Source organism: Lithobates pipiens, unplaced genomic scaffold (assembly GCF_037356315.1).
Source record: "Lithobates pipiens isolate NorthernLeopardFrog02 unplaced genomic scaffold, aLitPip1_a1.2 Scaffold_19, whole genome shotgun sequence".
Lineage (NCBI taxonomy): Eukaryota > Metazoa > Chordata > Amphibia > Anura > Ranidae > Lithobates > Lithobates pipiens.
Genome location: NW_027507764.1, coordinates 497,117,449 through 497,181,692, shown reverse-complemented (window position 1 = coordinate 497,181,692; position 64,244 = coordinate 497,117,449). Strand labels below are relative to the sequence as shown.

The 64,244-nt window shown below is 44.1% G+C and overlaps 1 long non-coding RNA gene across 1 annotated transcript; it reads right to left on the bottom strand.

The window, feature by feature from the left end:
* Positions 1 to 27,786: 27,786 nt before the first annotated feature.
* Positions 27,787 to 31,455, bottom strand: LOC143998374 (uncharacterized). The gene is made up of 2 exons (XR_013277887.1): positions 30,471 to 31,455; positions 27,787 to 28,114 (listed from the first exon to the last, which is right to left on the bottom strand). It is a non-coding gene; the product is annotated as an uncharacterized LOC143998374 (long non-coding RNA).
* Positions 31,456 to 64,244: the final 32,789 nt, after the last annotated feature.

The following is a 64,244-nucleotide window of genomic DNA, read 5'->3' as shown; positions in this document are numbered from 1 at the left end:
CCACGCCGGGTAAGTGGGAGATCTCCACTCTGTGTGAACCAGCGGCTCTCCTCTCCTGATGGGCACTGCTGTCTGATCAGACTGCATGGGCACAGGTAGGGCTAAGCTGATGGGCTAGTCACTGATCAGGCTGCATTGATGCCTGATGATGAGGATGCATTGATGTGCACTGATGGTGAGGCTGCATTGATGTGCACTGGTAAGGCTGAGCTGATGGGCACTGATCAGGCTGCATTGATGGCTGGGCACAGATAAGGCTACACTGATGGCTGGGCGCAGATGAGGCTGCATTGATGGGCACTGGTGAGGGGTCACATAAGGCTGCACTGATGGTTGGGCACTGGTAAGGCTGCACTGATAGCTAAGCACTGATGAGGCTGCAATGATGGGCACTGATGAGGTTGCATTGATGGGCACTGATCAGGCTGCACTAATGGGCACTGGTGACACTGTATTGATGGGCACTGGTGACACTGCATTGATGGGAACTGATCAGGCTGCACTGATGGGCACAGGTGATGCTGCATTAATGGGCACAGATAAGGCTGCATTGATGGACACTGATGAGGCTGTATTGATGGGCACTGGTGAGGCTGCGTTGATAGGCAATGGTGAAACTGCACTGATGGGCACTGGTGACACTGCATTGATGGGCACTGATCAGGCTGCACTGATGGGCACTGGTGACACTGCATTGATGGGCACTGATGAGGCTGTACTGATGGGCACTGATGTGGCTGTACTGATGGGCACTGATGAGGCTGTACTGATGGGCACTGGTGAGGCTGCACTGAGGGGCACTGGTGAGGCTGTATTGGTAGGCACTGGTGAGGATGCATTGATGGGGCATTACCAATGCCCCAGCGCTGATCTTCACACCCCCTTCTGAGGTTGTGGGATCCAATCACAGGCTTCTCTATGAGAAGCCTGTGATTGGAGCAGTTTGCTGGCTCAGAGTACATGCACGCGTTCTGAGCCAGCAAGGGGAGGGAGAGTTTTTTCAATTTAAAATGTAGGAGGTAGGACCACTTTTAAGGCAGGGCAAAAGGGGAAGTGGGGCCCAAAGCAGCTGCCTCATACTTGCCAACTATCCCGGTTTAAATTCCCTTATCCCTTCAAGTTTTAGTCCCGTACTATGTCCCAATATCTCAGTGTAAAGTTCTCCTGCTGCCCAGCTCTGCCCTATTGCCATGTATAGATGACTTACCTGTAGACCCTGTGTTTTAATGTAAATAAGCTGCATTGATATGTAAATCATGACTGCATTATTATGTAAATAGCTGCAGACTGGTGACATTGATATGTAAATAGAGGTGGCATTCATATGTATATCATGTCCCCCAGAGGCCATATCTACCATCACTTTTGCTGAATGCTGCCCACTGGGGAGGTAAATGAGCATGCTTGAAAGTCCTGCCCAGAACTATAGTCATTAAGCCTAACATCAGCCTGTTCTGCAAAGGTAAGCAAATTGAAGATGGAACCCTTCTTCAAAGAACACCATGCCACAGCACCCTGAATTTTGTGCATGTGAAAAGTACATCTCAGCTGATGCATAAGGGGGAAATTAACAATTAATGGCACTTCTGTGTATCTGCTAAAGGCCAGCATGTTTCTGTGGTGTCAGGAAAGCAATTTTGCATGTATTCCCGACACATACAAATGTGAACGCAGGCTAAATGTCTCAGTTACATTGGTGGTCAGTGTAAATCTTCTCATTACATTGGGGCTTTGTGTACAATTCTTTCATTCACACTAGTGGCCAGTGTGAAGGCATCCCTTACATTGGTGGTCAATGTGTCAGAAACCATGAAATCAGGCTGAGACAGAAGTATAGTTAAATCACGCTTGTTTAATAATAAAAGTAAAAAGAACAAACGTAGTCAAAACATAGGCAACTTCAGTAACCGGAATGGATAGTCAGCTGAGCCAGAAGTCAGGGATAAATGTAGAGGAACAGCAAGCAGAATCTGGAGCCAGAAGGGATGTTAGCAAAGCAAGTCTTGAACACAATCGCAGGAGATAGTTTCTGTGATGTTGACCAAGGCGAAGGCAGAGATCCCCTGGACTGAACAGCTTAAGTAGACAGGACTGACTAGCAGGATATCATCAACAGCTCAGTAACTGTGGAGAGATAGAAGCTGGCAATTAGCTGACAGCTGAGTGGCCAGCTCAGAGAAGGAAGGGCTGAGCCCAGCCCTGACACAATGTAAATCTCTCTTTACATTGGTGGTTACTGTGAATGCTTCTATTACATTAGTGGTCTGTGTAAATTCCCATTGCATTAGTGGCCAGTGAAGAATCTCCTCTTTATATTGGTAATCATTAAAAAATTCCAAACTTGCATTTGTGTTCTGTTTTGAATCCTCCCTTACATTGGTGGTCCATGTAGAAGCCCCCTTTAAATTGGTGGTGAGTGTAAATACTCCTTATATTGGTGGTCAGTATAGAAACCCCCCTTTATTGTCTGTTGATGTAAAATCCCCCATTACATTGGTTGTCAGTATAAATTCTTCATAACATTGGTGATCAGTGTACATTTCCCTTTACATTGGTGATAAGTGCAGAATAGCCCTTACACTGCGGTCAGTGGAAATCCCCCTTTACATTGGTGGTCAGTGTAAATCCCCCTTTACATTGGTGGTCAGTGTAAATCCCCCCTAACATTGGTGGTTGGTGTAGAAGTGTCACCTTACATTGGTGGTCAGTACAAATCTCCTCGACAATGGTTGTCAATGTAAATACCCCTTTACATGGAGGTCATTGTATAACCCCCTTTACACTGGTGGTTGGTGTAAATGCTCTTATTACATTGGTGTCAGTGTACAAATCCCTCTTTTCTATTGGTGGGTGGCGTAAAATCCCCCGTTACATGGTGGTCAGTGCAAATTCCCCCTCACATTGATGGTCAGTGTAAATTTCCCCTCATATTTTTGGTCATTGTAAATTCCCCATTACATTGTTAGAATCCCCCACTGTATATTTGCCAAAGATTTTCAGCTTTGCTCTACATGATTCAGAATTTGTCACAGTGTATTGCCTCCTAACTAACTCCATCCCCCCACCATTGCCACTGATCCCATCAACCCCCCAGCATTGCCACTGATCACACTCCCCCTCCCCCAGCATTGTCAATGGTCCCAGGAGTCCTAGGATTCCTAAGAGTTTTCTGTCTATTGATGGGTCCCCTCATCTCCCCAATCCATGGTGAGCAGGCAGTGAGGAGATTATGTGCGTTAACCTTTAGCAACCAATCAGTGAGCAGTAATGCTGTGCACTAACCTCTTGCAGCCAATCATGGAGCGCTAAGGATATGAAGTAACCTCTAGGAACCAATCAGTAAGCAATAATAATGTGCAGTAACCTCTAGCAACCAATTAGTGAATGGTATTGATGTCCAGTAACCTCTAGCAATCAATCAGTGAGCACTATTAATGTCCAGTAATCTCTAGCAACCAATCAACAAGCAGAAGTCATGTGCTGTAACCTCTAGAAAATAAACAGTGAGCCATAATGTGTGCTGTAACCTATAGCAGCCAGTCAGTGAGCGGTAATGATACACTGTAACCTCTGGCAACCAATCGTAATCGCTGCCTGACCTCATTCAGTAAACTGATTTTGAGTCTAGCTGCTATTTATTGTATGACTCAAAGCATGTGGAGAGCGAAATTGAAGAGGGGGCCCAAGAAAATTTTGCCCAGGGTCCAGTCAGTATTAAAGACAGCCCTGGTAGGAGGGGTTATCAAATTTACCTTCAGGCTGAAGCCCCTGGTCTTTTTCACACCTAGCAACACCCCTGCTGCTAGGCTAAATTTAGTTTTGGGCTTCACTGTAGCCAATGCAACAGTAATCTATTGTTTTTGTATGGTCAAGGTTTGCTAGCTGGGTGTTTGATTTCTCTCACCCGTTTCTGGGTGATTATTGCAGAATATGGGGCAGGGGGAGTCAAATGTCCAGTATGAATATTTATCAAGCCCAGCCAATCCCTGGAAGGAGGTGTACAAAAGGTGTATGGGGTAGTGATATGTGGGAGGACGTTCCAGTGTGTTATTTCCCTCTCTCTGGAGGGTTCCAGTTCTCCTGGGGCTGCTGCCCCTGAGAGATAGCTAGTGTGACAAGAAATTGCAGGCTGGGCCTCAGCAGGAGCTGGGCTGAGGGCAGGGGAAAGATTGATAAAGGATTACTTGCTGGAGGACATCATCATGGGGTGCTGGCCTGGAGAAGTATTTTGGTGGCAGGCATCCTGAAATAAAGTGAGTATAGACCTCGCTGTGGACTTTTGGGTGTGCAAGTGCTACAAGGGAACTAAGTGTCAGAGGACGCTCTGTAGACTGGGACTGCTCTTGTAGGGTCCTAGATATACTGGCCTTTACCTGTTACCTCCAGGAAAGGTTGTTTAGAGAAAATTAGTAAGAAGTAAAAAAATTGTTTCTACTATCATTTGGAGTATCATGATCACTGAACCACTCTCCTGTTCCAAGTTTTTCCGCAATAAATTCTAAAAAAAACATCCCCTATGTAGTGCATGGGCCTGTCTGATTGCCTACAAATAGAAAGTGTTTAGGTTTGTTGTAATAAAAACATATTTGTCATTCTGAAGCTTCCCTTCAACCACTTTAGTTTCATAGTAGTTCCTCTGCTCCCAATTATTTTGATTACATAACTGATTAATTGTCCAGGAAGGAAACTTTATTAATTCTACTCTTCCACATAGCCATGCTTCTAGATCTATTATTTACCAACATGTTTGGCGCAATATCCTGTTTGGGGAGGACCATTTCTCATAACCCCCCCCAAAAGAGTGCTACATCTCATGAATACATCATCTTAACAGAAAATGACTAATTACTCCATTCTTCTTATGGAAGTATTTCAGAGTTAGAGAAATAATATCCTAGTTGCGTTTTCTTTTGAATGTAATCCAGAATCTGTTGAAAATGCCAAGTTTGTCCAGAAGACCCACCTTCTCTTTTTTTTAAACTCTTTTTCTCACTGTTGTTGATATAGGTGAAGATAAAAAAGGTCAACACTTGTCCCAAGGAAGCGATAGGGAAGAACAGTTCAAGAAAGCCTGGGCCTCCTGGTCTATGTTTGGAATGTCTCTTACATATAAAGTTTGGGTCTCAGATAATGACTCTACTGGACAGATACAGCCATGGCGGAAACCTCCCAACCCCTTCCTCTCTCCCGCTTCCTCCCACTTTTCCTAAGCTAGTAATAGTTGTATCATCCCGCTTTTTTCTCTTTCCTCTTTTTATTTCGCCTGTTGGTTTCCCATTCTTATTCTTTATTTCCTTAAACGTAGGTATTCAACCTTATCATCCGAATGGCCAGTCTCACTCATTGGGAATGAACACAAGCTACTGTTGTCACTTGTTTCTGAGTATATAAATGGTAATAATCTCATGCTGAATGCTGATTATTTACTGTGCACTGAATCTCTGGCACGGCACTGAATGGAGTATAATGGGAATACTCCCTACATCTTAATTGGTAACTGACTTCTTTACTGTAACTCTCCCACTCTCCCTTGATGCTCATTGTCAATATTGTTTCATGTTTTGGATCTCTATCCAATGTTATATGGCTTTTTTTTTCTTTGTAATCATTCATGTGAAAATGAATAAACTCAGACTGAATATAAAAATGAAAAATATTTACAAATCAAAATAGACTCTTCATTCTGTAAGATATTTGGTAGCATTCATAAATGCAGCTGTAGACACCCTGTAGGATTGCGTTGGCTGGTGCACTGAAAGTGTTGGCACTTGTGGCCAGTTCATGTACCTTTCAGAGACAGGCACTGAGCTTAAAGTGGAGGGCCACCCTAAAAATAAAAATAGCATTCATATTCTTAAAAAAATAAAAATAAAAACATTTGAAAAAAAGGTTTTTTAAACTTACCAGAAACCCCTGTTGCTAGGCAGTCTTCCTAATCTGCCTCTTCCTATTCTGCGGTGCTTCCTCCTATTCGGCGAGAGGCCCGTTGCCTTCTGGGACATGTGTGTGTCCCAGAATACAACGGGGCCATTCACAAAGCGCCGCGCGACTCGCGGATGTGCAGTAGGAAACAGGCAGTGAAGCAGTGACAATACGAGGGACGTTTCGACCTGGGGGGGGAAACATTTAGGGGGCCCTGGACAGGTAAGTGTCCTTATTAAATGTCAGCAGCTACAGTGTTTGTAGCTGCTGACTTTAAAAAAAAAACATTATTTAAGGCTGGAACACCCACCCCTTTAAAGTGGTATCAAAACTTTTTTTTTTTGTTTTAAATAACAAACATGTTATACTTACCTGCTCTGTGCAGTGGTTTTGTACGGAGCAGCTTCAATCATCTTCTTTTCGGGTCCTCCATCAGCGCTCCTTGCTCCTCCCCCTTGAGCAGTGCCCCAGAGAAAGCTGCTTGCCATGGGGGCACCACTGCATGCTCACTCCTGGGCTACTACTCTATGCATCCATAAGACACATAGAGCCACGGCTCACCCCCAGCCCCTGCTCTCTCCTCATTGGCTCACTGGATGTGGTTGACAGCAGTCAGAGCAAATAGGTTCCTGCCGCTGTCTCAGCCATTGAGGAGGGAGATTCCTGGGACAGCCAAGGCTATTGTGAACATTGCTGGATTGGAGGAAGCTCAGGTAAGGGCCACTGCACACGGAAGGTTTTTTACCTTCATGCATAAAAACCTTCAGCCTTTAGAACCACTTTAAAGTGGCCATACACCTTCTTTAGACATGCCTTCTTTAGTGCGTGGGTGAAGCTTGATGGGGAACTGAAAGACTAGCTCCACCTTGCTGTTGATTGACAGCACATGGCAGTGGGCAGAGCAGTAGCTGTTATTCAGTCCAAGATCAACTTTCAAATACACCTACCATGCAGGGTCAATCAAAAATATGGACCTGATGGGAAAATTGTCTCCCGTTCCCCATTATGCCGCGTACACACAACCAGACTTTCCGGCAGACTAGGTCCGACAGTCTTCCCAACAGACTTTTAGCTGACTTCCGATGGACTTTCCGAACTAACTGACTTGATCACACACAATCACACCAAAGTCCAATGGATTCGACCGTGATGACTTACGACCGGACTAGAATAAGGAAGTTCATAGACAGTAGCCAATAACTGCCCTAGTGTCTGTTTTCATTCATCGGACTAGCATACAGACTAACTGATTTTTCAACTGCACTCGAGTCAGTCGGAAAAATTTGAAACATGTTCTAAATCTAAAGTACATCTGATTTTTCGACAGCAAAGGTCCAATGAAACCCACACACAATCGAATTGTCCCCCAGATTCATTCCGTCTGACCTTTGCTGTCGAAAAGTCCAGCCGGGTGTACACGGCTCTGCCCACCCAAGTCATTTTCCACATACAGACATTGCTATATTTGTGAAATCACATCTCCGGTATTCCCGTCCCCTTTGTTTACCTTTAGTTTTGTGCTGGGGAATCTCCCAGCTGAGAGGTGCCTTACTGGTGCAGAGGATTGAGGTGTGAGGAAATCTGTAAAATTCATGACAACGTCATAGTACTCTGAGTACAGGAGTACCTTTATATGGCAGCTCAGGGTTGGTCTTAATTACCCCCAGTTTCCTAAAAAAAATTTGGGTACATTTTCTATTTTTTGCGCTATAATCAATGCGGGTTATTTACGAAAGGCAAATCTACTTTGCACTGCAAGTGCACTTGGAAGTGCAGTCACACTAAGGCCGCGTACACACGGGCGGATTGTCTGCCCAACTAAGTTCGTCAGACAATCCGACAGACAGTCCGTTCAAAATTTGAATGAACGGACTTGACCACACATGATGAGCAGACAGTCCGCTGAAAGCGTGCGCGATGACGTGTACAGCACGTACGACGGGACTAGAAAAACTACGTCCTATACACTGCAATGCAACCTTCGGCCGTGTAAATCCTTTCTGAGCATGCGCCATACTTAGTCCGTCCAACTTGCCTACACACGAGCGGACTGTCCGCTGAAACCAAGTTTGGACGGACATAACCAAGTTTGAACGGACAAAATTACGGAAATTCCGTAAGACTTTGTTCGTCAGACAGTCCGCTGAAAAAGTCCGCTGAAGCCCACACACGAGCGGATTGTCCGCTGAAACACGGTTCAGCGGACTAAGTTGGACAGACAATCCGCCCGTGTGTACGCGGCCTTAATCTAAAGGGTAGATCTGAAATGAGTGGAAGGTCTGCTGATTTTATCATGTGCAAGCTAAAATGCAGTTTTTTTTCTTTCTTGCATGTCCCCCTCAGATCTACAGCGACTGCACTTCCAAGAGCACTTTCAGTGTAAAGTGGATTTTCCTTTAGTAAATAAGTAAGTAATAAGTAAGTAATTTCCTTTGGTAAAAAAAATAAAAAATCATAATACGCATACATCGATTGGTTCACGCAAATGTTATAGTGTCCACAAACTATGGGATATATTTATGGAATTTTTCTTTCTTTTTTTATGCTAGTAATTGCAGCAATCAGTGACTTATAGCAGGACTGCGATAATGCAGTGGACAATCTTACACGAGCTGACATTTTTAGGGAACCAGTGACACTAATACAGCAATCAGTGCTAAAAATATGCACTGTCACTGTACTGATGACACTGGCTGGGAAGGGATTAAACATCTAGGGCGATCAAAGGGTTCACTGTGTGCCTATCCGGTGTTTTTGTGTATTGTATGTGCTGCTTTTACTAGGGGAAGAGATGGATTTTAGTCCCTGCTTTGCAGGAACACAAAATACATCACTTTTCCCCCTGTCAGAACGGAGATCTGCCTTGTTTACATAGGAAGCACCCTGTTCTGAGTATCTGCCCGATGATCAGTAGGGGGCCACATCAAGTGCCCAACACCCACAGGTCAGCTTCTGCTGTGAATAATCACAGCAGAAGTGGCCTGCCGGCAGCATGCAAGCACTCCCTGCAGGTGGGAGTGGATGCTCATATATATATAAATATGTGATCTGGCACAGAGCTGCCAACCTGTAGTGGTCAGCAAGTGGTTTTAAAGAATCTGTCACTGCCATAGTGACAGGTCCTTAAAGTGGCGGAAGTTAGAACTACCTGAATTGGTTGCCAATGTTGTAAATGTTACCAAAACTTTCGGAAATGCTTGCCTGAATTAGGCGCAGGTAATTTCTAAATGAAACTACTATGAGGAAGAAGTCAGTATAGCTCTATTAAATTCCCATTGCTAAGACCAGAATGGGGATTTAATAGCTGGCGTAATATGATCTATAAGCCTGGGATGTGTAATTACAATGGCAACACCACTCTACGAATTAATTGGTCCATCTGGTTTGTGAGCATGGGGACCATAAATCAGACCTAATCCCTAACTCTTTACCTATATTTACCACCTGCTGCTTTTTAAACAAAAGCTCAGTGTAATAATGTAGTCTGCCATACAAGGATTGGATTCCTCCAGAATCAGACAAAATTCATTCCTTGGATAGCCCTATCAGCACCACCTGATTTGGTAACCAACTTCAGTTAAGCTGTTTGGGAAAATTCTTGGCTGAACAGTGTCTGTATACCAGATGCAGCCACTGTTTGGGTATGCAGGCAGCCACGGATGCTGGCTGTCAGAACACAATAGATGGCACCGCAAATTTGTCCATCAACGCTGTTTAGCTTGGATGAAGACATGCCCATGCCAACATGCATGGCCAGTTTTACCTTCAGAGGTTCTGGAGCTGGGATAGGCAGAGCAGGGGAATACATTTGTGTGTAGGAAGTGCTATTGAGTGGCCGACCAGACAAAGGCAGCCAATTAAGCAGCCCCTAGAAGGTTTAATTTTCTTTCCTTCCACAACGGGTGGAAGGAAAGAAAATTGCCGGATTCCCCCATCGACACTGACTGTGTTGAATCCCTCCTGCAGCAATATTGTGTTCTGCCAGCAGGGGGTTGCAAGTAGAGTTGCCACCTCATCCCTTTAAAACGGAACACATATGAATTACACAGGTTCGGAGGCTAATTTAATGCAGATAAGGCACTAAGTGAGTTTAATTACCACTTTAATTAGTCACAACACCTGTGTAATTTATATGTGTTCAGTTTTAAAGGGATGAGGTGGCGACTCTAGGTGCGGGGAACACAATGCTTACTGTTAGTGGCTATAATAGGGTTACCACCTATTCTTCAAGCCAAACCCAAACACTTTAGTGGCACAGGGCATTTTTGTTTTGTTGCAATAAACATATAGGATTATAAAAGACCGGGGACATATTTGCGTGCCCCAAGGAGAGTAGTAATGCGGCAAACAGTGGGTGTGGCCAAAGTGTTCTTGATATTCTTCATCGCCCCACCCTTCAGTGATGCCAAACCTGCCCCCAGACAGCTGCCTGCAGCTCCCAGACAGCAATAGGTTTGTGTGGGACTATCTTGGTTACTTGGGGAGCCACAGTCCAGTCTGAATAATGTGTCCAGGTTTCAGGCGGACTGAAACCCAGACACATGATTCAAAATCCAGACTTTCCAGGTGAATCCTGGGCAGATGGCAAGAAGGCTATAGCTGCTGGCAGTAATCAAATGTAAAAAATATGACGACTGGTGGTACTCAAGTGGATCAATCAACTTGGGTACAATCAGCCTGCACATAAATGTATCAAATCTTGGCTGGTCCCTGCTGAACTGGTCGAATTTCAATCCATGTATGACTGGCTTTAGTGGACCTGTTTGCACCCCCCCCCCCCCCCATGGCTCTCCCCTGACATTGGTACCGCAATATATTACATTTTTGGTTTTGGGTTTAATACCACTTTAACTTTACATTTGGTATCTGCATGGTGTTATTTAGTCATTCATAAGACCAGGTCTGTTTTATAAAGGTGTTTCCAAACACAATGAGATATTGATCAAATCTGGCACAGATAACTTACAATGAATGTTACACATTGCAGAGCACTGCACACAGGTACAATAGAAGCTGCCCTTGTTTCCTTCCTTGTAACAATTCCAAGCATGTAGGTGCGGAAGAGTTTAAAACTTTGAGACAAAATAATAATGTACCATATTATATTATTATTTTTACTTTTTTTTTTTTTTTTTATTTGTCCCAGGGGTTTATTTTTCTTTATAATTCAGGCTGTGATAGTTAAAAAAAAAAAAAAAAAAAGAGTTTAACATAATGTCCATATGGCCTTGGAAATGCTGTTGATCTAGCACTGTAATGCCTGTTCTTCAGGTTCTCCATGTCCTGTACCCTAAGGATAGTTCCTAATCAATGTACTTTGTATAAGGGGAAGAGGCCACCAGGGTAGAGCATACTATTTGTGCATAATGTGCAGCTGCACAAGGGTCTTCTAGGATTTAAAGTGGTTCTAAAACCTAAATATTTTTTACCTTATTCCTTGCATTGTGATAAAAAAAAGTTAAGGCATCAGCATCCCCCCTCTTTTACTTACCTGAGCCCTCATTCGATCCAGCACCGTGCACATCTGCAGCTCTCCTCTCCCCTTACTTCTAGGTCTCACTAGCTTTGCTGAGGCACCAGAACCCATTGGCTCCCAGTTCTGTCAATCAAAGCCAGTGGCTCGGGAGAAGTGGACGGGACCGAATCCCTCTGTCTGTGTCAATGGACACAGCAGCGGGGCTCAGGAGCGATCATGCACGAGTGCCCCCATAGGAAGCATCTTCTAATTGGGGCACTGGACAAAGAGGAGGGGCCAGTGCTGGCGGGGGACCCGAGAAGGGGAGGTTTGGGGTTGCTCTGTGCAATTCTATTGCACAGAGCAGGTAAGCATTGACATGTATGTTTAAAAAAAAAAAAAACTGTTCCTTTACAATTGCTTTAACCGCTTCCCGACCGCTTCACGCCGATATACGTTGGCAGAATAGCATGTACAGGCAGAATTACGTACCTGTACGTTGCCCTTTAAGAGGCGGCAGGGGCAGGCTCCTGCCCGCGGGAACCTCCGTGTGTCCGGTCGCGGGGATACCTGCGATCTCCTCAGCGAGAGGAAGAACGGAGAGATGCTAAAGTAAACAAGCATCTCCCTGTTCTGCCTAGCAACAGTGATACTGATCTCTGCTCACTGTGATTGGAGCAGAGATCAGTGATGTGTAAAACACAGACATGCCCCTAGGACACACTTAACTCCTACACTGCCACCTAGTGGTTAACCCCTTCACTGCCAGTGTCATTTACACAGAAATCAGTGCAGAATAAATGACAATGGTCCCAAAAATGTGTCAAAAATGTCTGATGTGTTCGCCATAATGTTGCAGTCATGATAAAAATCGCAGATCGCCACCATTTAAAAAATGCCATAAAACTATCCCCTATTTTGTAAATGCTATAACTTTTGCGAAAACCAATCAATATGCGCTTATTGCGTTTATTGCGTTTTTTTTACCAAAAATATGTAGAAGAATACATATCAGCCTAAACTGAGGAAAAAATTGTTTTTTTTATATATTTTTTGGGGGTATTTATTATAGCAAAAAGTAAAAAATAATAATGCGTTTTTTTCAAAATTTACGCCTTTTTTTGTTTATAGCACAAAAAATAAAAACCGCAGGGGTGATCAAATACCACCAAAAGAAAGCTCTATTTGTGAAAAAAAAAATGCTAATTTTGTTCGAGAGCCACGTTGCAAGACCACGCAATTGTCAGTTAAAACGGCGCAAAACGTGCTCTGGTCAGGAAGGGGGTAAATTCTTCTGGGGCTGAAGTGGTAAAAGACTCATTAAGGGTCAGTTCACACCACATTCCATCCAATGCATTTTTATAGTGCATCAAAAATGCATGGACAGTAGATTACATGGATTTCAATGGGAAAGTTTACACAACCGCAGTGTGTTCCAGTGCAGTCTCCTTTTTATGCAAGGAACTGTACTGGAATGTGGAAAAATGCATCAAAAACGCACCAGAATGCATTACAGCAAATAAAAAACAAAACTTTGGAGAGAAAAAAAACAAGAGGGTAAAACAAATGCAACGGGACGCACAGAAAACGCATCAAAACACGCATGCAGATAAATGTATCCAGAACGCAACTGTACTGCGTTTCTGTGGTTGAACCAGCCCTTACTGTAAATGTGTGGCAGGCAGATGCCGGGACCCCCTCCTGTTGTTATATACGTAGACCTGGATACCTCTCACTTTGAGGGCTGATGAGAAACAGGAGACAACCTTGATGATGCTCTAACTGTGCCTTGGTTAATGTGGTGTCGGGTACTACTTCCCCAGGCAGGTGTAACTACAATTTATGGGGCCCTTTAGCAAAATTTTGTTGGGATTCCCCAGTGGCACCCCTGTGAAATGTCATTTAGGGCAATAGTATCATTGATTCATCCAAACTAAGCTGATCATACACTGATCGGAATTCGGGGCGGTTTCTGCTAAAATGTGAGCAGTGGGATTGCTGCCTCCCAACATTCAACATAAAGTGACCTCAACAGGAGACTTGTCCATCAACGCTGTTTAGACCTGCAGCCTGAATGAAAAAAATCTATGAGTGAATTACCAGCTACAATTACAAGCCCCCAAATGTCTTAAGGCCCTTTTCACACGGGCACCATCAGTTTAGCCACGTTAAAAACGTATCAGTTCTTATCCGTTGCTTCATCTGTCTTCATCAATCTTCTGTTAAGTTAATCTCCGTTTTCATCCATCTTCCACTCCGTTAATATCCGTTTACGTACACGTTAACATCAGTTTTTTTCATCCGTTTTTGTATCCGTTTACAGCAGTTTCAGTGCCTTTAAGGAAATTACCCAGAAAGCATTGCTCCTCCCATCCTACATTGCCATGCGTGAACAATTTGCCAACTGCTTTCTATCTCCATTAGGAGAAGTTCCATGGCTGTACCAATATATATAAATAAAACAGCGCACATTTAAATTTATTAATTAATTAATTGGGTTATTTCATTGTCTTTTGATAGCATAAAAAGGCACAAAAGCACATGATATGTTCAAAACAGTTTTAGTTTTATTATTCTGCATAACCTGTTTAAAATAAAGATTTTATCACTTAACTGTTTTTTATTTGTCAAAATATGAACTTTGAATTATTTCTTAAAAACGTATATTAACGGATCGGACGTTGACAGACATTGTCCATTAAATTCAGTTAAAGTGGTTGTAAACCCTTACAAACCACTTTGACCTACAGGTAAGCCTAGATTAAGGCTTACCTGTAGGTCCAAGAAATATCTCCCAAACCTATACGGTTTAGGAGATATTTGCCCGAAGATGGGCACCGCTGTCTACGGCGCATGCGCCATAGACAGCGGCGAGCAGGCGCACTGAGCGTGGCATCCTCGATGACGAAGATGCCGCACAATGCTGCGCGTCTTGGCTCCTGTGCGCATGCACGGGAGTGACGTCATCGCGGCTTCGCCGAATGAAAGCGGCGGAGCTGCAAGACCCCACCGAGAAGATGGATGCGCCGGACTACAGGGGACAGCGGTGACTTCACTGGCTCCTGTGTCAGGTAAGTGACACATAATGGACTACTATGCGATGCATAGTAGTCCATTATGCTTTGCCTTTGCAGGGAATGAAAGAGAAAGTAAACTCATCAGGGTTTACTTCCTCTTTAATATCCATTTTGACGGATGTGGACGTAGCCTTGTACATTTAAATAAAGCGGATGAAAACGGAAGCGGAGGTTAGCAGATGGTAACGGATGGTCATCCGTTTTTGTCCATAGGAATGCATTGTCGTCTGTTGACAGATTGAAGAAAAATGGATAGATGGTCCTCCATGTGAACGGGGCCTAACACTAATTCCACGTACACACGACTGGACTTTCCATAGACTTGGTCCGGAACCCTTTGGACAATTCGATCGTGTGTGGGCTCCAGCAGAATTTTTTTCCCAAAAGTCCAACAGGCCTAGAAATAAAACATGTTTCAAATCTATCCGACAGACTAAAAATCTGGAAAACCGTTCATGTGTGTGCTGGTCCAACGGACCAAATACGACGCAAGGGCAGCTAATGGCTACCGGCTATTGAACTTTCTTGTTTAGTCCCGTTTACGTCATCACATTCAAAATGAATGGACTTTTGAACAGACTTAGTTCGGTCGTGTGTGGCCAAGTCCATTTCGGGAAGACCGTTGGACCTAGTCCATCGAAAAGTCTGGTCGCATGTACGCGGCATAACTGTCGCTTTTCCAGAATTTTTTCAGCATTTCCTCAGGAATACTGTTAGACATAGAGGGTTAATATAAAAACGGTCTACAGGATGACTTGAATCTCTGAATCTACACAGTTAGGGGAGATGGGTACTCCATGGCTAGCAACAGCATAATCCTGTGCATCCAATATCAGCTCTTCTGGAATGGAGACATTAGACAACCCTTCTAGTGGGGCCCCCTTCCCACCTCTGGGTCCCATACAGCTACCTGGGCTGCTATGGCTATGATTACACGACTGCTTCTCCCATTTTCATTTGACACCATTTGGATGGGTAGTGAAGGAAGTTTTCACTTTTTTCTTGAAAAAAATCTCATGCTCCAACTATTGCAGCCTGGAATAAACAAAGTCAGTAATAAACAAAGCCCTACCTTATAGGACTGCATATGCCAGTAGAGGGGTACGGGCAAAATTTGACAAAGTGTGGGGAGTATGAGTGAGTAATACATCTACTACATCAGAGTGAGAGCTTTCTCTCTTTGCATATCAAATTCAATTCAATTGTTTATTAATACCATACAACTGCATTTCGTGCCTCAGGTTTATAATTGGACTGGGGATAGGTATCAGTCAGTAATACACGTGGGATTTATTTGTGAAGAGTTGATTGTACACCTGGATGCCATAGTTGATTGCATATAATACTTTAGTGGAAAAAAAAATGTTTATGTGGCAATGTAGTCAGCTTTTCTCCTGAGCTAGTCCTTAAGGCTGGGTTGGATGTGCAATAGCAATGCTAATTTGCAATAGCAGGAGATTTTGACCGGCTCTCTATCGAGCCAATTCACATATACTTCCGCAGCAGGTCCGGAGCGTTTGCACAAAACGATGTCTGTCTTTTGGTCCATTTCAGGTCTGAATTCAGCCCAAAATTCGGGTTGAAATCGGACCTGAAACGGTGAAATAGGACGCACCGGATCCCTGCTGGGAGACGGATGCGGTGATGGCATGTACCCAGCTGACTATTTGTGCTGTTGTATGACTTTTTTTATGTTTTTTTTTTCTCTTTTTTGTGTTGTCACTTTGTAAGTGGCCTATTTGTAATATGTTTAAAAATGAAATTAAAAAAAGGGAAGTTTTCACTTTCTGAACCTAGCTGCATATTATTGACCATGGGAGAGATCAGGGTATCACAAGGCTACTGCTCACACTATCTATCTATCTATCTATCTATCTATCTATCTATCTATCTATCTATCTATCTATCTATCTATCTATCTATCTATCTATCTATCTATCTATCTATCTATCTATCTACACTATATTACCAAAAGTATTGGAACACCTGCCTTTACACGCACATGAACTTAAAGCGGAGGTCCACCCTAAAGTGGAGCTTCCGCTCATTGGAACCCTCCCCCCCTCTGGCGCCACAATTGGCACCTTTCAGGGGGGAGGGGGGTGCAGGTACCTGTACAGTACAGGTATCTGCACCCACTTCTGGCGTAGATTCTGCAGAATCTACGCCCCTTTCCGAAGGTCCCCCGCTGCCTGCTGGGAAACACACGGATCCCAGAGACAGCGGGGACCATCCTTATTGCGCAGCGCGACTCGCGAATGCGCAGTAGGGAACCGGGAAATGAAGCAGAAAGGCTCCACTTCCCGATTCCCATACCCAAGATGGCGGCGGCAGCACCCGAGAGACGATCGAGAGATCGGCTTCGGGTGCCGACATCGCGGGCGCGCTGAGCGGGTAAGTGTCATTATTTTAAAAGTCAGCAGCTGCAGTATTTGTAGCTGCTGGCTTTAAAAAAAATAAAAAACGGCGGACTCCCGGCGGACTCCCGCTTTAAATGGCATTCCAGTCTTAGTCGGTAGGGCTCAGTATTGAGTTTAAACAAAGAGAGTATATATCCCTTTCTCCCCATGAGGTCTTTTCTCCCCTTTTGTATTTGCAGTTCATCTCTGTACCCAACTCCTGATAAGTGGCATATAGACATGAAATGTGTGTATGTGCATCTTCCTTTGTTTTTACAGCAGCTCTGTTGCATATGGTGTACCAATGCCTGTTAATAGTAAATAGATTTACTATATCTACAATTATATCATTGCCAAATGCCGTTTCTATGACATGTGTACATACAGTATCTCACAAAAGTGAGTACACCCCTCACATTTTTGTAAATATTTTATTATATCTTTTTTGTGACAACACTGAAGAAATTACACTGAAGAAAGAGTACACCCCTAAGCGAAAATGTTCAAATTGGGCCCAAAGTGTTAATATTTTGTGTGGCCACCACTATTCTCCAGCACTGCCTTAACCCTCTTGGGCATGGAGTTCACCAGAACTTCACAGGTTGCCACTGGAGTCCTCTTCCACTCCTCCATGACGACATCACAGAGACATGCTTAGCCAGTCCATCACCTCAGCTTCCTTAGCAAGGCAGTAGTCATCTTGGAGATGTGTTTGGGGTCGTTATCATGGTGGAATACTGCTTTGCGGCCCAGTCTCTGAAGGAAGGGGATCATGCTCGACTTAAGTATGTTATAGTACATGTTGGCATTCATGGTTCCCTCAGTGAACTGTAGCTCCCCAGCACTCATGCAGCCCCAGACCATGACACTCCCACCACCATGCTTGACTGTAGGCAAGATACACTTGTCTTTGTACTCCTTACCTGGATGCTGCCACACACGCTTGACACCATCTGAACCGAATATGTTTATCTTAGTCTCATCAGACCACAGGACATGGTTCCAGTAACCCATGTCCTTAGTCTGCTTGTCTTCAGAAAACTGTTTGCGGGCTTTCCTGTGCATCATCTTTAGAAGAGGCTTCCTTCTGTGACAACAGCCATGCAGACCAATTTCATGCAGTGTATGGCGTATGGTCTGAGCACTGATAGGCTGACCCCCCCAACCTCTGTAGCAATGATGGCAGCACTCATATGTCTATTTCCCAAAGAAAACCTCTGTATATGATGCTGAAAAAGTGCACTCAACTTATTTGGTCAACCATGGCGAGGCCTGTTCTGAGTGGAATCTGTCCTGTTAAACAGCTGTATGGTCTTGGCTACCATGCTACAGCTCAGTTTTAGGGTCTTGGCAATCTTCTTATAGCCTAGGACATCTTTATGTAGAGCAAAAAGTATTTTTTCAGATCTTCAGAGAGTTCTTTGCCATGAGGTGCCATGTTGAACTTCCAGTGACCAGTACGAGTGAGAGTGAGAGCGATAACACCAAATTTAACACACCTGCTCCCCATTCACACCCAAGACCTTGTAACACTAGCGAGTCACATGTCACCGGGGAGGGAAAATGGCTAATTGGGCCCAATTTGGACATTTTCACATAGGGGTGTACTCACTTTTGGTGCCAGCAGTTTAGACATTAATGGCTGTGTGTTGAGTTATTTTGAGGGGAAAGCAAATTTATACTGTTATACAAGCTGTACACTCACTACTTTACATTGTAGCAAAGTGTAATTTATTCAGTGCTGTCGCATGAAAAGGGGTGTACTTACTTTTGTGAGATACTGTATATGTATTTATACCATTTTATCAATATTTATTCGTTATTTCTGATGTGCTGCCAAGCTGACATATATGTATCAATGTATCCATTATGTTCGTATATATGAAATTACTTTTTTACTTGTTTCATACTATTGTCACAAATAAATAATGTTTATTAACAACTCTACCTCCACAAGTCAATGGCCTCATTCAAAGTCCTACATTCCTTTCTTGTTTACCTGAATCAGGGATGGAGGCCCATTCATTGTGCCTCATTTAATGTCCCAAAACTCCCCCCTCTCATTTATCAATATTAAGTTGGCCCACCCTTTGCAGCTATAACAGCTTCAGCTCTTCTGAGAAGGTTGCCCACCAAGGTTTAGGAGTGTGTCTATGGGAATGTTTTACCATTTTTCCAGAAGCGCATGTGTGAGGTCAGGCAATGATGTGGACCAGCAGGCCTGGCTTGCAGTCTCTGCTCTAAATCACCCCAAAGTGGTTCTATCAGGTTGAGGTCAGGACTCTGTGCAGGCCAGTCAAGTTCCTCCACCCCAAACGCGCTCATACATGTCTTTATTGACCCTGCTTTGTGCACTGTTCCAAATCATTAGGTAGAGGGGGGCTTGTGATGTGAGTTTTTTTTTTCAGGGGTTGGGCTTTGCCCCTTAGTTCCAGTGAAGGGAACTCTTAAGGTATCAGCATACCAAGAAATACACAATTTCATGCTCCCAACTTTGTGGGAACAGTTTGGTGATGGCCCCATCCTGTTCCAACATGACTGCACATCAGTGCACAAAGCAAGGTTTATAAAGACATGTATGAGTGAGTCTGGGGTGCACAAACTTGACTGGCCTGCACAGACTCCTGACCTCAACCTGAAAGAACACCTTTGACCATTCTTCTGGAAGAATGGTCAAACATTCCCATAGACACTCTCAGGGGCGTAACTATAGGGGGTGCAGCAGTTGCGACCGCAACCGGGCCCTGTGATGCAGGGGGCCCATGCAGCCCCCTCTACATATGGCCGGCAGCAGCATAGGCAGCTAGGGGTACCAGTGCACGGGTGGCTGGAGGTGGAGGGTGACTAGCAGAGCTCCATGCCCAACTATCGCACTATCTTTAGTTGTACATTCCCTGCATGACCTGTGTCCTCAGCCGGCTCCTCAGAGTACCCCTCTCCTGCTCCATGCATTGCCGCTCAGTCCGATGCCTGTTCTCCCCAGCCAGAGTCCCGCCCCCCCCTCCGAGTCCGGCCCACACTGCACTGCATACTTCTCCCAGGTAAACAAACTTTAAGCACACAGATGCAGTGCAGCCCTATGAGAGCCAGCTCCCCGGAGGACACTGCAGGCTTGTCTGCCAGCTCCCCTCCTCCCCCGTCATACACAGATGATGAAAGGTCTTTGTGGGAGATATGCTGATCGCCCGTCCAGCACACTGGATGGAGCTCAGGCCAACATGGATGAGTGTGCAGCCTACAGCTTGGTCATGGTGAGTGAGAGGACCCCCTCCCTCACACACCATTACATACCCCCTCCATCTCCCCCTGGGCACAGGGACCCCTTCTCACGCGGGGACAGGGACCCCCACCTCCCCTGGGGACAGGGACCCCTTCTCACCTAGGGACAGTCACCCAATGGGGCACCTAAAAATTAAAAAAATACTGATACCAGTGGTGGAACTACAGGGCTCACAAAGGTCATACCTGTGACCACGCCCTGGAGTTCCACCGCCGGACTCGGAGGGAAGGGCCCTGGCTGGGGTTCAGGGGGGCCCTTCATGGTTTCTTGCATCGGGGCCCTAAAGGTTCTAGTTACGCCACTGGACACTCTCCTAAACCTTGTGGACAGCCTTCCCAGAAGAGTTGAAGCTGTTATAGCTGCAAAGGGTGGGCCAACTCAATATAAAACCCTACGGGCTAAGACTGGGATGCCATTAAAGTTCATATGCATGTAAAGACAGGTGTCCCAATACTTTTGAAAATATAGTGTATCTATCTATCTATCTACATGGGACCTTTGAAATTCATATTCGCCACTGGGGAGCACCATTGTTAGGAACTGAATTTTGTGTAAAGGCTAGTTGTCATCCTGTGCCAGCAGTAGGCTGTCATATGGGTTTCATCCCATGCTGCAAGCTCTAAGCTTTATGGACTATTATTTTTTTATTCCATACTGTACTTCCAATAGCAAAGAAGCAGACACTGGTTTATAACTATTTACTCTGCATATATTGTACTGTATACCTATGTATATGTGAATTATGTTTTACTTGTGTGATTTAAAAAAAAATAGAAATAATTGGTATACACGTGGATTGTTCCCTTAGATCAGCGATTCTCAACCAGGGTTCCTCCAGAGGTTGCTAGGGATTCCTTCAGCATTGGGCAAGTTCTACCTCTCAGATAAGTTCCCACCGGCACCATTGATCCGTTTAGCTATCTGTAAGGGGGTAATTCTTCCCAATGACCACAAGTGTAAGGACCATTCTTCCCACTGACCACAAGTGTAAGGACCATTCTTCTCACTGACCACAAGTGTAAGGACCATTCTTCCCACTGACCACAAGTGTAAGACCATTCTTCCCAATGACCACAAGTGTAAGGACCATTCTTCCCAATGACCACAAGTGTAAGGACCATTCTTCTCACTGACCACAAGTGTAAGGACCATTCTTCCCACTGACCACAAGTGTAAGACCATTCTTCCCAATGACCACAAGTGTAAGGACCATTCTTCCCAATGACCACAAGTGTTAGGACCATTCTTCCCAATGACCACAAGTGTAAGGACCATTCTTCCCAATGACCACAAGTGTAAGGACCATTCTTCTCACTGACCACAAGTGTAAGGACCATTCTTCCCACTCACCACAAGTGTAAGACCATTCTTCCCAATGACCACAAGTGTAAGGACCATTCTTCCCAATGACCACAAGTGTAAGGACCATTCTTCTCACTGACCACAAGTGTAAGGACCATTCTTCCCACTGACCACAAGTGTAAGACCATTCTTCCCAATGACCACAAGTGTAAGGACCATTCTTCCCACTGACCACAAGTGTAAGGACCATTCTTCCCAATGACCACAAGTGTAAGGACCATTCTTCCCAATGACCACAAGTGTAAGGACCATTCTTCCCAATGACCACAAGTGTTAGGACCATTCTTCCCAATGACCACAAGTGTAAGGACCATTCTTCCCAATGACCACAAGTGTAAGGACCCTTCTTCCCACTGACCACAAGTGTAAGGACCATTCTTCCCAATGACCACAAGTGTAAGGACCATTCTTCCCAATGACCACAAGTGTAAGGACCATTCTTCCCAATGACCACAAGTGTAAGGACCATTCTTCCCACTGACCACAAGTGTTAGGACCCTTCTTCCCAATGACCACAAGTGTTAGGACCATTCTTCCCAATGACCACAAGTGTAAGGACCATTCTTCCCAATGACCACAAGTGTAAGGACCCTTCTTCCCACTGACCACAAGTGTAAGGACCATTCTTCCCAATGACCACAAGTGTAAGGACCATTCTTCTCAATGACCACAAGTGTAAGGACCATTCTTCCCACTGACCACAAGTGTTAGGACCATTCTTCTCAATGACCACAAGTGTAAGGACCCTTCTTCCCACTGACCACAAGTGTAAGGACCATTCTTCCCACTGACCACAAGTGTAAGGACCCTTCTTCCCACTGACCACAAGTGTAAGGACCATTCTTCCCACTGACCACAAGTGTAAGGACCATTCTTCCCACTGACCATCACACTATTGTATCATGAGTTGTAGATTTCTAATTTTTAGCAGGGGTTCCTCAAGACCGGAGAACTATTTCAAGGGTTCCTCTGTGTTGAAAAGGTTGAGCAAGGCTGGATTAGATTAAACTAATTTATGCAGAAGCAATCGGAACATTTTCGAATATAGGAACATATCTGTGACAGATACTATAGGCATTTCATTCGTCCTCCAGCATGTTATCTCTTGTTTGTAACATAAGCTTTACCCTAATATGACAACACTCAGATCTTGGTCACATCCTGTGCCATGTGCTTCTTTTTCCACTGGGACAAGAATTTTCTGCTAACTAAGCTGGTTAATGGCCTACAGTGTACAGTCATTTAAAGGGAAAGTGTATTTCGAGTAAACATGTTTTGAGTTATTATTTCAGTACTCAACTGAAAGTAATATTTTTATGACTAACATTTTGACCCTTCATATTTTTAGGACTTTGTTAAATTCAGTGAATTATAGATTAGTCCCGAGAGGCATGATAGATTAGCAGCTGCAACAACTATACTTCTGCCTGCTTAGATATCAGCCACACAGGGAGTGCATTGTTTTCATGGCTTGACTGATACAGTATCATGGCTCCCAACTGTCCCTGATTTCGTGGGACTGTCCCTGATCTGGATCAATGCCCCCCTGTCCCTCATTCCTTCTCATTTGTCCCTCATTTTGGTCTGATCTATATAGATGTATATAAAATGCACTTTTTATCTATCAAAAGTGTTTCCCAGAGTTAAACCTTTCATCTGATTTCTAAATTGCTGCATTTGTAAATTCCAAAAGCCAATATAAAGGAATAGTAGTGGTAAAAAAGCACTTGTGTGTTTAACCACATCCTGCCCTGTCAATAGCAGATTGACGTCCGGGAAGTGGTTTAGCTATCCTGACTGGGCGTCATATGACGTTCTTCAGGATAACATGCCGCTGCACGCCCGTGGTGGTGCGCATCAAGGTGATCGGTGGAGTGGCTCTCCTGACGGGGGGTCTGCGCTGATTGTTTATCAGCACAGACCCCCCTCGGATGCCCACACTAGACCACCAGCGAAGCCCCCAGGACCACCAGGGAAGTGGGCAACATGTGGATGGCCAGGTATGTACCCCATGGCCATCCACATCTACAAATGAATGCCCAATCTGTGCCAATTAGTGCTCACAAATGGGCACTGACTGGCACCACGATAAAACAAATTAAATCAGCAATGCCACCCATCAGTGTTATCAGTGCCACCCATCAGTGTCCAGCAGTTCCACCATCAGTGTCCAGCAGTGCCACCATCAGTGCCCATCCATGCCCATCAGTGCACACCTATCAGTGCCCATCAGTGCCACCTATCAGTGCCACCCATAATTACCCATCAGTGCCACCCATAAGTACCCATCAGTGTCGCCGGTGAGCGCCCATCAGTGCCGCCTATGAGTGCCCATCAGTGCCACCTATGAGTGCCCATCAGTGCCGCATACCAGTGCCATCTAACAGTGCCGCCTATCAGTGCCCATCATCAGTGCCCGCCAGTGCCACCTCATCAGTACCACCTCATCGTTGCCACCTCATCAGTGCCCATCAGTGCCGCCTTATTAGTGCCCGTCAGTGCAGCCATATCAGTGCTCATCATTGAAGAAGAAAACGTACTCATTTACAAAAAAATTTAACAGAAAATAAGAAAAACTTGTTTTTTTTCAAAATTTCCGGTGTTTTTTTATTTGTTGCACAAAAAATAAAAATCGCAGAGGTGATCAAATACCACCAAAAGAAAGCTCCATTTATGGGAACAAAATTATAAAAAATTTAGTTTGGGTACAGTGTAGCATGACCGCGCAATTGTCATTCAAATTGCGACAGCGATGAAAGCTGAAAATTGGCTTGGGCGGGAAGGTGTCTAAGTGCCTGGTATTGAAGTGGTTAACCAATCTTGTTTTTCTGTACAATTCTCCTTTAAGGGGGCATGGAAAGGGGTGTGTCCTATGCCTGCATACTTTTGCTGATAGGTGTCCCTCATTCCCATCTCAAAAAGTTGGGAGGTATGCAGTATGCTTGTATTGTGGGAAGGAGCAGTAAAGCACAATGATGGTGTAGCACAGTATTGCCTATTACACATGATCAGAAAATCACTTTCGGAGGGATCGTTAGTACACAGCTTTCGAGAGGCGATCACAACAGTTCATGCAACAATATTCGAAGGGACAAGCACGAAAAATTTTCTCGGATGATAGCAGAGTGATTGATGTGCATTTAATCAGTACAACGTTTAATCAGTACAACGTTTAATCAGTACAATGTTTAATCAGTACAGTATTCATCCAAATAAAATCGAAGGACCAAGACCACGCATGCACAGAAACTGAAGAATACGTTATAACACAATACAATACATTATGTCACTTCCGTAGTTATATTCTGTCATACGAGACTTTTTGTACGTTTAGTAACTTCTTCGTTTCGATATGAGACTAGTATGCAACAAAAAAAGGACAATCGGACGATATTCTCATTGTGTGTACGAGGCTTAACCACTTCCGGACCACCCGCCGTTGTTATACTTCGGTACTTTGACGTTGAATACTGTTGTTATGCCAGCAGATAACTGCCATAACCCCAATATTTCGGATAAAAGTGGTCCCTTCGGTGGATTCTGCATGAGATCACTTTTATCGGTGGCGGGAGAGGTGCCCACCCCTTTCCGCCACGTCCCAGTCATCTCCGCTACTTACCGGAGCCGTCGGTAGCAGCAGAGATGATTCGATGCGTTCCCCTCAGAAGCATCAAGTCGAGTGAGGGAATGATGGCCCCAACTCAATTCCATACCACTGGATGATGGAAGTGACGTCAAACGTCACTTCTGCCCAATGGTCTTAAAGGGTATTTTTTTTTTATTGCATTTAAGTGTAAATGTGAGATATGAGGTCTTTTTAATGCCATTCCACGAGCAGGTGCAATTTTGCAGCATGGCATGTGGAGTATAAATTTACTCGTCATAACACTATCTTTCACAATATAAAAAAAATTAGGCTACTTTTACTGTTTTCTTATTTTTTTATTCAAAAAAGTGTATTTTATGCCAAAAAAATTGCATTTGTAAGACTGCTGAGCAAATACGGTGAGACATAAAGTATTGCCACCACCGCCATTTTATTTTATTCTCTAGGGTGTCTGAAAAATATATATATATAATTTTGGGGGGTTCTAAGTAATTTTCTAGCAAAAAAACTTGATTTTAACACCAGGTGCAAAAAATAGGCCCGGTCCTAAGTGGTTAAAGAGGAAGTAAACCCTGATGAGTTTACTTCCTCTTTCATTCCCTGCAAAGGCAAAGCATAATGGACTACTATGCATCGCATTGTAGTCCATTATGTGTCATTTACCTGACACAGGAGCCAGCGAAGTCACCGCTGTCCACTGTAGTCCAGCACATCCATCTTCTCGGTGGGGTCTCGCAGCCCTGCTGCTGTCATTCGGTGAAGCCGCAATGACGTCACTCCCGCGCATGCGCACGGGAGCCGACACGCGTGGCATCTCCATCGTTGCCTGTCTTCAGGCAAATATCTCCTAAACCGTATAGGTTTAGGAGATATTTCTTGGACCTACAGGTAAGCCTTAATCTAGGCTTACCTGTAGGTCAAAGTGTGTTGTAAGGGTTTACAACCACTTTAAAGCATGATGCAGAGCCTGATTATGTAAAGAGGGAATATGGCTGCCCCTTATGCATATATAATTAACTATTTCCCACCCGGCCAATTTATATATATATGGCCGGGTGCAAGCTCTTTCCTTCTGACTGGACATTCAGGAATGTCCTTCAGAAGGAGGGGGATCGCGCGTGCCTGCTCAGCGGCACGATCCTGATGCCCTCGTGTCACCCGGACACGGTGCATCTCGGATTGGAAGGAGAGCTCTGTGATTGACCCTCCTGACCACATGATGGCCATGTCCAATCATAGCCGTCATGTGATGCAAACAACCAGCCAGTTGCTAGGCAATCAGCTCTCCTCTCCTCACACGGAAGTCGTTGCTGAGGAGAGGAGAGCAGATCACTGCAGACGGCTGGTGATCAGGAGTATGAGCTGTTTTTTACAGCTTTTTACTCACTGATCACCAGTCTAGTATACAACACACATGTCCCCAAATAATAAAAGCACATGTCCCCCACATATGTCCCACTACAATCTCATGTCCCAATGATTATCTGCACACATATGTCCGTGATCACCTGCACACATCTGTACATGATCATTTGCGTACATATGACTGTGATCACACAAACCAATTATTATACACTTAATGGATTTTTTTTACCAAAAACATGTAGCAGAATACATTTTGGCTTAAATTTATGACAAAATTTGATTTTATTGGATTTGGATTGGAAGAAGAAAATATTGATTTTTTTCAAAATTTCCGCTCTTTTTTCGCTTGGTGCAGCACTTGTGCAGTACGGAGGACAAGGAGACTCCGAAAGCCTCCAAAGATGAACGGCGCCTGCGCACTGAGTCCAGGTTCAAGCCCCACCATCCAAGTGGACATACGATAGCACTTAGTAAGGGGGCCCTTCTCGGGCTCGCTTTGCTCGCCATGCTTCAGGGACAGCCTCGCTTCGCTCGGCAATTCTTTGTTCTAACTCTATGTCCACTTGGATGGTGGGGCTTGAACCTGGTTCATTTTCGGAGACTTTCGGCATCTTCTTGTCCTCCGTACTGCACAAGCGCAGTACAGGGTGGACACTATCCGACGGGGGACAGTATTTGACACATCACCAGCAAAGGGTCCGATTTGGCATGCAATTTGAGATGTCAAATCACATGCCAAATCAGCCCAATGTGAACGTGGGCTAAATGTTAAAAATACTCTGTGTACAATCCCTTTAAGGTTTATTAATCATAAAATTGACATTTTAGGTGCTGGTTAATTCTAGTAGTGTCAATCACCCACTAGTCTTTAATGGTCTTTAATGTTGATCAGAGAGTCAGAGGACAAGATGCACTTGAGTCTTCAGCTCCACCGACACAGTCATTATAAGAGGTATCAGAACTTCATTTTACCCTTGAAGTCCAGTATACAGTGGTTATTCAACAATATGCCAACCGTAACTAAGAACATGTTAATACTCCTCTTCACCCTCTACCCTTGGGGCACTATCTGTCCCCACCTACATGTTTTTGTTTCACCTAGCTAGACATTTGGCCTCTATTTTAGAGCCTACAGGCTTGGTTTTGTACACCTTTCTCTACACATACTTGCTTCAGGCTGTTCTAGTGATGACATCTGGTTACTTTCCTTAGACAGGCACTAGTCAGAGTTTATTTATGTCTTGCATAGTACATGTTGGAATATACTAAATGTCAGGTTCAGCCATTGTCAGAAACCATGAATCAGACCGAGACAGAAGTACAATTAAATCACACTTGTTTATTAATAAAAAACAAAAAGGTAAATAGAGTAAGCATAGTCAAAGCACAGCCAGAGTCCAGTAACCGGTTTGAGTAGTCAGGCAGTCCAGAGTTCAATAACCAGATCGGGTAATCAGCCAGGCCAGAAGTCAGGGATCCAAGTGGAGCAACAGCAAGCAGGATAAGGAGCCAGAAGGGATGTCAGCAAGCCAGTCTTTATGCAGGAGATGGTTTCTTGTGATGTGACCAAGGCGAAGGCAGAGATGAAGTGAGCTGGACAGCTTTAAGTAGGCAATTCAGATGAGCAGGATCAGGAACAGCAGGTAACTGTGGAGAGAGATGAGAGCTGGCAATTAGTCCACAGCTGAGCAGCCAGCCCAGAGAAGGAAGGGCTAAGCCAGCCCTGACAGCCATATATTACTGGTACATTGCTTCTGAAGCACTGTTTTGCTCATCCTGTTGAATATACTGTTGAATATACTGATCTGCTCATACCTTTTTCAGGCTAGGTTATCTGAGTGGGTGTGGGAAGGCAAGCAATTGCGCGCTTTCCCACCCCCACAGAGAATGATGCGCTGCTGCTTAGTAGATGTATGGGGGTACCATTAATCTACCATAGCACTGATGAGTGCTCTGGGTAGTTCATTGATCCTTTCTGTGATTCAGTAACTGCCTGTCCATATGAGGTACTGGCAGACAGCTACACTGATAGTCTGCAGGAGCCTGAGATTGCACCCATGATCTGCTGATTGTGGGTGCAATGCTTTACAAGCTCCTAATACTTTTTTTAAAATAAATACATATTTTTCTACCTGCAATAAAAATTTTCATTATTTTTTTTTGAAAGGTGAACTTATCTTTGAAATTGTTGTTCTTGAGTTTAGATATACTTTAAGTTACCCATTTGTTACAATTATTTGCCCATCCAGAAATTTACATAAATGAGCCCTTTTAAAGCCACCTTTCTCAGTCAGGTTCCTTAACAAGTTCCTAGGTGTTCCCTGAGCTTTAAGCAGTGGTAGATTGATTTGCAGTCTAAGGCCTCTTTCACACTGACGTCCCATTCAGGCCCGCCTGTCAGTTTTTCAGGCGGACCTGAACGGGTGCTCCATAGAGCTCTATGGAGCGTCGGATGTCAGCGGTGACATGTCCGCTGACATCCGACCCGCTCCGATCCGAAAAAGTGTAACGGAGGAAAAAGCTATTTTTCCATCCGTCTGCGGATCGGATCGGGTGACGACGGGCACTGCGGTCCGTCGTCATCCGATCTCCCATAGGGGAGAGCGGCGCTGTGACAGGTCCGTCCCTGCGCAGTCTGCAGAGACGGAGCTGTCATCTCCCTGCTCAGCGGGGATCGGCGGAGTGATCCCCGCTGAGCAAACGGATATCCACGGGGCGGATCAGAACTGATCCGCCCCGTGTGAAAGGACCCTTAAGGTGTCTGAAAAGTTTCGAGGTGGCAGCCACAAATTTCAAATCAGAGTACCACAAGTTGCCTTGGGCCAATTCAGAAATCAGGGACTCGTCCCATGTGTACTATTTGTGTGTCAGGAAAGGCTTGCCAGAAACAGAAGATCTGTGCAAGCTGGTGTGTGTTTGCGGTTGCCAATGCGCATGCGCGAGCGCACATGTGCACGAGGGCTTATGGGAGCGCACGGGCGATCCCTGGCGCCAAACAGGCTATTTAAACCAGGCTGACACACAGAAACATTGCTATCTTATCTACAGCATCCCCCATGTGAAAGCTGCTACTCTGCATCTGTTCCTGTGTATTACCTGGCTTCCCTCTGAGTATTCCTGCTATCTGCCTGCATCTGACCCTGGCTTGTCTTGACTTTGCACCTGCCTGCTCCTCTGGTCCTTCCGCTGCCTGCCTGATACTGGCCCAGCTTGTTCAAGTGACCCTGCTCCTGCCTCTGCCTTGTTCCAGTATACCTCTCTGTGTTTGACCCGGCTTGCCTGACCCTGCTGACTTCCAGTCCTGTGGGAACCTCCTCCTTGTCCGTTCCAGCCTCCTGTCTTCTGTTCCAGTCTGCTGACCACCCTGCACAGTGCCACCTGGAATTCCTGACTGACCTCCTTGCTGGTGATCCTGCCAGACACTTGGGCTACTCTGTACTCCTGCACCTCCTTTTTGCTATATCAGGAGCCTTGCGACAAAGGCGTAAGAGTAGCCATCCTCTGCATATCGGGCTCATCTACCAGGTATGTGACATTGTGTGTCCATGGCACATCAGATGAGATGACCATATGTACTGGAAGCAATGATGAGTGTTCCCTGACCAACCCTCTGGGGTACCTGTCTGAGCAATTTGCATTATTATCTCAGTAGGTGGAAGTAGGGGTCCTTATAAAAATTAGGTGATTGGCTGTCCCTGGATTTAGTACTTTCTGAGTTACTTCCCTAGACAAGCATACATATTAGAATAAGTCAGAGTGAAGTCTTCTGGTCTGCTTGCTTGTTCTAGGCCTGTACCTCAGAAATGACAGAAGCCACTGAATCAGCATGATGGCCAGATATCTACCATTTTCAGAGGGAGAGCTCAGCACTGTTTCTCAATGTAGGTTTACTTTATCGGTCAAAGGGTATCTAGACCCAAAAATAGAAAGTATACATTGCAACTTAACAGTCCTGAGATTTAGTAGCTGCACTAGTATTTTTTATGGGCTTTTTTCCACTTACGTTTTTCCTTGATCTTGCAAATAATGCATGTCCTGCCTCTTTTTGTCTGCAATCATTTTTACATCTTATCGAAGCATACTTCTGAAATTTCTGAAATGATAAACAGGGACACCTTCCAGCATATGTAGGCAAAGGACATGTCCCTGCCACAGGAGGATATGGCCCGGTTATACAAACCACATACTGTAGATCTTATATGCAGAAAATGAATGGCTATTTATACAAATGCTTATTTGATCTCAATTTTCCATTTTTTACCTTTATATTGGCATTTCAAAATAACAAGTGCAGTAATATAGAGGTTTCATAAAAAGTGTAGAGCGGCAAAATACTTTTTTTATTAGCAAAATAGTACCGTTTGTATAGAGATGAACACATCAGACCAAAAAAAGGGACATCTGAGACTGCACGAGGGACAGAGGGATTTGGTCTCAAAAGAGGGATAGTCCCTCCAAATGATGGGCAGTTGGTAGCTATGTCTATAGAGGGAGCCATGGTTGTCATACAGGCTGGACTTCATATATGTCTGCCTTCGTTCATCTCCATTTCATAGTGGATTAGGGGGACTAGTAATTTACACATTAAAGATAAGGTCCTTTGTGCTTTCTTTAAAAGCCGGCAATAGACAGTTCAAATCTCAGCAGGAACAGCTGAGTTTTGAACCATCTATGGGCAGGCTGAATGTACCCAAGTTGAATAACTTGGGTTTAACCAGCCTGACAGATTTTACATACAATCATTATAGTGGCTGCTATAGCCGCTAGCAATAATCACTATCTTCTCCCAGCCTGAAAAGAGAAAACTGCCTGAAACAGATGGCTCCACCATGACACTTAGTAAGGTGGATTTAGCTTTAGTTTAGCTGCTAGTCATGGTATTGATATCAGCAGGTGGTAAAGGTGACCTTGGACAACAAGTAAAAGATTGCTCATGATAGTTGAGTGTGTATGTTTATATGCCTGGCAGACCTGTCCCATATCTGGCCTTATCTCAGGAGTATACTTCCTCTGAGAGTGTTTTGCCTGGCATTGTTAGCATAGATGTCGTAGTGCCCATAGGCAGATTATCCCCACAGTAGGGCACCTATAACTGGTTTGTCACCTTTTAACACTTGTATTAAATTTCATTATATCACATACCGTATGCATATTTCTAGTAACAACTTGTGATTTTTTTAACTGGAATTGTAATAATATCTTGGCATGAAGCTGTTTCTTGATATTGTATCTAAAGTAAACGGCACTTAATGAGATCCTAGTTATATCAAATAAAAGGTCTAATGTTAATGGCTTATTAAACACTTCTGAAGGTGAACTTAAAATAAACAGTCAGTCCCAGGATGAACAGACAATACAACATAAGCACATGCACTTACTGTATAAACTTATTTTCCTTCCTTTATATACAGTATCTCACAAAAGTGAGTACATCCCTCACATTTATGGAAATATTTGATATCTTTTCATGTGACAACACTGATGAGATGACACTTTCCTACAATGTAAAGTAGTGACTGTAGTTTGTATAACAGTGTAAATTTGCTGTCCCCTCAAAATAACTCAACACACAGCCATTAATGTCTAAACCGCTGGCAACAAAAATGAGTACACCCCCAAGTGAAAATGTCCAGATTGTGCCCAAAGTGTCAATATTTTGTATGGCCACCATTATTTTTCAGCCCTGTCTTAACCCTCTTGGGCATGGAGTTCACCAGAGTTTTACAGGTTGCCACTGGAGTCCTCTTCCACTCCTCCATGACGACATCACGGAGCTGTTGATGTAGATGTTAGAGATCTTGCGCTCCTCCACCTTCCATCTGAAGATGCCCCACAGATGCTCAATAGGGTTTAGGTCTGGAGACATGCTTGGCCAGTCCATCACCTTTACCCTCAGCTTCTTTAGCAAGGCAGGTTGGGTTCGCTTTCATGTTGGAATACTGCTCTGTGGCCAGGCCCGGACTGGGTATTTGCCCAGTGGGCCGAGGCCACCTGCTCAGTGGCATGTTGATGATCAGGCCGCACAGCGGGAGGTAAGCAGCGACCACTCACCTACCGCCACGTGGCCATGCCTGTGTCTTCTCTGGTGGAACTAGTGGCTGCATGGGCCAAGCTGTGTGTCTCTCTCACACACAGCTCAGCCTCAGAGCTGACTCCTCCTCCAGCCATGGGCATGCACATGGTGGGGCAAGGGGGGGGGGGAGCTGCTGGCCACTGTCAGGATGTTTCCCCCACTCCCACCCCCCTTTCTCGTGTCGGCAGCACGGGAGAAGAGAAAGCTTCTTGCCTGTTCTTCCTCCTTACCCACTGACCACAGCGGAGGGCCAATCAGAAGAAATTAGGAAATCATGGTATCATGGGAAATATAGTCCCGGAGATTGGTGGCCCAATTATTCTCAGCAGGGAGCCAGCTCAAGTCCCCAGCATGCACTCTGCTGGGGAGAAAAGAAAAAACCCGGAAACAAGCTGAGGAGTGCTACACTGTAGTAGCTACAAGAGACATGGAAAAAGAAATAGAGGACTGTGCTGGGGGAACTAATAGCCCCAGCACCACCAGATAGAGCTACACTGTACCCACACCACCAGAGAGACTCACGAGAGCCACATTGTACCCACATCACCAGAGAGAGCCATTCTGTACCCACACCACCAGAGCGAGCCACGCTGTTCCCACACCACCAGAGAGGGCCACGCTGTACTCACACCACTAGAGAGAGCCAAGAGAGCCATGCTGTACCCACACTACCAGAGATAGCCACAAGGGCCACCCTGTACCCACACCACCAGAGAGAGCCATGCTGTACCACACCACCAGAGATAGCCACATTGTACCCACACCACCAGAGACAGCCACGAGAGCAACACTGTACCCGCACCACCAGAGAGAGACACGAGAGCCATGCTGTGCCCAAACCACCAGAGAGAGCCACAAGAGCCACACTGTACCCGCACCATCAGAGAGAGAGCGCCATGCTGTCCAGCACCACCAGAGAGAGAGCAGGTCAGTGTCACTGGGCAGTGTGGGCACAATAGGAGACAGACAGTACTAGCATTTTATGGCCACAATAGGACTGGGACACTGTAATATAAAGGGGACTGCACTGTAACGGGGCACCGTAATCATTGCAGTGCCCCCTTTACAGTCCAGTCCCCTTTATATTACAGTGTCCCTGCACATTACAGTGTGCAGGGACACTGTGTGGAGGACAGACCCCCCCCCGGAAAAGTTGGCAGCTCGGTCTAAAATGCCCAGCCCTATTTTTTTCCCAGTCTGGGCCTGTCTGTGGCTCAGTCTCTGAAGGGAGGGCTTCAGTATGTTACAGTACATGTTGGCATGCATGGTTCACTCAATAAACTGTAGCTCCTCAGCACTCATACAGCCCTAGACCATGACACTCCCACCACCATGCTTGACTGTAGGCAAGACACACTTGTCTTCGTATTCCTTACCTGGTTGCTGCCACGCAAGCTTGACTCCATCTGAGCCAAATAAATTTATCTTGGTCTAATCAGACCACAGGACATGGTTCCAGAAATCCTGTCCTCAGTCTGCTTATCTTCAGCAAACTGTTTGAGGGCTTTCTTGTTCAACATCTTTAGAAGAGGCTTCCTTCTGGGACGACAGCCATGCAGACCAATTTGATGCAGTGTGCGGAGTATGGTCTGAGCACTGACAGGCTGACCCCTCCAACCTCTGCAGCAATGCTGGCAGCACTTATACATCTATTTCCCAAAGACAACCTCTGGATATGATGCTGAACAGGTGCACTTAACTTCTTTGGTCTACCATGGTGAAGCCTGTTCTAAGTGGAACCTGTGCTGTTAAAGGGATTGTAAAGTGAATTTTTTTTTTTTTTTAAATAACAAACATGTTATACTTACCTCCACTGTGCAGCTCGTTTTGCACAGAGTGGCCCCAAACCTGCTCTTCTGGGTCCCTCGGGTGCGGGCTCGGCTTCCTCCCGCAGGTGCTTCTCACGTTCATGCGAGCTCCCTCGCATGGTGAGAAGCACCTGCGGGCACGCTCCCGTGATACAGCCGGCTGCTATAGCCGATCGCTGTATCACAAGGCCCCGCCCCCCGGCGCTCCGCGTCAGTGGATGTGATTGACAGCAGCGCTAGCCAATGGCTGCGCTGCTTTCCATCCATCCACTCCATGGCAGGGGCGAGCGCAGGATTTTCGAGGGGTGAGGTAAGTAAAAGGGGGGGCTGGGGGCGCAGGCACTGTCAGATGTTTTTTCACCTTAATGCATAGAACATTTACCTTTACAACCCCTTTAAACCACTTTATGGTCTTTGCTGCAGCTCAGTTTCAGGGTCTTGGCAATCTTCTTTTAGCCTAGGCCATCTTTATGTAGAGCAATAATTCTTTTTTTCAGACCCTCAGAGAGTTCTTTGCCATGAGGTGCCATATTGAACTTCCAGTGACTAGTATGAGAGAGTGAGAGCAATAACACCAAATTTACAACACCTGCTCCCCATTCACACCTGAGACCTTGTAACACTACCGAGTCACATGACACTGGGAGGGAAAATGGCTAATTGGGCCCAATTTGGACATTTTCACTTAGGGGTGTACTCACTTTTTTTGCCAGCAGTTTAGACATTAATGGCTGTGTGTTGAGTTATTTTGAGGGGACAGCAAATGTACACTGTTATACAAGCTGTACACTCACTACTTTACATTGTAGCAAAGTGTCATTTCATCACATGAAAAGATATAATAAAATATTTACACAAATTTGAGGGGTGTACTCACTTTTGTGAGATACTGTATATAAACTGTATATACCTGCTCACGAATTTTAATTGTGTTCAGTCTGTCTCTTGATTCACATACCTTTGTCACTCTCTGACCAGACAGGTAATATTTCCTATTCACTTGTTCAGTTTTGCATTTTCCAGCGTTGGCTCCCTATGTCTAGAATAGATGCTCATTGGATAGAGAGTAAGCATCACCCCCACTGACCAATGTGCAGACAGATGACCTGAGAAGCTGTACAAGGGAATTCTGGAGTCATCTTTGCAGAAGAAACAAGGCTGGCAGAAGAACATTACAAATCCTTTGGTAACTAATAATATACAGTACATGTATTTCAACTCAATGAAAATCTATATACTCTCCTCTTTGATGCATACGATAGCGGTAATTTTATAGTGCACTGTGCTGGTTCACTGAAAGCATATGCACATAGAAACAGATTAAAGCCTAAGTCTATAAAAAAATCCTAAATCAGCACATAGGACAATATGTGAAGTGTCCCTTGTGCTGCTAGCTGATCTCTTTGTTGAAATCCAAAGTTCTCTGGAACCCCCCCCCCCAATACCCCCCACACAGCCGTAATCTTCCAGCGCTGCATGGGTCAATACAACTGCTGGACCTGTCACACACAGTGATGGTTATGCCCTCCTTTTCCACCCCCTCCTCCATTCATAGAAGCTGTACTATAGCTTTGAGCAATGAAAAGTGCTCTATGAATAGAGGATAGGTGGATGAATGAAAAGTCCTCCATTCATAGGTCCATTTAGTTAAAATGTTACTAAACCCACCACAGTAAAGCATGCTTGTTATGCTCACTGTGGAACCTAAGGGGCTAATCCTCTGCATTGCGTAAAAAGGCTGTTTGATGCTGTCTTCTTCGATCTTCACCTTCTTCCAGTGTCTACAACTCATCTCCGGATATTATTGAGGGAAGGGGACATGCTCAGTTTGGTGTGCTTTGCTAGAGAGTTTTTTTTTTCTTGGAAGAGTGCATGTGATCAGCACAGGGCCAATCAGCACTGTCCAGACAGAGTGTCAGTGGTCCTGCAGTTTTATAGGACAGTGAAAGCAGTATGAAAATGTCTCCTACAAGCTTTAACCAAATACTGATAGAAGTACCAAGACTACTACTGTATATACTGCTAAGGATAAAAGGTATTTATAAGTTTATATTTACCATGTTCTGTGTACTGTGGAAGCCCAGATATAGTAAATTCAGGGTCCTGGGTTTAGTAACACTTTATTGGAAGCTAACTTATAGGAATAAGTACCTGTGACAGGTCCAGTTAATCACATTAACCCCTGCAGCACTGGGAGGTTACAGCTGTGGGGGTATGGAGATAGGGGCAAAGGAAGATTTTTTTTCCCTTCTCAATCTCAAGTACCCCTTGGAAAGAAAGGCAGTGATGTGTGCACTGAAGAAACACCTATCTTGCATGAAATATTTCGGAGCAGACAACTTGCAGATCTACCCTTTCCCCGCTGTCCACTATACTTGGGCACCCAGGGTTCCCCCTGCTAAGGGTGTATTTAGAGCTTGGACTACTCCTAAACTATTCAGAGTCAACAGCTTTTTATCAGGTAATAATTGGTGGCAAGTAGGGTGCCTACGTGTCCCGGATTGCCCGGGACAGTCCTGCAATTAGCACCTTCCTTTCGGGACAATACAAAAAAAATTGACCGCCCTTGCATCAATTTTTGGGCTTTGACCTTGATCCCATCATATTAGAACTTAGCTGAGTGGGACCTACAGGTGTATTACCAATATGGTGTGTAGGTGAGATAAAATTTTTGGATATATACCGTCTATACTATAAACATGTGTTTCTATGCTTTTTGATCTCTGTATATACTTTACTGTATTTTGTAACTTCAAATCACTTTGTCTTAGTGCTAGTTAGCATGAATAATATTTATGCATGTATCCAATTTATTTTGATTTATGTATGTATTTATTTCATTTACAGTTTATCTACTAGATATACCAACTACTCCTGAGGAAGCTCACTTTCGGAGCGAAACATGTTGAGTGGTATAGTTTATATATATATATATTTTATAAGCTCCATAAACTGTATCAAAATCCTTAATCTTAGAATGTGATTAAGTGTTTTTACTTATTTTTTACATTGTTTTGTATCCCTTGTGTATAATAAAAATTGGTGTTATTTTTATGTTATTTCCCTTTGATATCGTTTCTATTCTGTTATATCAGCACCTTGAAAGTCCCTAAGGGTTAGATCCCTTGCCCCTGTTGTGTTAGCTCAATAACTAACTATCCAATGTTAGCACCACGATCTCCCCTGATGTGCTGTTGTTTTCTGAGAGGGGGACGGACCCCCTGCCAAAACACTCTGGTCAGCGTTCTCAGCTATTGGCTGAGAGCGCTGATTGAGAACTGATCGGCAGACCTTTTTCGGCCATGAACCTTCGACAGAAGCTGGCTGCTTACCCACGGGCCGAATGTCTTCAGGTTTCTATTGAACCGGCTGACAATTGGCCCGTGTGTACTAGGCTTAACCCACCAACATAAGGCAATGGTTTTCCAGGGTAAATGATCCCCAAAACATGGAAAATCTTCCATGTTGAATCAGAAATAAGACAGTAAAGTTTAGGAAAACTTGGTTCTCCTGGTTGTATTTTCAGCTGACTTTTCAAAAGACTACCTAAGGCCGCGTACACACGGGCGGATTGTCTGGCCAACTAAGTTCGTCAGACAATCCGATAGACAGTCCGTCCAAATTTTGAATGAACGGACTTGACCACACACGATGAACAGACAGTCCGCTGAAAGCTTGCGCGATGACGTGTACAGCACGTACGACGGGACTAGAAAAACGACGTCCAATACACTGCAATGCAACCTTCGGCCGTGTAAATCCTTTCTGAGCATGCGCCATACTTAGTCCGTCCAACTTGCCTACACACGAGCGGACTGTCCGCTGAAACCAAGTTTGGACGGACAAAACCAAGTTTGGACGGACTGTATTACGGAAATTCCGAAAGACTTAGTCCGCCAGACTGTCCGCTGAAAAAGTCCGCTGAAGCCCACACACGAGCGGACTGTCCGCTGAAACACGGTTCAGCGGACTAAGTTGGACAGACAATCCGCCCGTGTGTACGCGGCCTAAGTTTCCTCCACTCCAAAATTCTTTATTTGCCAAACGAAAGGAAAGACCAGAACTTACTTGAAGGTTATTTTCTGTAATTCATGACTACAAAGCTCTGTAATTTGCTACACCTCTCCGCTTTTTCTATACTACCATCTTACGGGGAATGTAAAAACGTGTATTTTGGTCACTTAACAAGATGGAAATTATTTTTAGAAAATTCCATCCCTGTCTTTGGTGGAAATTGTAAATGAAGAATTAAAAAAGTGCTAGCAGTTGCCATTTTAATTCACAGAAGACGGTGGAGCAGGAGAATGAAGAAAGGCTTGAGAGTGTGCCATATGCTGTCAGGGTGATAAACTCAGGGCTGTATTGATTTTAATGAATCTGGGAGTGTTTAGAATTGCTTTGCAATGTGTCATACGCCTGCAGGATGTAGTGATGATGTGTCCAGATCCCACACCTATATAGATCATGCAAACAATATAAAAGCATGCTGCAATTTCTGGAGCAAAGTGTCACACAAGCCTTCACAGACATGCTTTTGTATTGGATGTAAAGGTCAACAGCACCCTGCAGAACAAAGTGACAAAGAAGAGGACTGTGAAAGGCAATTGTAAGAGATAATGCTGTGTTATAAAAACTACTTTCCATGAACACCTTCCATAGGAAATGGTGGTACTAAAATCAATATATAGTATTTTTTAAATGGTTTGTAGGTAATGATTTCAGTGCGTGGTCATGTTAAAAAGTGTTCTGATCTGTGATTAGTAATTACATATTTACTAGACTGTCATATTTACTCAGTAGACACAGACTCACACAGACAGTTCAAGTCCATAAAATGCCCAGTTATTTAACCACTTCAGATCCGCGCTATTGCCAAATGACGGCATTAGCGCGGACCTACATTTCCAGGACTACGTCTATTGACGTCGTCCTGGTTACGAGCGGCCTGCGCGCCCCCTGAGGGGCGCGCGCGGCGCGCTCTGTGATCGGCGAGTCCGTGAGACTCGCCTGATCACCGATCCGTGTAAGGGGTCGATCCCGACCCCTTATCACGTGATCAGCTGTCAGCCAATGACAGCTGATCATGTGATAGAACGGAGCCGGTAATCGGCTATTATTCCTCCTCGCGCTGACAGCGCGAGGAGAGAAAAAAAAAGCCGATCACCGGCGGCCGTGATCGGGACATCAGTCCCGATCACGGCCATCAATACAAGGGACCACCTGCCACCTGCCTGTGCCCACCTGCCTCCCGCAGTGCCATCCTGAAGTAAAATAAAAGAAAAAGTAAGTGCCCCCCGTCAGTGCCCCCTGTCAGTGCCCATAGTGCCCACAGTGCCACCCACAGTGCCACCCACAGTGCCACCCCACAGTGCCACCCACAGTGCCACCCAATCTGCCTCAAAGGTGCTACACCCCAGTGCCGCCCATCAGTGCCCAGCAGTGCCGCCCATCAGTGCCCAGCAGTGCCGCCCATCAGTGCCCAGCAGTGCCACCTATCAGAGCCACCTATCAGTGCCACCTATCAGTGCCCATCAGTCCCATCTATCTGTGGTACCTATCAGTGCCCATCCGTGCCACCCATCCGTGCCACTTATCCGTGCCACCCATCCGTGCCATCTTATCTGTGCCCATCTTTGCCCATCAGTGCCGCCTTATCTGTGCCCATCGGTGCCGCCTTATCTGTGCCTATTAGTGCCGCCTTAACTATGCCTATCAGTGCCCACCAGTGCAGCCCATCAGTGCCCACCAATGCAGCCCATCAGTGCCCACCAATGCAGCCCATCAGTGCCCACCAATGCAGCCTATCAGTGCCGCCTAATCAGCGCACTTCAATGAAGGAGAAAAATGACCCGTTTGCAAAATTTTATAACAAACTATTAAAACATGATTTTTTTTTTTTTTTTTTTTTTGCATCTTTTTTTGTTTGTTTAGCAAAAAATAAAACTCCGAGCTGTAACTAAATACCACCAAAAGAAAGCTCTATTTGTGGGAAAAAAATGATAAAAATTTCATTTGGGTACAGTGTTGTATGCCCGCGCAATTGTCATTCAAAGTGCATCAGCGCTGAAAGCTGAAAATTGGTCTGGGACTGAGGGGGGTTTAAGTGCCCAGTAAGCAAGTGGTTAAAACAATGCACTCGCTGTGTGGTTGTGCTTTATCTCAGCAGTTATTATAGCTCAATGTTTTGTGTGGTTTGAGATCATGGAGCCTCCATGCATCCTGCATGCAGGCTACAGATGACACAGGTACATGGATGCACAAGAGACGAGGATCTGGGAACACAAAGAATACTGAACTCACAGAAACCTAGTGCAGCATGTGGTGCTGGCCTTCCAGGCAGGTAGAACTACTAGTAAAAAATAAATAAAAAAACACTTGCAGCACAGGGGTGCTAGGCTCACAAGGAGACAGGAGTACAGGGCTATCTTACTTAACAGAAGTGGGATGCGGGGTGTACAGGGACATATAGGTAAGGCCACAGTGTTGCACAGGGGTCCCAGGGGATGCAGGTACATGATATACAGTGGGAGTCTAGGACAGAGAGACTACCTGTTAGGGTGCTATTCTGAACAAACATGAGCATGTGCCAAAAAAGAGACAGCAGAATAAATATGCATGTGCTTGTGCATGTGCTGAGGAAAAGACCTGGCATAGTTGGCAATACTTTAAATGGCCATGCTTTTTGCACAGAAATGTGCGCATGTGCATTGGCGCATGTTCACGCACATCTGCTGCCAGAACTGGCGCCTATATAAGGACAGTAGCTGCACTCAGACTTTGCTGGATGATCTTTAGCTACCAGTTCTCCTTACTTCTATGTTTCCTGTAATCCTTGGATTACCTGTTACTGACCTGGCTTGCCTCTGGACTTCCCTGCTGCCTGATCCCTGGTTTTGACCTCGGTTTGCTCTAAGTACTCTACTTCTCTTGTTCTACCATACATGACCCTGGATTGCTCCTGACTACTCTTCTGCTTGCTTCACTGGATCCCTGGGAAGGATCTTGACTCTGTTCTTGACCACACACCTGTCTGCTCCCATGTATGACTTGCTACCATCCTTACTATGTTTTTTCAGTCCGGTCCTGCCAGCCTAATCCTGGTTCTTCCTTGGGTGCCACCTTGCCTGTGGCCACTGTCCTGGTCCCAGTACATCTCCAGGGGCAACAGAGGTCCTGCCATCTGTCCTGACAGAGCAGCTGACAGCTTTCCAGTTCTGCTATACTGCAAATAGCATCCAGCAGATCTACCCAAATGGCACCCGTGCTTTTTTAAGCCTAGCAATCCTTGTTCTAACCTTCAGGAGTGCTTGGCACTTAGCTGCAAGGAAAGCCCTCTCTTCAAATCGGCCTCAGACCATATACGTGACACTATCCATCAGTACTGATAATGAAGAACCTAGAGTGCCCAAATGTACAGTGAAGGTAAAGATGAGGGCCCTGGGAAGGGCCTAGGTGCAGAGTCTAAGGAGTTGCCTTGTCTCCTCCAGAGCTCCTGAAGGTGGAGATGGATTGTGCTGCAGACAATTCTCAGGTTGCAGGCCTCTGACAGAAAGTGTCATGGAGATCTTGCCAGAAATCTGCACCCCATCGCGCGTGCACGGGAATGCGCGCGCGCGCCCCTGTTGGCGCCAGACGGGCTATTTAAACCTGTCTGTCACAGACGGTCCCCGCTGTCTGCTCTACAGTGTTGTGTGCCCGAGAACCTGATCTGAAATACTTACCTGTGATTTAGACCCGGCTTGTCTGTGATCGACCTGTTATCTGCCTGCACCCGACCCCGGCCTGTCTGTGACTACTCTCCTGCCTGCTCCCTTGTACCTTTGCTACCAGCCTGATACCTGACCTTGGCCTGTCTGTGACTTCTCTCCTGCCTGCCCCCTTGTACCTTTGCTTCCAGTCTGATACCTGACCCGGCCTGTTTGATGATCCAGTCTGCCAAGCTGTTCCAGTCTGCAAAGCTGATCCAGTTTGCTGAGCTGATCCTACCTGCCAAGTTGTTCCAGTCTGCTAAGCTGATCCAGTTTGCTAAGCTGATCCTACCTGCCAAGTTGTTCCAGTCTGCTAAGCTGATCCAGTTTGCTGAGCCGATCCAGGTTGCTGAGCTCATCCAGTCTGCTGAGTTGATTCTGTCTGCCAAGCTGTTCCTGTCTGCTGAGCTGACCCAGTCTGTTCATTCTTTCCGGTCTGTTGATCCTGCCAGGCACCCGTGCCCCTCCTTACTCCTGTGTCTCCTGTTACCTTACCAGGGAACTGGGAGAGCGAGCCGTAAGGGAGGCCTCCCTCTGCAAATACGGGCTCACAACCATTAGGTACGTGACAGAAAGCCATAAGAAGTCCTGTTTACAGTTTGTGAGAAACCATGTGGGGGACACAGCAAAGATGTGGAAGAAGGTGCTTACGGATGAGACCAAAATTGCATTTTTTGGCCTAAAAGCAAAACGCTATGTGTGGCAGAAAACCAGCACTGCACATCACCCTGAACACACTATCCCCACTGTGAAGCATGGTGGTGGAAGCATCATGTTCGTGGGGATGCTTTTCTTCAGCAGGGACAGGGAAGCTGTTCAGAGTTGATGGGAAGATAGGTGGAGCCAAAAAACAGGGAAAATTGGAAGAAACCTGTTAGAGTCTGCAAAAGACTTGAGACTGGGGGGGATATTCACTTTCCAGCAGGACAATGACCCTAAACATACAGCCAGAGCTATGTGACACCATCGGAAACAAATAAGTTTATCTTGTTCTCATCAGACCACAAGATATGGTTCCAGTAATCCATGTCCTTAGTCTGCATGTCTTCAGCAAACTGTTTGAGGGCTTTCTTGTGCATACTCTTTAGAAGAGGCTTCCTTCTGGGACCACAGCCATGTAGACCAATTTGATGCAGTGTTCGGAGTATGGTCTGAGCACTGACAGGCTGACCCCCCACCCCTTCAACCTCTGCAGCAATGCTGGCAGCACTCATATGTCTATTTCCCAAAGACAACCTCTGAATATGACGCTGAGCACGTGCACTCAGCTTTTTGGTTGACCATAGCGAGGCCTCTTCTGAGGGGAACCTGTCCTGTTAGATCGCTGTATGGTATTGGCCATCTTTATGTATAGCAACAATTCTTTTTTTTCAGATCCTCAGAGAGTTTTTGCCATGAGGTACCATGTTGAATTTCCGATGACCAGTATGAGAAAGTGAGAATGATAATACCAAATTTAACACACTGCTCCCCAATCACACCTGAGACATTGTAACACTAACGAGTCAGTGGGGAGGGAAAATGGCTAATTAGGCCCAATTTGGACATTTTCACTTAGGGGTGTACTCACTTTTGTTGCCAGCGGTTTAGACATTAATGGCTGTGTGTTGAGTTATTTTGAGACAAGCTGTGCACTCACTACTTTACATTGTAGCAAAGTGTAATTTCTTCAGTGTTGTCACAAGAAAAATTATAATAAAATATTTACAAAAATGTGAGGGGTGTACTTACTTTAGTGAGATACTATTTATAAACTGTATATACCTGCTCATGAATTTTTAATGGTGTTCAGTCTGGGTGTACTCATTTTTGTGAGATACTGTATATACACAGTACTGCGCAAAGGTTTTAGGCAGGTGTGAAAAAATGCTGAAAATTAAGAATGCTTTCAGAAATAGAAGTGTTAATAGTTTATTTTTTAACAGTTAACAAAATGGAAAGTAAATGAACAGAAGAAGAATCCAAATCAAATCAACATTTGTGTGATCACCCTTGGCCTTCAAAACAGCATCAATTCTTCTAGGTACAATTGCACAGTTTTTGAAGGAACTCAGCAGATAGGTTGTTCCAAACATCTTGGAGAACCAATCAAAGATCTTCTGTGTATGTCGGCTGCCTCAAATCCATCTGTCTCTTAATGTAATGTCAGGCAGACTCCATGATGTTGAGATCAGGGCTCTGTGGGGGCCAAACCATCACTTCCAGAACTCCTTGTTCTTCTTTACGCTGAAGATAGTTCTTAATGACATTAGCTGTATGTTTGGGGTCATTGTCCTGCTGCAGAAAAAAATTGGGGCCTGTCACACTCCTCCCTGATGGTATGGTGTGATGGATAAGTATCTGCCTGTATTTTTCAGCATTGAGCACACCGTTGATCTTGACCAGGATTCTCCAAATCTTCTAAAAAGGAGCCAGTTTACTGTACTTCAAACTTTAGAGGGGGCCAGACTGTGGCCATTGGGAGTAGAAAAGGTTTGGGAAAAAAACAATGTCCCATCATTGGTGTCAGTGGGATGAATTATTTGTGTCAGAGGCAGAAAATGTGCACCATCAGTGGTGTCATTGGGCACCATTGTTTGTGTCACTGGGAAAAATTGTGCACCATCATTGGCATCAGTGATAGGACTTGTGCCCCATTGATGGTGTCAGTGGGAGGAATAGTGCCTTATCATTGGTGTCAGTGGGAGGAATAGTGCCTTATCATTGGTGTCAGTGGGAGGAATAGTGCCCCATCATTGGTGTCATTTTGGGCCCCATTGTTGGTGTCACTGGGAGAAATTGTGCCCCATCATTGGCGTTATTAGGAGTAACTGTGCCCGTTCATTGGTGTCTTTGGGCCCCATTGTTGGTTTCACTGAGAGAAATTGTGCCCCATCATTGGGAGGAACTCTGTTCTATTGTTGATATCATTGGGAGGAATTGTGCCTCACTATTGGTGTCAGTGGGGGAAATCATGCCCCATTGTTGGTATCAGTGGATGAAATAGTGCCCCAAGGGCCAGATAAAAGCAAGCAAAGGGCTGCATCTGGCCCCTGAGACGCAGTTTGGAGACCACTGATCTTGACCAAATCTCCAACTCCATTTGCGGAAATACAGTCCCAATTTTGCAAGAAACCTCCACCATGCTTCACTGTTGTCTGCAGATATTCATTATTGTACCGTTCTGCAGCCCTTTGCTAATAAAACCCCTCCTCTACAGCAAAATATTTCAAAATTGGATTTGTTTTTCTGCACTCCAGTTCATGCATAGGGCAGGGAAACAAGGCAAATCAACTCAGCTATGCACAAAAACATAGAACTGAGGCGCAGAAAAACTTTTGCACAGTTTTACATATATATATATATATATATATATATATATATATATATATATATATATATATAAACTATTCCTTGCATTGCACAATACAGTTTTCATATGATAACATATTAATGTGTTATTGCATGACTCACTTTTGTTTGGGCTTAATAGGAAACTCTCCTAATTATTCTCACATGACTAATAAGATAATTACAAGTAATTATAAACGGGCTGGCATAGCTATTTTTTTTCTAAAAGTAGGACTAATAAACTGAAAGTGCTGCAGAAGACAACTAATTTCATAACAAACAAAATCACCTTATTGATTTCAGTGGGCATCACCTACTGAACGGTAAGTACATAGGGGCAAACTGGTGTGCATGAGTCAGAATCCATGGTGGATCAAGACATTTCTCTAAACGTTTCTCTGTGGGGGGGTCGGCTGTTGCACATTCTGCCATTCATAAAAAGACAAATTTAACAAAGCGGTTATAAACCTAAAAAAATGTAATATATCGGAGATTACCCATCATTAGATGTGGTGGCCACATTAGTATTTTTTTAGGCTTTTTTTCGCCTCTATTTTCACTCGGGGACCTGGCCTCCTGTATAATGGTGCCAATGCTCTGGATGAAAGAGCAACAGAGACACCTTTGGATGGCAGCATTTTCAGTGTGTGAAAATCCTGCTGTCCAAATCTTGATCTGTTATATAAACTTGTGGTAGCAAGACACCAATAATGTTACAATGAATGTAATATGAATACCAAACAAATATGTTGCAAAGTAAGTATATAAAAAGGCAATGAAGCAGCAATAGGTGTGATAACAATTAAAGGAAAAAAAGATTCAAATGCCACAACATCCACCAAGTTCATATATACTGAAGGAAGACCACTTTGAAATGCTGAACAGAAGAGGTGGTGTATCCCGGGCAAATAAATGTGCATGTGACCAATGGGCATACCAGTGGATGCCTACATTTATTTTTTATTATTTTCAGTACAAGGGATGGTACTTACTTTCAATCAGAAGTGTCCCTTATGCTGATGACTGCTTAGTTTAAATCCTAAGTCCCATGCCCTTATACGCCTGCAGTGGTAGTCTTCAGGGTTAATACAGCTGATGAACCCGTCATAGGCACTCATCAAGAGCCCCTTGAAGGTGCTCTGTGAATGGAGGACTGGTGGATGAATGAAGGGTCCGCCTCCTCCATTCATAGAGTTTTTCTTTTTTTTTTTATCTTTGTTTATTAAACCAACAGTAAAACAGTTTACAAAAATGTGTGACAGGAGCATGTGCATGTAATTATAACCATGATATTGCCCAAAGACCCACAGGGCCTGATAACATTAATGATGTGCAACAAACAGTTTTATATAAAGACCTGGGTCTAGGGATGAGTATTTTGGACAAATGCATATTAGCAGTCCAGTATCTGGACAGAAGATAGGCTATTTTTGGGGGGGAGGGGGGAAGGGGAGGAGGATAGGGGAGGGCAAAAGAGGGGGAAGAAAGAGGGGGAAGTGGGGTAATAGTTAGGAGAGAGAATGTGGAAGAGGAAGGAAGGTAGGGAGTAAGAAAGAAGGCGCTGGTAGGCGGTGAATCACATAACACGACTTAACACAATTTAATTGGTGATATATCATGACATTTGGCTAGTGCAGCGATTATGTACCCCTGCATTTTTTAGGTAGTTATGGGAGGGGAGGTATGTTGCACGAGTCCTTGAGACTTATGCATAATGTTTTTGTAAGTAGTTGAAGTTTTGAATTCTAGCCATTGGGCCCAGATTGCGGTATACCGGCTGAGTTTGTCTCTGGCTATGTAGGTAAATTCTTCCAGAAGGCATGTGTTCTCAACCACCTGTATCCAAGATTCCAGTGAAGGAGGGCCGGGTTGACCCCAGATGGCCGGAATTAGCGCTTTGGCAGCATTCAGCAGATGAGGAGTAAGAGACCGCTTGTAGGAGCCAACTGTTTCCTTCGTGCAGTGGAAAAGAACAGTCCATTTATAGAGTTTATTACATTGATGAAAGCTATACTATAGCACAGCTTATGAATGGATGAGGGGGTGGAAGGTGGCACTGTTGACATATTCGTATGACAAGTCCAGCAGCTGTATTACCGTCATAGCACCAGAAGATTACTACTGAGGGGTTATGGGGGAGTCAGAGGGCTTTCAATTTCAACTAACAAAGAAATCAACAGCACAAGGGTCACTTCTCATTGAACATAAGTACAGTCCTTTGTGTTGATTTATTAAATAAATAAACTTTTTTTTTTTTTTTTTAACAAATAAATAAATTTTGAATTTAACTATGTCCACAATCATCAGCTTTGCCCAATCTAAGCAGCTACAGCAGATCAGAAAACAATCTGAAACTAAAGGCAAATAGGCTGTGCACTTACTGCAAGCGCAGTTGTGCTCTGCAGGGGCAGTTGCTTCGGAGCTTAATAAATGAGGTAAGGCTTCACTTTGCAAAGAATACCCAATCACATGCATGAAAAATTAAAAAACCGTATTTTTTCTTGCATATGATTGGATGATGGAATTCAGTAGAACTTTAGCCCATTTACTAAGCTCTAGAGCAATTGCTCTTGCAAGTGGAAAGTGTATTTGCCTTTAATAAATCAACCCCAGTGTGTCTGTACATCCGCCGCTCAGCCTTGACAGACATTCCTTCGCGGATCTCTCTTGAGTTCCACCACGTTGGGTTTTCCATCATTATTGTGTTCCCTCAAGACATTCCAGAGCAAGGGTGACTGGTGAGATCTCCTCCATCTTCCTCCATAGGCATCAACGTTCGTGTTTGCCTAATTCGAGATGTTGAAAATGATCTCTTTGGGAATAGAATGGGAGGATGCACAGAAAGGTTGTTTACTTTATATTACATGTTTTGTGTACAAAAAACAAAAAAACATTTATTAGAAATAAATTATATTTATTATATTACATTAAAAATTGTTTGAAGCTCAGCTCCACTTTTTAGGTTTAAACCCCCTTTGTTTAGTTTTGGATGCAACTGAGAAGGAATCTTTTTAATGCTTTCTGACATTGCTTTTTGTGTGGTCCCTGGGAAGGGGAAATAATAAAGTATCTGCAATGGGGACACATGCTGTATAGCAATAAAACTCTATTGACATCAGTTCACTTACTGTACCTACCTATTTACTATTTATTTCCTGCCTATTCAGCACTCACTTCTACTTGTCTACTCACAATCATCTAGAGCTGACTTATGTCTAATCTCTAATCTAGTGGCGGCTGGTGCTCAATATTTGGGGAGAGGCAAAAAAAAAAGGGCCCCTCACTCACACTACCCCCTCCCGGATGGTGGGGAAGGGAAGGCAGCAGTCCATGGCCTTACCTAGGAGGACGATGACGAGGTGGTGGTCTTGGTGCTGGATCCGGGGTAGGAATCTTGGAAGCTGGAAGGGGCTATTGCTGTCCCTCCACCTGCTGCTGCTCGCTGCATATGGCACGCAGCATGCCGAGAGAGAATCCGGGACCGTTACATCTCCTCCCGGCTGAACAGGGAGCAGGTCCCAAGATCTGATTGGCCAGATGTCTTAAGACTCCCAGCCAATTGGGTCTCAGGACCCGCTTCCTGATTGGCAAGGAGGAGAAGCAGAGAGACATTATTAAACTGCTAATGTCACACAACTGGGTGGGCTCGGGGAGGGCAGTGCTCTGCGTCCCGAGCCCACCCTTTTTTAAGCCAGTTAGAGCCTCAGGCTCTAATCCTGTACTTTGAGGAAAAAACCCCACATTGAAATCCATGAGTCCGACGCCCTGCGTGGAGATTGGGGGCTGGGCACATGGATTACGGTGGAAGCGCCCCTGCGCCCCTCATGGGGCAGCCGCCTTTGATCCAATCCTCCTGGATTTTATAAAGCTTTAAATAGGCGCCCATTAATGTACCAGTCAGAATTAGAGAAACTCATTACTATACAGAATTTTATAAGGCAAAACTAAAATGTACCTCAATTTTGGCAGAGCCACAAACAATATTAAAAGTTCTTGTTTCAGATGTACTTATTGCAATTTTTATTCATAGGGCTATGGTCAATATTATTTTAGTTTAAACAATTTAAACTCATATTCCTTTTTCGCTGTGTGTATAAGAAAATGTATTTTACAAACAAATATTTAAAGGGTGACTCCACTGTCATGGGAAAAAAATAAACAAATAAAAAAAAATAATATAGCATATAATATAATATTTTTTGGTTGAACTGGATGGACTTGTGTCTTTTTTCAACCTGACTAACTATGTAACTATGTAACTATGTATATACAATTGCGAGACTAGTCTTACTGTAATTGAATGTTATTAAAAATAACCTTTCCTTTTCAATCTGCAGCTCTGTCATTTTCTGTAGAATGTAATGCAATATAGCTACCTGGAGGTGTTCAGAATGTCCCCCAGATCTGTCATTTCATGCTTGTGTGATTATCGGCTTACTGATTTTCCCAGAAGTCTGCACTAAGATACAAATCAAATTTTGAGCATCCCCTGCAACAAAAATGTCATTTTTGGTGAAATGCTCCCAATGGGAAAATCACATCTAAAGGGGTGCAGACCTTGCAACTTTCCACATTGGAGCCCTGCAAGTGCAGCAGCTGATTGATCATTATAAAACCACTTCCATATAGATTCCATATAGATTCACTCTGTACATGGACACAGACAAAAAAATAGCTACTCCTTCAGAATAACAAAAGGTAGGAATCTGCAACAAAGTTTGTTAAAATCCATGCAATGTACAAAGATCACAAGAGGAGAATATTTTTTTTCTGAACAAAAGTGAAGTTATTTTTTAAAGTCCAACTAAATTGTAAGTTTAAATTGTCTAAATGCACTCCAGGTGCAACCCCCCCCCCCCCCCCCCCCCAAAAAAAACAGAAGTCCTACTGAGTAGAAAAGCCTATCCCTTGAAATCATGCTGCAGAGTTGGACTTTTTCTGTCTTTGTGGAAGGTCCTCTGCTAAGTCAGAGCCAGAGCTCCCCAGTCAGTGGGAAGCCTGAGCTTTGCTGATTGCATGAGTTTGGGTCGGATTCAGTAAAGGGCATATTGGACCTCTGCACAGAGTTAAAAGCTTCAGAGAGAGAGGGTCTCACTCTGCAGATGCCGGCAGGGGCTTCTTTGAAAATAAAATAAATGGTAAGACATTGAACATCTTTTGCTTTGATGCACTTGAAATGTATTTAGTAGATTTAAACTGAAGGTTCAATTGGACTTTAATACAAGATTCTGTGATATTACAAAGCTATCTGCAGAAGCTGTTTGACTTCAGACTCTCAATCTATCACACTAATTGAAATTCTGAGGGCCTTGGCTTAACAGGTAAGCAGGTAGGTGGAAGGATTTTGCTCTTATTCCCACAAAACAAATTTACATGCAGTTTCACAGGATGAATAGTTCTGTGATTTTTTTTATAAATACACCCCAAAGTGTTAAGTCATTCCCTTGTATAGGATCGTTGATGGAAAGTCAATTGTGTATTTAAAGTAATTGCTTCCTATCATATCACTTTCATTTAAAATATCTTAGGTTCTTAATATTTCCTGTAACAGTCACATATTTACCCAGTAATATAATCAAATCCTCGCTTAAAAGAGCAATTTTATGAACGTTATGCAATTAACACTAAATGCCTGTTTACATAGAATATATTAATTATGTGACATTGCCATAGGCGATGGGTGTAACATGTAAGTGGGAGTCACTTTCTATTGAGAAAAGTGATTTTGGCATAGCCCAACACATTTTAAGGTCATATAGAATGACACTGTGATGTCAACTGCGTTTATTAATGTACAACCTGCAACTTTGTCCTCCTGTGCCTTGATGTACTATACCCTACTTCATGGGACATTGATTAAATAGTTTTGTATTTAGTTCTTTCTTGTATTCTGAAGAACACCTACAGGAAAGAAGTAAAATATTTCTGTTATCCAGTACTGCAACCCAAACAACACTGCAACTGTGCAGAATATCCAATGAATTTACCTAAAAGTGATTCATTTATATATTATACATACATAGACACAAGGTCTAGGCAGAAATTGTGTCATTAGTCTGCTGCAGGCAGATAAACAGATTTCCTCAGTCTTCTCTCCCCCAGTAATCAGACTGCAACACTGTAACCTTTCAGAAAGACATAATGTAAGAGGCTGCGGACTGTGACTAATTTCTGAACAAAGGTGGCACAATTCTTCTGGAGAGGAAGGCATTGTCAGGGGTAGTATTGAGATCTCTAAGACAGGGAATAAATACCTGTGAAGTGTTATGCCCTGTACACATGATCGGACTTTCCGACCACAAAATCCGTCGGATTTTTTCCGACCACAAAATCCGTCAGATTTTTTCCGACCACAACATTTTGGTCGAAACTTGTGTTGCATACACGCTGTCGGACAAAGTTGTCGGAAAATCCGATCGTTCGGAACGAGGTGACTTTTGTTTCGTACGACGGGACTACGTAGAGGCTTGTAGTCAATAGCTTTGGTCTCGTAATTTAATCTGAGCAATTTGCGGAGATACCGTGCCCATGTCAGATGCTGCAGATCAATGATAGCATCTGGGGGACGAGCTGGCGGCTTGTGGGTGTAAATTTGGATCGCTGGAGCTACATATTATAACCCAGCTGCATCTATCCTTGAATCATTATATTACCCTATGGTCATATTTTAGCTTTACACCACGTTTTGTATCAACTTGCTCCCGTCTGTGCCCTCTTTCGCTGGGTGTCTCATTGTCAGATACGGGGTCCTGCACACTCTCCTTTACATCGAGACTGGTGCCTAATGCATTGGATATTGGATGTGAAGGGAGGCTTGTATATCCCCTGAGGAAGCAATTGCGAAACATGTCGATTACAAGCACCCCAACTTTCTTGCTCTTTGGACAAGTCAACATATGTAACTTTGTTCTTGTAGAGGTCTACTTAATACACTGTTGTGTGTTATTTTAATCGCACTGTAATAAAATAATTGATTTTACATTTTTCTGTACTTTTTTTCTCTTTATTCATCAAGTTATAACTATGCACCATAAAAATCCCCTCCTTGGTCTTTCCAATTATATAATATATTTCTAATTGGGATGAGGTGCCTTTCTTTATGGGTGTTGATGGGAGTGAGAACCAAATTTAACAAAAAGTATGTGTATATATATATATATATATATATATATATATATATATATATATATATATATATATATATATATATATATATATATATATAAATAACACGTTAAAGTAATGGTGGTCATACTGGAGGCCTTCTATTATTTTCTGGTTGATTACTACTAATCCAAGGTTTGTGTGACTCCTTTTAGGCAGATTCCGCATTCTTCTGGACACATCCAGTATATAAGATATCTCTGAACAAAGAAACATAGAAGGCTTACATAACACATAAAACCCAGGTTTAAAAAAAAAAAAAAAAATATATATATATATATATATATATATATATATATATATATATATATATATATATATATTAATAATTAAATAAAATATTGGTGAGTGAAAAATAATCTAGCCCTGCACTTCAGCATAACAAGGTACACAACCTCTGCATAGGTTTGCTATAGCCCTTGGGGAAATGTTCAATTAAATGAGAAACTGCTGATCAGACACACATTCCATCTGCTTTGTGAAGATAATATTACATTTTATTCTAGTGTGTTCTGATCTTACTGCATAGGCAGGTCTTCTGCAGAGCGTCTGATTGAAATACATTCGGAATTTCCAGAACTAGTTTTACTGCTTCAAAGATGACCTGTTTTTAGTAAAAGCTGTATAAAGTTTTGTTTTAAAATAGAATTACAAAAAGATCCTCTTTCAACCCAGTTATGTATTTTTTTGTTTAATAAATGTTTATTAAAGATAAACAACAAACATATACTGTTAAGTCCACATACAGCACCCGTTCCCATACACCAGGGGACAGGATTAGTAATTAGCATCAGAGCATCTTAGGGCAAACACAGTAAAGCAATAACGGAAGTGCCAGTGAAGAAAAACAAACAAAAAAACAAAACAAAAAAAAACTGAAAAACATTCAAGAGATAATGAGCAAAGTACACAGCCTTGATTCAAGGACCGGGTATCATGTTGTCTATCACAGAAACTGAGAAATAACAGAAAAAGGCAAGAGAGTGTAAAAAGGGGGGGGGGGGGGGGGAAGAGAAGAAGAGGAGGGTCAAGGAGGGGAGAGAGAGGGTGGGGGTACAGTGGCTCGCGTGGTGGCATGTAGAGGCTTAGTTTGCGCTGACCCAGTTATGTATTAATTAATAAACCCTAATTTATTACAAGTGTTGCAGCCCTTTATCCATTGTACATTCACATCTGTCCCTGTGATCAAGGAGCTTACAATCTAAGGTCCTTAACTCACGTTTATACATATTCTAGAGCCAATTTAGGCAGGAAAAAAATATATCTATATCTATCTATCTATTTATATTTATATACACGCGCTTGAAGTGATAACAATACATATAAAAAATGAATCTAGTGTTTACAGCTGCTGTACACAAAGTGTTATTCACATGGAAACAAATGATACATATAAATACAGCACTCACAAAATATACAACTTGATATGTGAAACAAAATGTCCATATACATTGTGCAAAGTGCTCCAATTCTTAACCACTTCAGCCCCAGGAAGATTTGGCTGCTGAATGACCAGGACATTTTTTTGCGATTCGGCACTGCGTCGCTTTAACTGACAATTGCACGGTTGTGCGACGCTGCACCCAAACAAATTAACATGCTTTTTTTCTCACAAATAGAGCTATCTTTTGGTGGTATTTTATCATCTCTGCGGTTTTTATTTTTTGCGTTATAAACAAAAAAAGAGCAACAATTTTGAAAAAAACACAAAGGGGGTTATTTACGAAAGGCAACTCCACTTTGCAATGCAAGTGCACTTGAAAGTGCAGTGGCTCTAAATCTAAGGGGTAGATCTGAAATGAGTGGAAGCTCTGCTGATTTTATCATCCAATCATGTGCAAGCTAAGATGCAGTTTTTTATTTTTCTTGCATGTCCTCCTCGGATCTACAGTCACTTTACTTCCAAGTGCACTTGCAATGCAAAGTGGATCTTCCTTTAGTAAATAACCCCCAATATTTTGTACTTTTTGCTATAATAAATATCCCCATTTTTTTAATTCTTCTACATATTTTTGGTAAAAAAATCACAATACGCGTATATTGATTGGTTTGCACAAAAGTTAAAAGCATCTACAAAATAGGGGATTGATTTTATAGCATTTTAATTATTAAATTTTTTTACTAGTAATGGTGACGATCTGTGATTTTTATCGGGACTGCGACATTATGGCGGACACATCGGACACTTTTGACACATTTTTGGGACCATTGGCATTTATACAGTGATCAGTGCTATAAAAATGCACTGTTTACTGTAAAAACGTCACTGGCAGGGAAGGGGTTAACACTAGGGGGCCTGTGTGTGCTTCTAACTGTAGGGGGAGGGTAGAGCTGCCATGACGAGTCAAAGTAATCGATTACATCGACTACGAAAATACATCGATGCGCATGAAAGGCGTTGATGCGTCACACATTGTGAGTTGCAGGTCAACACCCCCACCGCGGCTTTCAGCGCGGTGCTTCTCTCCCACACACGATCACCACTGATTGTCCCCTATCTTCCTCCAGTCCCCATCCGTCCTTCTCCATGCTGCTCCATGTCTCCCGCTCTCCTCCGTGCTTCTGTCCCCCTCCATGCTGCTCCGTGTCTCCCGCTCTCCTCTGTGCTTCTGTCCCCCTCAGGGCTGTCTTTAAGGCAGGGCAAAAGGGGCAGCTGCCCTGGGCCCTGTCATTGTTGGGGGCCCAAAGCAGCTGTCTCATACTTGCCAACTATCCCAGTTTAAATTCCCTTGTCCCTTGAAGTTTTAGTCCTGTGCTGTGTCCCGATATCTCAGTGTGAAGTTCTGGTACTTTTTGTATACAAGTAACTCACCTGCAGACCCTGTGTTTACATGTAAATAACCTGCATTGATATGTAAATAGCAGCAGCATTAGTAAGTAAATAGATGCGGCTGGCGGCATTGATATGTAAATAAAGGCAGCATTCATATGTATATCATGGTCCCCTGCAGTGAGGTGATGATGTGCTGTAACCTCTAGCAACTAATCAGTGAGCCATAATGTGTGCTGTAACCTCTAGCAACCAGTCAGTAAGCAGTAATGATATGCTGTAACTGCTGAAAAACAATCGCAATTTCTGCCTGATCTGATAGAGTAAACTGATTTTAAGTCTAGCTGCTATTAATTGTACATCTCAGAGCAGGTGGAGAGTGAAATTGCATGGGGGGGGGGGGGCCAAGAAAATGTTTGCCCAGGGTCCAATCAATATTAAAGATGACCCTGGTCCCCCTACATGCTGCTCCGTGTCCCCCTCCATGCTGATCCATGTCTTCCGCTCTCCTCCGTGCTTCTGTCCCCCTCCATGCTGTTCTGTGTCTCCCGCTCCCCTCCATGCTGCTGTCCCCCTCCATGCTTCTCCTTGTCTCCCTCTCTTCTCCGTGGGTGTCCCCCTCTCTTCTCCCCCTCCGTGCATCTGTCCCCATCTCTTTTCCCCCTCCGTGCTGCCACCCCCCTCGGTATCTCAGGATGGAGAGTGGAGGTAGGAGCCGGTAAACCCGGCTCCTTAGTTTTCTGAATGGACAGAGTCAGTGACCACTGACTCTGTCCATTCACATAACTGAAACATTGTAACCTCCTATGATTACGATGTTTCAGTTAATGAATGGAGAGGAGCCGCTGTCTTCTCTACATTCATTATCAGTGCAGCGGAGGCTACAGAGAAAGGGACTGATGAATCTGCGTCCCTAGTCCCTTTCCCTGTCTCCAATGGGAGTTGTCAGAAGTCTGTTAAGACCCCTGATATCTCACCATAGCCCCCCCAACAGGGCTGATAAAAAAAAAAACATTGCTATAAAAAAATGTAAAAATGTAAAAAATAATAAAAAAAAACACACTGACACTGTCCCCACACACCCACCCCCTTAAAAAAAGAAAGCATTGTAATAAAATAAATTATAAACATTCATGAACTTCTGAACAGAAAATAAAAACAGAATATAAAAAAAGCTAAGATAAAAGAATACAACTACATTATATATATACACATACAAACATACATACATACAGTTATATTCTTTTATCTTAACTTTACAAAAAATGATAAGTACATAAAAAAAAGGTAAGACAAAAGAATATAACTACATACATATACATAATATATATATATATATATATATGTATGTACTCATTATATTCTTTTATCTTACCTTTTTTTTATGTACTTATCATTTTTTGTAAAGTTATCCAAAGGATTAATTAGCTTATCAAAAAAAGAACACTAGATTAAGTAAAAAAATTAAATAAAAATAATCGTTATAGTCGATGAATAATCGCTAGATTAGTCGACAGACAAAATAATCATTAGTTGCAGCTCTAGTTACTAGTTATTAGGAACTCATGATCTGTCTCTCCTCACAGAACAGAACACGGATTTGTGTGTTTATACACACACGTCCCCATTCTGCCTCTCGTTTGCACGCGCCCGCTATCCCGCTTAAAGGAGCCGACATATAGCTACGACGGCTCGCAAGGTCGTGCCGACCTGCCACAGTATAATGACGGCGGCTGGTCGGCAAGTGGTTAAAGTGCAGTAGTGCTCCAAACTTCAAGGTGTGCCACACACCCCTCCTTGTGTCCCCACTTATTGAAAGAAATGGACCCCTAGCTTTGCAGTCTTGGGGTCATTCAGGCTAGAATGCTGTTCATGCAGGCAACACTCAGAGGGTCCCAGGAAGATCTGCCCAAATCGTAATGGTCACAGGCAAATATAGACACCAAAATGAAAAAAAGACAGGAGTTAATTAACCTACCAACATGTCTTTGGAACAGTACTGGGGAGAAGGACTTCCAGCAAAGATGGCAAACTGAACACCTTCCCCCAGTAGTTGTGGTACACTGCAGCAAAATGAAGAGTTTAAAATCAGTGCACAAATGGGGGTAACAGTGGTGAAGGAAAAATGTACCTGTGTCAGCGGTGTTGCTAAGAGGAACAATGGTGCTGCATCATCATCAGTGGGAAAAAACTGTCGTTGCATCAATGGTGTCAGTCTGAGGAGGACAGTGGGTGGGATGAAAGAGGGAAATGGAAGGGGCTTTGAGGGGTGCATGGAACTGAAGAGAGCTAGGGGGCTCTGGGGGAGGAAGGAGTGCTGAAAGGGCTATAAGCCCTTGTACACACGGTCAGACATTCCGATGGAAAATGTCCGATCGGACCGTGTTGTCGGATAATCCGACTGTGTGTGGGCTCCATCAGACTGTTTCCATTGGAATATCCGACGAACAAAGTTTTAGAGCTGGGCTATAAAACTTTCCGACAACATGATCCGATCGGACTTTGTCCGATTGTGTGTAGAGAATTCCAATCGGACAAAGTGCCACGCATGCTCAGATCAAATTCCTAGACCAAAGCTATTGGCTACTAGCCTGAACGTAGTCCCGTCGTAACGAAATAACGCCATCACGTTACGTACGATCGGATTTTCAAGAACTTTGTCCGACCGTGTGTATGCAACACAAGTTTCGGACAAAAACCGTCGGATTTTGTTGTCGGAATGTCCGACCGTGTGTACAAGGGCTAAGAGTTCGTTCAGATATGTGGCTATCATTGCTGTCCCTCTAAAAAACGTTCCGTGATAGATCAATATATATTTTTTTTAAACTCAGTATATTGGGGATAGAGTAGACCATAAATGAACATACATTCACAAAAGCTGCACATTATGCATAAATATAGATAGATAATATTCTACACAAAATTAACAAACATAATATGATCTTTTGGAAAATAATCAGGCAAAGAACAAACAAATCAAAATTAATGTACCTTTGGACAAATATCCTGCAGCATACAAGGAAGACAAAAGAAAAACAGAACATTAGGAAAAGATTAGCTTTTTTGTACCTGTTTGATAAATCCAAACAGAATATCCCAGATAGCAAGGATAACTTGCCACAAATTTGTAGCAGTGCTGAATTGTAAGTGTAGCACCCTCTAGTTAGGTAGGTGCTAGAGTGAGGATTTTTCTGGAGGGTAAGAAAATGTAGGCAGGCCTAGCTGGTTGCTAGGCCTGTTTGTTTTCATTCTGGGCTAGGAGTGGCTCAGGGTAGCAGCTGGTGACTCACAGGTAGCATCACTGTCACCTCCCTCTTCTTTCTAGAAGGTGCTAGAATAAGAGGAGGAGAGGAGAGGTGGAGCTGCCTGGGGTATTTTGAGCAGCCCTGACCAATCCCCAACTTGGATTGGCAGGGGGCAGGCCTCCCTAAATACCCAGGGTCAACTCAGCTGGTGGGAAGTTGTCGGGTGGAAAAGCTGGAGTGAGAGAGTATGGAGGCTGGAAGTTGAGGACAGCAGGAGAGAACACTGTTAAGAGTCTCCAGGGATGACAACTGGTTGCAGAAAATTAAGTGCTGGTGAGTGAAGCACAGTCAGAACTGGGGAGCACGCCTGAGAGAACTGGGAGATTGCAGTTTGAGATGGGTGTAGAACCAGAAGAGGGGACTGTGGGAAGGGCAATGGAGAGAGGTCATTTCAGCCAGGCTGGCAGGGCCTAGAAAGAGCTATCTGGGATTGGTAGCTGAATAGAGACATCTAGCACCGGACCTATTTCTACACCACCAGGACCCGAGGTACCTGCCTGGAAAAGGCAATCCACTGAGGCCTGGCTGAGTTAGTGTCAGGTCTAACCATGCAGTGCTAGCTAGTCTGGAGGAGTAAGAGTCTGCAGCAAATGAGGTGCTGGAAGAGTAACGTTATGCAGCAAGTGAAGTACTGGAGGAGTGAAGGGAAAGAAGTCAAGTTTGTCCTGGAGAGAAGACTGAGTGTATATACTGGAGTATATAAGTCCCAAGCAAGTTGTGCTGAATCATTCTGGGCATCCCATAATTACCCATTACCAGGGGCGGACTGACCATTGGGCCACTCAGGCACTGCCCGAGGGCCCCGTGCCACTAGGGGGCCCCATCAGGGTTGCCAGCCTCAGTAAAACCAGGGAAAGTATGTAAAAATCTGTGTTTTTTTTTTTACATCTTTCTCTGAAATGTCCCTTACTGACATCCTTTTGGTCTAAAAATCCCGAGATTATAGCTGCCCCGCCTCTCCAGTACCTTCTCAGCCAATAGAAACATGCCTGTGTATACTGTGTGATTGTATACTGTGTGTGTTTGTGTAGACTGTGTGGCCCCATAATGTCTGATTGCCTGGGGGCCCCATAATCTCCTATTGCCCGGGGGCCCCATGAGTTGTCAGTCCGCCCCTGCCCATTACCCATCCAAGTTTAATCCCCTCAATAAAAACAAAGCTTAGGGACTGTTCTATGTCTCTGAGTGACTGAGAGATGGATGTCTGGCTGGGCAAGGTGACAGGTGGACCACAACATTCAGCAACCCCTACGGGGGCATGGCTACATTAATCTTTTAACTTGCTGCACATTTTCACTGGCAAGTTGTACACTTGCAGGGCACTTGACGCACAAGTTCTAGTTGACACTTTTTCAATTTGTAGCAAATTTGCATGGCAAGTCTCTAGCAAGAGCAAAGTTGCCATGGTGAGTCCACAGCAAATGCTCCGTAAGGTAAGTCTACAGTATAAAAATTCAGCCACAGTGCCCCCTGTGGTGAGATGACCATTGCACAACATAACTGAACCAGAACTTGAAGCAGACTTGCAGAATGTTTGCAAAGAAAGTTTATCTGGAGTCATGCAATGCAGAATTTGTGCAACAAACTTGTGAAGCTTGGCAAGTCTAGCAATAGCTTAGCAAGTCATTTCCAAACTTGTAGGACAATTGCTTGCTATTTGGGACGATCAACCCCTGAGGGCCTAGACCTTCATGGTCTCAATTTTACCATTTAATACCTTTGAAGAAAAACATACCCCGTGATTGCAATTTCCCAAATCCTATAATGGTAAAGGGAATACAGTATTACAATGGTACCCATAGCACAGATATAGTATAAAAGGGTAAGAAATGGGGTATACAGATTTGCAGCAGTTTTGGCAAGATTTTAGGGGGTTAAAATAGTAATTGAGAGGGCAACATAATTCATTCTCACTGTTTGTCAAATGCCCTCTTCAGTGGACTATTGCAAGAGCTAACTAGCCCTGAAGTTTCATTCACACCTTTGCAAAAGTAACAAGTGTGTTCCATGAGTGTGCTCCTTTTTCTGCAGCACATATAGGGCAGCCCATTCAATTTATTGTGCTGCCCTATTTGACAAGAGCTCACAAAAACCCTTTTAAAAATCGCATTGCACCAAAACGCATGGTACTTTGTTTCCATGTGTTTTGCCGCAGGTGAGCACAAAAGCAAGGTGTGTGGTTGTGCAATTAAGAATTAATACCACCACTGCACACCTGCAAAAGGGCTGTGTATTTTTGTGCATTGCAGGAATGCATGTAATTTTGAGCACATCCCTGCAATGTACAAATGCCTACCTAGGGCAAGGGTAACTTATTAGGATTCAAGGAGGTCTGGTCTTTAAAAATCATCACAGTACTCCCTTGTATCAAGTTCCCCCATTAGGCTGCCCCCCTTACATCAGGTATCCCCCATACATCAGGTCCTCCCATCAGAGTGTCTGCTTAGATCAATTTCCTTCATCAGAGTGCCCTCATACATTAGATGCCCCCACAAGAGCGCCCTCATACATCTGGTTCCCCATCAGAGTGCCCCCATACATTAGGTTCCCTCATCAGAGTGCCGCCATACATTATGTTCCCCCATGAGAGTGACCTCATACATCTGGTTACCCTATCAGAGTGCCCTCATACATTAGGTTCCATCATCAGGGGGTCCCATCAGGGTTGCCAGCCTCAGTAAAACCAGGGACAGTATGTAAAAATCTGTGTATTTTTTACATCTGTCTCCAAAATAACCCTTACAGACATCCTTTTGGTCTAAAAATCCTGAGATTATAGCTGCCCCACCTCTCCAGTACCTTCTCAGCCAATAGAAACATGTCTGTGTATACTGTGTGATTGTATACTGTGTGTGTGTATACTGTGTGGCCCTATAATCCCTGATTGCCTGGGGGCCCCATAATTTCCTATTGCCCGGGGAGCCCCATGAGTTGTCAGTCCACCCCTGGTGAGAGGGCACTATGCACGCCACAATACTATTCTATTATTGCTGTGCACCACTAAAGTGTTCGGGTTTGGCTTGAAGAAAAAGTGGCAACCCTAGAGCCCCCACATATCAGAGTTGTGCCTACTCCCTCCCCCCTCCTCACAGATCACACAAATTGTAATGAATGCAGCTTCTCTTTCCTCTTTCAAGTCATGTGATATGTCACATAACAAGAGGAGAGAGGAAGAGTCTGCCCTCATTTCTCAGCAGAGTTCTCAGTTTCAGCAAAGGCCCTCCATCTCTGGAGGCTGGAGGGAGGAGAAAGCTGCATCATCTCTCCAGCAAAAGCCAACCACTGCTCCTGCTGACAGGAGTGACACTGCAGTCACTCCTATCAGTGAGGAGTGGAGAGAGCAGCCATATTGCCAGTGTGCCCCACCCTAAATACAGTGCCTGGGGCAGATATCCGCTGATCCCCTCTTTATCTCAGCCATGCTTTGGAGTGTGGGAATAAACCCATGCGGGCACAAAGTGAACATGCAAACTCCATGCAGGTAGCATCCTGGATGGGATCATGCTGTCAGGTAGAAGTGCTGAATACTAAGACATTGTGTATCCTCGTAAATGCTCCTCAAGCTGAATTTCAGGAATGCTCTGTATTGCATAGTTACATTGGTCCAGCTTGGCATAATGTAAGTATGCATATCTCATACTTGGTGGGCTGCTGGGCAAGCAATCATTGTGCAATCAGCTCTACTACAGTGATAGCCACGATATTCCTGGTCCCGTTCAGTCTCTGGGTCAGGGGATTCCCATCTGTACACTGAACACAAGGGGTCACTTGCTTGGCACTGCTGTCATATATAAAATGTTCTGTATTTTGTTTCATGTAATACAAAGCTTTCACAGATCGGACAAGGTCAAGATCGCAATGTCACCTTTCCTCCTTCCTCCTGCTAACTTTAAAAATACATTCTATTGTGCAGGGGATTAGTACATTAAGGTTTACATTTGGGGGGGGCATATTTCATTTTTTTTCAGTTTTTTGTGTTTTTATTTGTTAATTTTGGGGTATGCAGCAAACATGTTGCTCATATATGCAAAGCTACCTTTTGTACACAGTAGTGTGTACCAACATTTATCCTCTCTAGTGCCATTACATTTAGGAAACACCCATTAAAAAATGAGAGACTGGCCTAAAGATAAGTAGGAGGGAGCAAGCCATACAAAATGGTGGTAGGCCACATCATCTAGAGGCAGGGCAAAAAAAAAAAATGATTTAAGCACTAATTAGGCACTAATCTGCATGCTTATCCACTAAGCATAAATCCCCCTCCTCCCAATACAAATCCACTTCCACTCCCCTTCTAGCACATATCCTCCCCTACCCCTCAAATTTCCTCTCTGAGTACACATCCTCTCCCCACTACTCCAAATCCCCCTCCTAGCACAAATCCCCCCTCCCCCATCTCCCTCCTAGCTCAAATCTTCCCCCCAATAAAAATGTTTGCCTCCTAGCACAAATCCTCCCTCCCCAAATACAATTTAGCCTCCTAGAATAATTCCCCTCACCCTCTGCAATATTACCTTTTCTAGCACAAACCCCCAACCTAGCGGAAGAGCAGAAGCCCTCTTTCCCCATCCCCCCTCCCAACACAAATCCTCCTAAATTACCACTCCTAGTACACAGCCCAAATTTCCCTTCTAGAACAATTCTTACCCACTGCCTTCCTCCAAATTCCCCCTCCCAACACAAATCCCCTCCACCCACTCTCCTCATGATGCCACCCCCACCTCATATGATACCACAGTGCCCAGTGGTGATACATTTTTGGGACCAGTAATCAGTGCTATACAAATGCACTGATTCCTGTGTAAATGACACTGGCAGTGAAGGGGTTAACCAGTGGGTGGCAGTGTAGGGGTTAAGTGTGTTTTGGGGTGTGTTTCTAACTGTGGGGGCGTGGCTGTGTGTAACACGTCACTGATCTCTGCTCCCAATGACAGGGAGCAGAGATCAGTGACACTGTCACTAGGCAGAATGGGGAGATGCTTGTTTACATTAACATCTCCCCGTTCTTCCTTCCCGTGAGACGATCGCGGGTATCCCTGCGGTGATCGAGACTGCGGGAACCACGATCCGATTCAAGGAGGTCCCGACCGGTGTGGGATGGCATGGCGGCAAATTTAAAGAGACGTACAGGTACGCCCATTTGCCTGTCCGTACCATTCTGCCGACGTACATTGGCATGCACTGGTCGGGAAGTGGTTAAGTGCTAATTGGCCTGTTACTGGGCAATTTCTACCTCCCCCCAAAAAATTTTTTACAATTTTAAATATCAAAAAATGTAAAATGTTCAGAATTAAAGATATGTGGTTGCAGTTAATGTGGGGTTGGAGTTTTGAAATGTTTTTTGTCAACAATTTAGGAGGTTTAGATTTATATTTTAACCACCTTCAGACCGGACCATTTTGCTGGTAAATGACCAGAGGTCTTTTTACAATTTGGCACTGCGCTGCTTTAACTGGTAATTGCGCGGTCATGCAATGTTGTACCCAAAAAAAATTTGCGTCCTTTTCTTCCCACAAATAGAGCTTTCTTTTGATGGTATTTGATTGCCTCTGCGATTTTTATTTTTTGCGATATAAACG